At 46.3% G+C, this 60,948-nt stretch overlaps 1 protein-coding gene across 1 annotated transcript; it reads right to left on the reverse strand.

Moving 5' to 3' along the window:
- Nucleotides 1-38,239: 38,239 nt before the first annotated feature.
- On the reverse strand, nucleotides 38,240-60,741 carry CIDEB (cell death inducing DFFA like effector b). Its single transcript, XM_073565549.1, has 5 exons — nucleotides 60,600-60,741; nucleotides 49,447-49,591; nucleotides 42,188-42,337; nucleotides 40,331-40,518; nucleotides 38,240-39,615 (listed from the first exon to the last, which is right to left on the reverse strand). The coding sequence occupies exons 1-5, from the start codon at nucleotides 60,635-60,637 to the stop codon at nucleotides 39,483-39,485; spliced, it is 654 nt and encodes a 217-aa protein (XP_073421650.1). The 5' UTR covers nucleotides 60,638-60,741; the 3' UTR covers nucleotides 38,240-39,482.
- Between the last annotated feature and the right edge of the window lie 207 nt (nucleotides 60,742-60,948).

Consider the following 60,948-nt stretch of genomic DNA (forward strand, 5'->3'; position numbering starts at 1 on the left):
CACTGTAGGTGTGTTTCCTGTCCTCCTCTCACTGCCGACTTTTATTCCCCATTGACTTACATTGGGTTTCGTGTTTCGGGACGACCCCGACTTTTCCCTATAATCGGACGATCTTGCTCGACCCGACTTTTGGAAAAGTCGGGTTTCACGAAACGAAACGCGACCCTAGAAAACCAAAAGTCGCTCAACTCTAGTGAACAATCCCAAGTCATCATTTACAACTGCCTCCTCCATGAGCCAAAAACGTCCGTTGTATTGCTCCAAAAAATAACACAATTAAAAATCAGCCTTATGTTCACTGTAAAGCTGAACAAAATGATGCGGAGCCCGCACTCCCGCCGTAGCGCTCGACAACCGTCGAGAAAAGACCCGACCCATTGTAATAATGCGACAAGCAAAAGTCAAATTCACAAGTAGTGACTGCACCTATGTCAATGACAATTTCTTCAACCGTCTTGCCCGAGACACCTCATCCCGCAACGCCTTTACCTTATCCTCCGTCAAACGGAACTCACATTTTAACAAATCAATCAAGGCCCCTCTGTTTTACCGGGACCAAGCGGTACAACGAAATGCTCCGTCACCCATTCCACCGCTCTAACTAACCTCTCCCAACAACCAGAATTAGCCTGACCGATACACAAACAATCATCCAGGTAATGAAGCAAGGAATCAAAAGCCGATACTTCACGGTCAGCCCATTAGAGAAAAGAACTGAATACCCCAAAAAACGCACAAGACACCGATCAACCCATTGTCAAACACCTATCAACCCAAAAAGCACCACCCCAGTAACACACCAACAACTTAACACTAGCCGGATGAACATGGATCAACATAAACACCGACTCAATATCCATTTTAGACAAAAGTGCCCCCTTCCAACATTTCTGGAAAACTTTGCCGCCTCCTCAAATGACTTATAAAACAAAGAGCACAGCTCCGGGTCAATTCCATCAGTCACCGACCTACCACGAGGGAAAGACAGATGATGAATGAGCCAGAACTTTTGCTGCTTCATAGGCACTATACCCAGGGGCGAGACTACCAAATCCTCTAACGGATGATCCCTAAACGGCACAGACATCCTTCACACCTTAACCTCCTTCCCAAACTGTTACTACACCACCTCAGCATATTGGTCAGCTGACCTCAGATTGTTAATCACCCGTGGTATCTGAAAAGGAGGGGTGGGAATTTTAAACCCGTCACTGAAAATGGACAACAACAGTTCCTACTTAACCCCATCCTGAAACCTACTTACATAAGGGACCATCGTGGCCAGTTTCAATGGCGTCTACCCCTTTTGAATTAGCACTCTCGCTCTGCTTCTCCTTTCTGCTTCCTAAAGCATCTGGAAGCACCATGCAAGGTTCCTTTGCAATAGGATCAAAGGTGCTTGAATTTGCCGCAATGTAGCACCAAATTTACAGTGGCCATCATTCAGTTGCCAGCAGAGACCCTGATTCTGACTGACCGATTGCCCCGACTGACCCCCTTGCCCCTTGTCCACAGCTTTGTGCATTTCATGAACCGGCACCCCCAGGAAAGGAATGGCCGAACTTAGTCGGCGTCATAACCTTCAACCACAGACGTATGTCTTTCTTTTCCCACCGAATTTCCGGACGACCCGCCTTCCTATGCCTAACCTGTTTGACTTAACGGAGCCAAGCCTGAACCCCCTACACCCTATAAGCCTCCCCAATCGAATCCAAAAAACAAAAAAGAGAAGAACAGTTCTCAGGCGCCTTCTCTCAAAACACGCTAGCCAAAATATCAAATGCCTGTAGCCAATTAGATAATCTGTGCGGAATCAATCGCCATCTCCGTTTTTCCTCCTCCTCTTTTTGGCTATCAGCCTTCTTCCCTTTGTCAAAGTTCAACTTTTCCAAAGGAAGCAGTGACAAAATTGTGTCATATTCATCCTTCTATATTTTTCCTGCACCTCCTTCTTACGATGATCGCCCAGTGGGCCCTCAAAGCATACATATACCTCCCCATGTGCCCTGTCATCTACATTGATCCGACATTCCTTTTCCTTCTCAGGCTGAGCCGAAACAGACACAGGGTCAGCTCGGCCAACTGACACCCCGGTAACCGCCCCCGACAAACTGATCCCTCGCTCCTGCGACCCCACCCAAGCGGCTAAATGCGCCGGGGGCGCTCCTAATCCCTCCATCCGTGCCAACAAATCCCGCACGGAAGTCAACATCTCCCCCAGCCCCCCAATCCATGAAGGAACTTGGTCCACAACTCCCTGACCAAACGCCACTGGCTGGCCCCCCAACCCACTCCCGACCGCAGGGGACCTCACTAGAGATGAGGACAAACAAGACATGGAGCCATACTCACTGGGCTGCGATGACGCTGTGAATCCTCCAGCCGCCTATCCTGTATCCCGCTGTGCGTCGACTACGGAGCTTCCCCTCAGACCCTTTGTCCCCAGAGGTCCTCCACCTTGTGAAACAGGCTTTCTCGATGCCGCCGCCCTCAAGGGGAACTCCGTTCAGGGCTGTTTGTTTCTCCGGCCCCCGCTGAGGCAAGCAGCCTGCACAGCCACGGGTGTCATGATCCAGGACGGGGTTTCGCTTTGGCCCGTCCTGGTCTGATTGGGGGTTAATTATTCCGCCTCTCCCTGGCAGAGGGCGGCTATTTAATGCTTACTGGACCTAGGTCTGATGTCAGTTATACTCCTGCCCTCGGCTGAGTTATTTGACCTTGTGCGTACGTGTGCCTTGTGCCTGATATCTTGCTTGATTGGCTTTGATTCAGTTCTGTCCCTGTTACGAGTTCTGCCTGTCCCTCTTGTACTGCGCTACCTCTCGTGTATGACTCTCTGCTTGTGACCTGACTTCTCCCTGCTCGTCCCCTTGGTACCGCGTTGCCCTCTTGTGTATGACCTTTGGCTTTGTCTGACCTCCCGTCTGTTTACCCCTTCTGTACCTCGCTGTCCGTACTGTGAACGACCTCCGTTTTGCCTGACTCTGAGTTTGCTGTCTTCTGTGAAAGCAGGATGCTAAGCCCCGCCGCCTTGCAGTCACATGACCGTAGGTCCCGTGCCGGCTTGCTAAACTTCATCACTAAGGTCCTGTGCACCTATACTTTCTGGCTATTCTGGTCTCCAGGGGTCCCTACAGTGCGGGTGAGTCCCTGCTCAGCGGAGGCTGTATGCCGGCACTGTCAGGATCCTGATAGGGGGGCTTCTGCCTGTGGACACCCACCCCCCGCAACCCCCACCAACTGCCTGACGCACCGTCCATGCTGATCCACCGCCGATGTTCCGGTCAGGGTGCCTGAGGTAGTGGGCATGGCTGACAGCCTCGGGCGATGGGGGCTGCTGCCCGATGACCCCCCTCCGGGTAACTCCCACCGCTGCCCCAAGAAGAGGAGGCAGACAGCCCGGCTCCATGACGGCCTGCCGTGATGTCATTGTTCATCGCCGATCCGGCGAGTGCAGGCCCCGCCTCCCGCTCTGCTCGGGGAGAAGGACTTGCAACCGCCACTGGACCCAGCCCGTCTCGTGGATTTCTCCTAGCGCGGGGCCTGCCTGCACGCTTACCAGCAGGCACCTGGAAGGGGCTCTGTCGCCAGTGCTGGGTCCTGGGACCTGCGTCGGGGGATAAGTGCTCCGTGGCACTTGACCGCCACCTCGGGCGGGAAAAGACACCAGCGGCCGACCCGCTGCTTCCACCGATGATCCCCGCGACCTGCTCCTCGATCCACGCCAGCAGGCTGCAACTCTGCTGCAGCGTGCAGCCTCTCCAATCCAGCTGATATGGACTCCATGCCGTTTGGGCGTGGGACAGTTTCTGCGGCTCCATAGCGGGAACTGAGGTAACCTCCCCATAAGCCAACTTCAAATACCCCCCTTATTTCCATACTCCACCCCCCAGGGACAGTTAACCCCCTCCCTCCAACCCACTGTCATGTGGGCCTCCACTTACGCCTCTGGGGGGGTTGGCTTGCTCTGGCCCCTGTCTTTCAGGAGACACTTAGGCCTGTAAACAGAAGTTCTGATGTGCTTGTGCTGAACGCAATTGTTGGGGACAGTTAGGGTGCAGTCACAGGGGAGGATTTTCTCGTGTGCAGCAGCACCAATTATTAGCCTGCCTTATAGCAGTATTGCTGTGTGTACATTGCTGTGCAGACAGCTTTTTACACAGCACTAATACTTTTATTCTTTTTTTCTGCACAGTGAACGAATGTTCATTATTTCCCACACCGTATACAGCTGTATGCTTGTGATACCTTACCCATTTACTGTTTTTTATATAGTGGTCTAATCCATACTGAGCCAGTGAGAGTATGTTTCTGACTCTGGAAATATATACTGAGATTTACAATGACCCCTACACTGTACACAGCTGTACGCTTCTGATCCATTACCCTTTTACTGCTCTTTATATTGTGTAATCCATACTGACCCTGAGAGAGTCTGTGTCTGCCTCCTGAAAAAAATAAGGAGATTTATAATGTTTAAACAATACTATATGTACCTTGTATCTGGTGATACAGTAACCTTTTTATACTTTTTATATTCTTGGCTAATGCATACTGGGACTGAGAGCGTCTGTGTCTGCCTCCTGAAATGTCTACGGAGATTTAGAATGTTTAAACTATACTATATATACCTTGTATCTGGTGATACTGTACCCTTTTTCAACTTTTTAGATTATTGTCTAATCCATTCTGAGCCTGTGAGCATATGTGTCTGCCTCCTGAAATACATACAGAGATTTTTTGTATTTTAAGTATACTATTTATACCTTGTATCTGTTGATCCAGTACCCTTTGTGCCCAAAATCCATCCTCCACCCACCACTCAAAGTGCATCATTGACACCTGGAACATTGGCCCACATGTGTGATTATTTCTTGCAGATCTTCTTTTTATATTATGGTGTGATCCATACTGAGCCAATGAGAGGCTGTGTGTTACTCTTGAAATATATATGTAGATCGGCAAATCACCCCAGCACTGTATACAGCAGTGCGCTTGTGATCCATTCCCCTTTTACTGCTTTTTATATTGTTGTGCAATCCATACTGGGCCTCAGAGCGTCTGTGTCTGCTTCATGAAATAAATACAGAGATTTTTAATGTTGAAACTATACTATATATACCTTGTATCTGGTGATACTGTACCCTTTTTCTACTTTTTAGATTGTTGTCGAATCCATACTGGCCATGACAGCGTCTGTGTCTGCCTCCTCAAATATATACCTAGATTTATAATGTTGAAACTATACAATATATCCCTGTTATCTGGTGTTAAAATGAAACGCCACGCAGGGCCGGGAGTTACTCAGTACTGGGCCTTTCAGGTTCTTTTAAGGGGGAAGTATGTCACGGTGGTGATTGGGATCCGGTCCGTGGCCCTGGGTGTCCAATAAAGAAGATGACAGTTCAGATAAGGGGGAAGATGGTATGAAAATTAATTTGGAAAAGGGGGATCGTGCCGCCACCCATGTTACTAGGCTAGGGTAGCCGACGCTGCAATGCAGATCCTCTGGGCCGGTGTTAAAGCAGACAAGGTGATGAAGCTCTCCATGGGCAGAGCTGTATCCCATGGCAGTTGAGATGGTGCTTGTGAGCCGTTGACGGGGATGGTGAGTGTAGTGTGTGTAGCAGGTGAGTTGTAAAAGACACCAAGGACACAGTTGGGTGCAGTTTCTGAGTTTTTCCTCAAAAGTTTTGTGCACAAGATGACCCACTTGGTACTGTGTCATCCGAGGGAGGGGTCTGGCAAACTCCAAGGTAGATCAGAAACACCTGTTCAAGACTACTCCTTTTGTATCCTTTCTAGGCCGTGTCTCTGCGCTGATCTCTCCCTTCCTTCCTGCTGTGCGCCTTCGCAAATAGTGTCCCAAGCCAGCAGCCACGGATCACACCGGGCGACGTGGGTCAGGCTCCGGGGTCCTTTATTCCAACTGCTGCCTTTTTGAGTATTGAATGCGGCTGCGACTGAGGCACTTAAAGTTACCTCAGCCTCCGTCTTTCTAGCTGAGCCCTGTATTTCTCCACTACCTTCAGGAGCCACCTTCCCCAACGAGGCCTGGTCCTTCCTTCTCCAGAAACGGGCTTCACAGGTGGCTTATTGCACTTTCCGTGCCCCAAGGACCCCCTCCTTCCAGTCTAGGAGCTTGGACAAGATTTTTCTCTCTTCTCTGACCCTCAGCCCTCTCACAGCAATCCTGCTCTTACTCTGTCCTGTTACTGACTGACAACTCTCTAGAAAGATCCATTTACATCAGACTAGCTCCACCCACCAACTGTCACCTTGCTCTCTCTGACTGGATGCCCACAATCACTCCACTACCTAAGCTCCTCCCACTGTACTTACCTTCCACACTAACCCCCAACACCCTTTCCTAGTCTGTCTGAGATGAGGCCATCCTCCCGCCGGGGTGTACACCCAGAAAGCACTGACTAACTAGTGTGTGTGTGTTGAGTGCAGGGTTAGGAGTCCTGAGTGGTGATCCCTCCTTACCTGAGGGTGGGATACCACACCTTTGGATGAGGTGCAATACCTCTGTGGTGACTGTACCCTCAGGGGCGCCATAGTACCCTTTCTCAACTTTCTATATTGTTGTCGGATCCATACTGGGCCTGAGAGCATCTGTGTTTCCCTCCTGAAATGTATACGGAGATTCAGTATGTTTAAACTATACTTTATATACCTTGTATCTAGTGATACTGTACCCTTTTGCAAATTTTTATGTTATTGCCTAATCCATACTGAGCCTGTGATCGTATCTGCTGGTATTTTGAGTCAATTTTCACAAAAATTATTAAGTATGGTGGATGAGGCCACGGATGTGGGTGTGGGGGGGCCAGCTGGTAATGATTGTGGTGGTGGTGCATCTGCTGGTAGTGCCAAAAGCACAGTAGCAGCTAAGGCTGCAGGTGTTGAGCCTGCGTCATCGTCTGGCACAAGAAGGCCTTTTAAGGCTCCCTTTTCTGGGAGTAGGTAAACTGCTTTTAAAGCTGGAGCATCAGGAACTGGTTTTGCCTTACATTGCCGAAAAAGCCTCCAGCTCTCTCGCCTCCTCTAATGAAGTTTAAAAAAATGCAAGCACTGAGTCGTCAGTGCAGGCTTCTGGTCAGGAACCACCCCTTTCCTTGTCTCCTTCACCCCCACTAAAAGTGAAGGATGCGGCAGCCCACACTTCAGATTACTCCATGGAGCTCTTTTTACATGCCATGCCTGTGTTATCAAGTGAAATTCTGAATTCCCCAGTCCAACATGAATCGGAGATGGAGTGCACTGATGCACGGCCACTGCTAGATGATTCTGCTGGTACTTTGACCCACAGCACTACATTCCCCTCACACTCTACAGAGCCAGAATGTGACACTGATGAAACTCAGGTGCCCCTTCCCGCATACTATACCACCTTACACGGTGACACAGAGGAAGGTGCAGATGAAAGTGCCGATTCCCTGAGCAGGTGGGGGGGGTCCTACTCATGGGCGAAGGCAGTGGCACAGGGCCCCTCATAGTACAATAAAGTGTTTCTGCTGGTGGGAGGGCTGTTATGAATGGGTCACCGAGGAGGAACAACAAAAAGCTAAGTCCCAGAAAACCAGAGAGGTTGGTAACTATGCAGATTGCAGATCCCTGATCTTAACCACACAACTAACAGTAGCAGTGGAGCGTTCCTACGGTGTTCCTAGACGCCTCGTCACCACCGGAGGACTACATAAACCTAAAGCAAGAAAAGGGAAAACTAACTGCCCCAGAGCAGACCCCAAAGGAAAAGACAGCCCCCATACATGTATTGATGGTGAAGCAAGATGAAAACACAAACACAGGCAGGAAAATAGGCTGAGCAAACGATGGGGCCCGACTAACTAGAAAGGACAGGAAAGGAAAGCCACTGTCTGCAATCTGCCAAAAAACCCTACCAAAATAATGTCCAACACGTCTGATAGCAAAATTAACCCTGAAGTCACAAGACTTCACCCACTATATCAGCACTCTGAAATATTCTGAAACAGAGCAAAAAGAGGGCAATCTAATAAGGGACAAAAAAGCAAATTGGCAAATACAGATAAATAGGAGTGGAAGTTTAGCATAGCCCCAGCAGGGGCAAGCTGACCACACAAGAAACTGAATTGACCAGCAATCGCAAGTGTGAACATTAGCAAAAAGCAAACTTAACTTGAGAAGACTGGAAGAAAGCTGAATTCCAAGACCTGAGAAGCAGACTGAATCACCAGCACCAGGATAGGGCAACGGCTGTCTTATATCCAATCTGATACTGCAGAGATCCAATCGTTATCCTCCTCATCAGGTGGCAGATCAATACCACTTAAACCAACCTCACTACCTCCTGTCACCACCAGAGGGAGAACGGAAGGAGAACTCTCAACTGGTGGAGCAGAAAATGAGCTCATAACAGTACCCCCCCTTGAGGAGGGGTCACCGAACCCTCATCCATGCCACCAGGCCGATCAGGATGGGCCTGGTGAAAAGCACGGACCAATTTATTGGCATGAGTATCAGAGGCAGAGACCCAAGAATTATCCTCCTTGCCATAACCCTTCCATTTGACCAAATACTGGAGTCTCCGTATAACCAAACGAGAATCCAATATTTTCTCTACCTCATATTCCACATTTCCTTTAACCAATACAGGGTCAGGAGGTGCCACCACAGGAACTACTGGCTCAACAAACCTCTTCAACAGTGACTTGTGAAATACGTTATGGATTTTGAACGTAACCGGAAGAGCCAATCGAAAAGAAACAGGATTAAGAATCTCCAAAATCTTATAAGGTCCAATAAATCTGGGCTTAAATTTTGGAGATGCAACCTTCATAGGAATATTCTTAGATGACAACCAAACCATATCACCCACTTTAAACCGGGGACCAATGGTCCTATGCCGGTTGGAAAAACGCTGGGCTATTTCCCGAGAGAGTGACAACTCATCCACCACTTGGTCCCATATCTGCTGCATTCTCACAACCACAGTGTCCACACCTGGGCAGGACGAAGATTCCATTTGCCCTGAAGAGAATCGAGGATGAAACCCAAAATTACAGAAAAAGGGTGACATCAAAGTGGCAAAACGAGCTCTCTTGTTCAGCGCAAATTCAGCCAAGGGCAAAAATGAGACCCAATCATCTTGATCAGCAGATATAAAACATCTTAAATAAGACTCCAGGGTCTGGTTTGTTCTCACAGTCTGCCCATTCGTCTGGGGATGAAACGCAGAGGAGAAGGATAACTGAATTCCCAGATTGGAACAAAAGGCTTTCCAGAATCTGGAAACAAACTGGACCCCTCTATCGGACACAATGTTTTCAGGAATCCCGTGTAACCGAACCACCTGTTGTAAAAACAAGGGTACCAACTCAGCAGAAGATGGCAACTTTGGGAGTGGTACAAGATGGACCATCTTCGAAAATCTATCACAAATCACCCAGATAACAGTCATTCTCTGAGAGACAGGAAGATCAGAAATAAAATCCATTGAGATATGGGTCCATGGCCTCTTGAGCACCGGCAGGGGCATCAGCAACCTACTAGAACGAGAACAGGGTTTTGTTATGATTCCACCACACGGCAGGGGAAGAGGGTGCCACTGAGCTCCACCCACCACTGACCCTACCTACTTGCCGGTCCCACCCTAGCCGGTGGGCGACAACTGGGCGGCGGTCCCTACCTCGGCGTAAGTGCAGGGAGCTACAGTGTGGGTAAACCGAGGGTGGAATGAGTGCAGGACAACCTAAGGGAGACAAGCAGCAGCAAGGAGGACTCCTAGAGTGAAACTAAAGAGTGAATGAACCTGAAGGGTAAAACCACGAAAACCCCAAGCTAACACAAAAATACTAAGATTTCAGCAAAGACCAAAGCGGAAAGCTAGAGTCCCAGAGGTACTCAACGAAAGAGAGACCGGGAGGCTGTCAGAGGTTGTACCGGACAGCGCTGTAGGGAAGACAGGAATCCGTACCACAGAAAAATCACCGGCAGGGAGTGAGAGCCCTGTGGAGTGCTAAATAGGAAAAAGGCGGGACATAAGCACAGGAAACAGTGAAGCAGCCAATCACCAGAACGGAGGAAGAACAATGAACGAAAAAGAACTAGTTGATCAGAAACTGTATAATACGAATGGTTGTGTGGCACAGCAAGTAAGGCAGCGAGACTTGCTGTGAAAACCAGACTAGACCCCGGTACGAATCCTGACACTACCCCCTCCCTTATGAGGGGCCCCTGGACCCTCACACTGGGAAGGCTTCTCAGGAAAATTGATATGGAACCTCCTACATAACCTGGGAGCATGAACCTCAGAATGAGACACCCACGACCTCTCCTCAGGGCCATACCCCTTCCAGTCCACCAGGTACTGCAGGACCCCACGAACTTTCCTGGAATCCAAGATCTTTTTTACCTCAAACTCGGGGTGACCAAGTACAACAACAGGAGCAGGAGGTGTGTCAGCCGGACAAACTGGAGGTACATAAGGTTTTAGGAGAGCGACATGGAATACCTTATGCACTCTCATCGCCTGGGGGAGATCCAATTTGACAGAAACAGAGTTGATTATCTGAGATATTTTAAAAGGACCAATGTACCGGGGAGCCAGTTTACCAGAGGGGACTCTTAGTTTCAGATTTTTAGTAGAAAGCCACACTTTCTGCCCAACTTCAAAGGAAGGACTTCTCCTCCTTTTCATATTAGCAAAGTGGCATTGTGACTCCTGAGCCTTTTTGATGTTGCCTTGGACTTGCTGCCAAACTGACCGCAGATCAGAGGAAACAATCTCTACCTCAGGATTGTCCGAGGGGTCCTCAGAGAAAGAGCTGGATTTAGGGTGAAATCCCATGTTGCAGAAGAAGGGAGATATCCCTGTGGAAGAGTTTACCCTATTATTTATGGCAAACTCTGCCAGGGCAATAAAAGATGCCCAGGACTCTTGCTTATCAGCCACATAGCAACGTAAGAATTGTTCAAGGGCTTGATTGGCCCGTTCTGTCTGCCCATTGGTCTCCGGGTGAAAGGCCGATGAGAAAGCAAGGGAAACGCCAATTTTACTACAGAAAGCTCTCCAGAATTTGGAGACAAATTGGGTACCCCTATCTGACACAATATTAGAAGGAATTCCATGCAGCCACACCACATGATTTAGAAACAAGGGGACCAATTGCTTGGCGGATGGCAATTTGGGTAAAGGAATAAAGTGTGCCATCTTACTAAAGCGATCCACCACAACCCACAAGGTAGTCATTCCCAGGGAGGAAGGTAAATCAGTAACAAAGTCCATGGAAAGATGGGTCCATGGCTTGGAGGGAACAGGTAGAGGACATAGTTCACCCAAAGGCCGTGAGCGGTTAACCTTAGACCGGGCACAAATGTCACACGCCTTGACATAGGCAGTGGCATCCCGGCGTAAGGTCGGCCACCAAAAATTTCTGGAGATTGACTCCATCGTACCAGAGATACCAGGGTGACCTGAAAGAGGAGAGTTGTGGTGTTCATTCAGCAGTCTCAAACGCAAATGACAGGGAACGAACCATTTATTATCAGGAGAGCCGGACGGAGACAAATGTTGAAATTGCTTAACTTCAGCAAACAAATCAGAGGAATTAGCAGCCAAAAATACTTTATCAGGTAAAATGGGAACAGGTGGGATGTTTGACGGTTGTTCAGGCAAGAAACTTCTAGATAGCGCATCTGCTCTGGCGTTTTTGCAGCCGGGTCTGAAAGAAATCACAAAATTAAAACGTGAAAAGAACAACGCCCACCTTGCCTGTCTTGGATTAAGCCGTTTGGCCATTTTGAGATATTCAAGATTTTTATGGTCGGTGAGGACAGTAACAGGATGTTTGGCCCCCTCCAGGAAATGTCGCCATTCCTCAAAGGCCAATTTTATAGCGAGCAGTTCCCTATTCCCAATATCATAATTTTTTTCAGCTGGGGAAAACTTCTTTGAGAAGAACGCACAGGGTTTCAAACGAGTCAAAGACGAAGTCCCCTGTGAAAGTACTGCCCCTACCCCTGCCTCCGAGGCGTCAACCTCAACAATAAAGGGTCTCTCCTGATCAGGCTGGGTAAGAACAGGAGCAGTGGCAAAGCTCTCCTTAAGAAACGTGAAGGCATCCACTGCATCCTTACTCCAGTTTACCAAGTCGGAACCTTTCACAGTAAGATCTGTGAGAGGCTTCACCACAATGGAGAAGTTTTTTATAAACTTGCGGTAAAAATTGGCAAACCCCAGAAATCTTTGAAGAGCTTTCAAAGATACAGGACGAGCCCAATTAAGAACCGCTTTTACCTTCTCCGGCTCCATTGCGATGGCCTGGGGTGTCAAAATATGACCCAAAAAAGATAGACTTTTGACACCGAAAATACACTTTTCTTGCTTGGCGAAAAGTTGGTTATTGCGGAGTACCTGGAGAACATCCCTTACATGCTTTAAATGTGAGTCCCAGTCCGGAGAGAACACTAAAATATCATCCAGATAGACAATTACATAGCGGCCAATAGCATGTTGGAAAATATCATTGGTGAAATTTTGAAAAATCGTCGGAGCATTGCACAGCCCAAAGGGCATAACCAGACACTCGAAGTGGCCCTCGGGGGTATTGAAGGCGGTCTTCCACTCATCACCAGCCTTTACACGAATGAGATTATACGCCCCTCTCAGGTCCAACTTCGAGAACCATCGAGCCCCCTGAACCTGGTTGAACAGGTCCGGAATCAACGGTAGAGGATATTGGTTACGGACAGTTATTTCATTAAGACCTCGGTAGTCTACACACGGCCTAAGTCCTCCATCCTTTTTACTGACAAAAAAGAAACCTGCAGCCAGAGGTGAGGTGGACGGACGGATATGCCCCTTTCTTAGAGCCTCTTGTACAAATTCACGTAAAGCTTCTCTCTCAGGAGGTGATAAATTATACAGGCGTCCCTTAGGGAATTTACAATTGGGAACCAAATTGATAGTACAGTCATAGGAGCGATGAGGTGGCAACCGCTCAGACTCCTTCAAAGAAAAGACATCTGCGAATTGGCCCAAAAGACTCTGAAGAGAAGCTTGTGCGGAGACGATACCACAAACGTGTGTTAACAAGCATTTCTGTGAACAATCTGCACCCCACTTCTCCAATTCACCAGAAACCCAGTTAATGTTGGGGTTATGGAGCTGGAGCCATGGAAGCCCCAGTATGACACTAGTTGGGAGGTCATGCATAGCCAAAAATGACAGTTGTTCCACATGCAGTACACCAACCTGAAATGATAGCAATGGAGTACAGAGACTAATCTCCCCATTTGCTAGTGGGGTGTTATCAATACCAACTAATTTAGTGGGGTGAGCGAGTGGAATTAAAGAAATACCCAATGAGACAGCAAACTCATATTAGCAGTAGCCCCTGAATCAATCATGGCAACTCCTTCTCCCTTAGAGGAGGTGAAAGCAATAGAAATTGGCACTAAGAGTCTCTTAGAACTTAAAGGAATTACCTGTCCACCCACAGGCCTAGGTGGTGTATTCCGAGAAGATTCCTGTGGAGTGCCAGGGCGCCGCGGGCAATCCTTTATCCAGTGCCGAGGATCTCCGCAGTAAAAACAGGTTCCAAGTGCGTGGCGTGGATGGCAAGGACTTGGATCTGTGGCAGCTTGCATGGCTCCCAATTCCATAGGGTCGGCAGCTGGCAGATTCAGAACAGCCGGGGTGACCCTAGAGAAAACGGGAACTTGTGCTGCTGCCTGCTCCGATCTCCTCGCCCTTAACCTGCGATCTATTCTGACCATTAAAGCCATCAGCTCCTCCAGAGACTGGGGCAGAATGTAGCGTACCAATTCATCCTTTAGGGCTGGTGAAAGGCCCCGCTGAAATTGATTCCGAAGTGCGGGATCATTCCAACGGGTAGCTAAGCTCCATCTACGAAACTGGGTGCAATAAACCTCTACCTCCTGATCACCCTGGGTCAGGGAGGTAAGGTTTGCCTCGGCCAGAGCGACTTGGTCAGGCTCATTGTAAATATTCCCTAAGGCTTGAAAGAAGTTGTCTACAGAATCACGGAGATTTGAATCTGGCGGCAGAGAGAAGGCCCACTCTTGGGGTCCCTCCCGTAAGCGAGAGATCATGATACGGACTCTTTGAGCTGGGGGGCCAGAAGAAATAGGTCGTTATTGAAAATATAATTTACAATTTTCTCTAAAAGAAGCAAATTGGCTTCTATCTCCGAAAAATGGCTCGGGTAAGTTAACTCTAGGCTCAGAATTAGTTGTCCCTGCAACGTCAGCTGCTTGAATTTGCTCCTGACGCTGGACCTGCGCAGCAAGATCTTGCACCAGCTGAGTAAGACCCTGCATTTGATTGACTAAAGAGGTCATAGCGTCCATAGGGAAGGCCGGTGATTCTGTTATGATTCCACCACACGGCAGGGGAAGAGGGTGCCACTGAGCTCCACCCACCACTGACCCTACCTACTTGCCGGTCCCACCCTAGCCGGTGGGCGACAACTGGGCGGCGGTCCCTACCTCAGCGTAAGTGCAGTTAGCTACAGTGTGGGTAAACCGAGGGTGGAATGAGTGCAGGACAACCTAAGGGAGACAAGCAGCAGCAAGGAGGACTCCTAGAGTGAAACTAAAGAGTGAATGAACCTGAAGGGTAAAACCACGAAAACCCCAAGCTAACACAAAAATACTAAGATTTCAGCAAAGACCAAAGCGGAAAGCTGGAGTCCCAGAGGTACTCAACGAAAGAGAGACCGGGAGGCTGTCAGAGGTTGTACCGGACAGCGCTGTAGGGAAGACAGGAATCCGTACCACAGAAGAATCACCGGCAGGGAGTGAGAGCCCTGTGGAGTGCTAAATAGGAAAAAGGCGGGACATAAGCACAGGAAACAGTGAAGCAGCCAATCACCAGAACGGAGGAAGAACAATGAACGAAAAAGAACTAGTTGATCAGAAACTGTATAATACGAATGGTTGTGTGGCACAGCAAGTAAGGCAGCGAGACTTGCTGTGAAAACCAGACTAGACCCCGGTACGAATCCTGACAGGTTTAGACTGAGAACAAGTCCCACAGGACTGTACAAAATTCCTGACATCACGAGATAAGGCAGGCCACCAAAACGACCGACTCACCAAATCTCTGGTACCAAAAATACCCGGATGACAAGCCAATGCGGAGCAATGGACTTCAGACATCACTCTCTTTCTCCACTGGTCAGGAACATACAATCTTCCCATAGGGCAACGCTCAGGTTTAACCTCCTGAAATTCCTCCAGGGCGCGTCTCAAATCGGGCGAAATGGCAGAAAGAACTACCCCCTCACCTTGGATAGTAGTAGGCTCGGTCACATTAAGAGAATCAGCAAAGAAACTCCTAGAAAGGGCGTCTGCCTTAACATTCTTAGTGCCCGGAAGAAAAGAGACCACAAAATTAAAACGCGTGAAAAACAAGGCCCATCTAGCCTGTCTAGGATTCAAGCATTTGGCCGACTCCAGATAAATCAGATTCTTGTGATTGGTGAGGACGACAAATTGATGTCTAGCTCCCTCTAACCAATGTCTCCACTCCTCAAATGCCCATTTCATGGCCAACAATTCCCGATTCCCCACGTCATAGTTGTGTTCAGATGGGGAGAACTTTCGAGAAAAGAAGGCACAGGGATTCATCTTAGAAGTCACAGGGTCTTTTTGGGACAAAACAGCTCCTGCACCAATCTCAGAAGCGTCTACCTCCACTTGAAATGGAAGTGAGACATCAGGTTGCCGTAAAACTGGAGCTGAAGTAAATCTCCGCTTAAGCTCCTGAAATGCTGAGACAGCCTCAGGAGACCAATTCAGCACATCAGCTCCCTTCTTGGTCAGATCAGTCAATGGTTTGACAATACTAGAAAAATTACCTATAAATTTACGACAGAAATTAGAAAAACCCAAAAACTTCTGGAGAAACTTCAAAGAAGTAGGCTGAACCCAATCATAAATGGCCTGTACCTAGGCCGGGTCCATTTCAATAGTCGATGGAGACAAAGAGGCACTTCGATCCCTTAACAAACGGAATTCTCCCTCAAAATCCGGAACACAGTCCGGACATGTTCTACATGGGAATACCAATCACTAGAAAAGATCAAAATATCATCCAGATAGATGATCAAAAACTTATCCACAAAGTCTCGGAAAATATCATTCATAAAGGACTGGAAGACAGAAGGGGCATTGGAGAGACCAAAAGGCATCACCAGGTACTCAAAATGTCCCTCCGGAGTATTAAACACATCACCAGGTACTCAAAATGTCCCTCCGGAGTATTAAACACCGTCTTCCATTCATCCCTGTGCTTGATACGAATAAGATTATACGCCCCCCTGAGGTCAAGCTTAGTAAACCAGCAGGCACTCTTAACTCTGGAGAATAAATCAGACATCAGAGGTAGCGGGACTGATATTTAACCATCATCTTGTTAAGGGAACGATAATTAATACACGGTCTTAATGAACCATCTTTCTTGGCCACAAAAAAAACCCCAGCACCTAAAGGTGACGAGGATGGTCTAATATGACCCTTCTCCAATGACTCCTTAATATAGGATCGCATAGCATTATGTTCAGGTACAGATAAGTTGAAAATCCGACCCTTGGGAAATTTACACCCAAGCACCAAGTCAATTGCACAGTCATAACTCCTATGAGGAGGCAAAGACACAGACTTACTCTCACTAAATACATCAGAGAAATCAGCCAGATAATCAAGAATATCATGAGACTGAGGAGAGGTGGAGAAAACAGGAGCATCCCTAAGAACACACTGACAACCCCAACTCACCACAGAGACAGATTTCCAATCCAAAACTGGGTTATGAGTTTGCAACCAGGGGAACCCCAGAACAATAGTATCGTGCAAATTATGCAGCACCAAAAATTTACAATTTTCTTGGTGGTCTGGGGCAACTCGCATTATCACCTGGGTCCAAAACTGAGGTTTATTCTCCGCCAAAGGAGTGGCATCAATACCCCTCAAGGGAATAGGCGTCTGCAGAGGCGTCATGGACAAACCACAACGTTTAGCAAAGTCCAAATCCATCAGATTCAGAGCTGCTCCTGAATCCACAAAAGCCTTAGTGGAAAATGTGGACAAGGAGCAGATCAGAGTAATTGCCAAAAGGAACTTAGGTTGTATACTGCCCACAGCAAATGTGTGTGCAAAATGTTTCTCTCGTTTAGGGCAGACAGAAATAGTATGAGAGGCGTCTCCACAGAAAAAACACAGCTTATTACGCCTTCTAAACTCCCGACGTTGCGCCCTAGACAAAACCCCATCACATTGCATAGGTTCAGACATTTGTTCAAAAGGTGGCAGCGCCTCCCGTGTAGTTTTACGTTCACGTAAATACCGATGAACTTGAATGGCTAATGACATAGAGCCATCCAGACGAGAAGGAACAGGAAATCCCACCATAACATCTTTTACGGTCTCTGACAAACCTTTCCAAAAGAGAGCTGCCAATGTAGTAAGGACCGCCCACTTTTGGAATTTTTGACAGTACAACTCCTGACCCTGGTCTAATGCCAACAGGGTTCTCTCAGCTTGATCAACGGCATTAGGTTCATCATACAACAACCCCAAGGCTTGAAAAAATGCATCCACATTAGTCAAAATAGGATTTTCAGGTGTCAGAGAAAAAGCCCAATCCTGGGGATCGCCGTGCAGCAAGGAGATGACAATTTTAACCTGCTGCACAGAGCTCCCCGATGAATTAGACGTCAAGGCAAGAAATAATTTACAATTAATCTTAAAATTCAGAAATTTAGACCGATCCCCAGAAAACACATCAGGAGTAGGAATCTTAGGTTCAGCAGCATGTGACTGAATGAGGTATGTGGAAATTCCCTGCACTTCAGCAGTAAGTTGCTTCACACGATCAGACAATTGCTTAATCTCCATTAGGAAAAAAAAAAAAAAAATCTTCCTACGGCCCCAGAAAAAAAAAAGAGGAAAAAATATACAAGAAAAAAAAATTCTGAAACTTTTTTTTTTTCTTTTTCCCTTAAACAATTTTTCCCTGCTTCTGAGAACTCTAGAATCTGCGGTATGGCTGGTGATTCTGTTATGAATGGGTCACCGAGGAGGAACAACAAAAGCTAAGTCCCAGAAAACCAGAGAGGTTGGTAACTATGCAGATTGCAGATCCCTGATCTTAACCACACAACTAACAGTAGCAGTGGAGCGTTCCTACGTTGTTCCTAGACGCCTCGTCACCGCCGGAGGACTACATAAACCTAAAGCAAGTAAAAGGAAAACTAACTGCCCCAGAGCAGACCCCAAAGGAAAAGACAGCCCCCACACATGTATTGACGGTGAAGCAACATGAAAACACAAACACAGGCAGGAAAATAGGCTGAGCAAACGATGGGGCCTGACTAACTATGCAGACAGTGGCTTTCCTTTCCTGTCCTTTAATCTGCCAAAAAACCCTACCAAAATAATGTCCAACACGTCTGATAGCAAAATTAACCCTGAAGTCACTAGACTTCTCCCACTATATCAGCACTCTGAAATATTCTGAAACAGAGCAAAAAGATGCCAATCTAATAAGGGACAAAAAGGCAAATTGGCAAATACAGATAAATAGGAGTGGAAGTTCAGCATAGCCTCAGCAGGGGCAAGCTGACCACACAAGAAACTGAATTGACCAACAAGTGCAAGTGTGAACATTAGCAAAAAACAAACTTAACTTGAGAAGACTGGAAGAAAGCTGAAGTCCAAGACCTGAGAAGCAGACTGAATCACCAGCACCCGGATAGGGCGTCGGCTGTCTTATATCTAGTCTGATACTCCAGAGATCCAATCGTTATCCTCCTCATCAGGTGGCAGATCACTACCACTTAAACCAACCTCACTACCTCCTGTCACAACCAGAGGGAGAACGGAAGGAGAACTCTCAACTGGTGGAGCAGAAAATGAGCTCATAACAGAGGGCTCACTCGCCGTCAGACATACGGTCGTACTATGAGGGGCCCTGTTCCAGTGCCATCGCCCACGAGTGGGCCCCCCATGCTTGCTCAGGGCCACAGCACTTGCATTACTTACCTCTCCCTGCTCCACCGCCGTGACGTCTTCCGCCTTTCCTGACAGTGACATTCAGGTTAGAGAGCGCAATGACATCACTTCTCTATGCCCTCTACCGAAACAGTACAAGTGCAGAGAGCTTAAAGATGGCAATGCTGAGGAGTCCAGAGTAGAGCAGTGCCCAGTGAGGAGAGCTATTTAATTTTTTTAAATGTTGGGAGGATTTTTTTGGGAGCGATATACACTGGAGAATGATATATGGGGGACATCAGACACTGGAGCAGCATTTACGGGGCCCTTTATACACTGGAGCATTAGAAATGGGGCCCATTATATATGGAGCATAATTTGGACCTATAAAACACTGGAGCATCGTCCATGGGGACCATCATATACTGGAGCATTCCAAATGGGGGACATCAGACACTGAAGCAGCATTTACGGGGCCCATTATACACTGGAGCATTAGAAATGGGTCCATTATATATGGACTCTATGGAGCATTATTTGGGCCCATAAGACAGTGGAGCATCATCCATGGGGACCAACATATACTGTAGCATTATGTGGAGCTCATCATATACTATATGGAACATTATATGGGACCAATTATTCTGTATGGAGAAATATATGGGGCTCATTATTCTGTATGGCGCACTAGGTGGTGGCCATAATACTGTATGGAGTAATATACTATCCGTTTTTTGAGCTATTGTAGAATTTAAAATAGATATCAGTCATGTCATGTAAGCAGTGAAGTATTTTTCATTGTACTATACCTATATTTCTGTGCCGTATCAGAGCATTATGAATTGTGGTATGTGTTAAAAGGACACACTGACACGCTTTGGCCCAAGGCACACGAAAACCTGGCGCCAGCCCTACCCCCCCACAACTTTAGCCAAATAACCCCCAGTTTTCAATGCGTAACTATTATTATTGTCATGATCCAGGACAGGGTTTTGTCCTTGGCCCGTCCTGGTCAGACAGGGGTTAATTGTTTCTGCTTTTCTCTGGCAGGGGGCAGCTATTTAGTGGCCACTCGACCTAGGTCCGGTGTCAGTTATACTCCTGCCCTCGGCTGAGTTAGTTGACCTCTTGCGTACATGTGCCTTGTGCCTGTTAACTTGTTTCTTGTTTGGTTTTGATCCGGTTCCGTCCCTGTTAAGAGTTCTGCCTGTCCCTCTTGTACTGCGCTACCCTCTCTGTGTATGACTCTCTGCCTGTGACTTGACTATTCTCTGCTCGTCCCTCTGGTACCGCACCGCCCTCTCTGTGTATGACCTCTGCTTGTCTGATCTGCGCTTCCCTCTCCTCTACTACAGTATCTCTGCAGTAAGTATATTACATCATCTGCAGCAGTAGGACGCTAAACCCCGCCCCCTACAGTCACATGATCGTAGGTCCTTGTATTCCTTACTACTTTCAGTGTCGCAGGTCCTGTCTGCTTGAACTTTCACTGCAGTATCGGACCCCGGGCCCTCCCGTAGTGTGGGTAAGTCACCCTGCTCAGCCGTGGCAGTTTGCCGACGCTGACAGGATCCTGACATTTATAAAGTAAATTAAGGTTGACAAGTTTCAGTAATAAGAATTGATGTCGTTGGCATTGAAATGGCCACTGTAGGTGTGTTTACTGTCCTCCACTCCCTGCCGACTTTGCTTCCCATTGACTTGCATTGGGTTTCGTGTTTCAGTCGGACCCCGACTTTTCCCTATAGTCGGCCAATTTCGTTCGACCCGACTTTTAAGAAAGTCGGGTTTCATGAAACCCGACTCGACCCGAAAAAAGGCAAAGTCGCTCATCTCTAATTGGATTTAATAATGTCTTTAGAAAACGGACTGGTTACATTATAATAATTTTATATTCTATCACTTAATTTACTGCAAAATGATGTTCCCAATATTATTTGTTTCATTATTTATTTAGCAGATGAGTAACTTCAGAGTTTCCCGCCATTAGACTTACCTATGAATAATATATATAGCTGCTTTCGTTTTTCTTTTAAGACTGTTTATATATTATTATTTATGTAGAGCACTTACAATATGATTCTTGTTATAAAAAAAAGGAACATTTTTTCAAGAAAAAGATAAGGCAAAAAAGTTTTTCTGGCTAAATCTTATTCCAACAATGAGGGAGATATATCAAGCTAAATCTGCCAATTCTGGCTTAATTTGCCCCAAAACACTGTCTTTCATGTCTTCCCTAATATTTAATACGTGCTTTAGATACTCTTTGGCTCTTGCCTGTTGAGAAGGCGGGGTTTCACTGAAAGGGAGTGCCTTATCAGAAAGGGGTGTGGTCTATCATATGACATCGTGCGCCAATAAATGCATCACAATAGGCAAAATAAACGTAGACTAGGCAGTCAAAAAATGTACCATATTTATCAATCAGCATGGCCACTGTGATACATTTAAGACTGTTTAGTCTAAGTTTGAGCGGTCTAAGAATTACAGTTTTGATAAATATTCTGCAATATGGCTATGCAAATATATTTAACTAGAAGGAGGCCCGATGCTATCGCATCGGGAGGGCGGTAATGTCACGATGACGGCAGGCTTTGCAGCGTTGAGAATCCCTCCCATGTGGTCACCCACCTATCCACTCTCTATTTCCCCATGTGCTGACTTCTCCCGTCTGTGCTCTCTTCCTTGACCTGTCTACCCATGTGCTATCCCCCTTTCTGCTGTCTCTGTCCTTTCTGTGCTGTGTTCTCCCCTCATGTGCTGTCCTGTTTGAGCCGTCTCTCCCCTGTGCTCTGTCTCTCTCACCCCTGTGTCTGACCATGTACCACAGCTCCTGGGCAGGGGAAGGAAGCAAAAGATAATACTGACATTACAGCAGGAGATCGCAGAGGATACATTTTGTGAGGTAAAATATTGTCAGTGAAATATTTTACCTCACAAAATGAATCCTCTGTGTTCCCCTGCTGTAATTTCAGTATTGTCTTTTGCTTCCTCCCCTGCCCAGGAGATGTGGTATGCTCCATACACAGTCAGACAGACAATTTTTAAAATGAACTTTCGTTCGTGGGAAAACCTCTTTAATGTGACCGGCTTCCTCTGCCTATAGACACGTCACGCATCTGCCGCCGAGATCAGCCGAATGATTCACTGCGCCTGTGTGGAATTCACACAGGCAAAGTACAATGATGTTCCGCTGGTGGTACTGTGCAAGAGGTTGCGTGAGTGTGTGGTGCGTACGGCGTTTAGAGTGTGTGTGTGTGTGTGTGTGGGGGGGGGGTGCGACTGTGTTCTGCAGGTGATATCGCGCAATAGGTTGGTACCAGAAGCAGTTTCCATATTGAGACACCCATCGCTTGGGTGTCCCAATATGTTGGTCGGTGAACTTCCTCCGCTTGGAATTCTGGGATACGGTGACATCTAGACAGAACAGGAAATGTAAACATTACAAGGCAGATATATAAATAGATTATTTAATGCTTATTAACTAGTAATCATTTAAAGCCACTTGTACCATGCACATCATATTGTAACTCATTTTTGTTCAATCTCAAAAGAAACCCAGACATGTGCAACATTTCAATATTTCATAAATTTCTCATTGTAACGGGGTCTTCTGTGCTGTAATACCTCTTACATTACCACCCCGTGTTTCAGGAGGTCCACTCTGCTTTTCCTCACTTCTGGATGAAGGACGCTAGCTTTGTAACATGGGAACATATAAAAGTTCACTGCTTCTCCATGTATTTCCAGTGTGACAACATTTTACTCACCGGTCTCAGAATATATATACATACAGAGGACAGGACAATCAATATGTGGCGGGCCAGTACATAACAGGCTCCAATTAAGACGCCAGATGTACATTACAATAGCCGCAGGTGACCGGTGACCCTCCAATCATTTACCGTGGGATTTACAAAGGTGGGGGGAGTTCAGAAGTGGGATATCTCGTTTTCCTCTGCCCAGGGTTGCTGCATTAGAGGTATGCATCCCACATTGCACCTATCATACATGCATCTCCTATTCGGGGTGCTGGGGGGTTCTGAAACACGGCTCCCTCTTTTCAGCGACGCGATCGGTATACACAGTCTGATCCTTAACGGATCGTCTTGGGGATGACCGAAGTCTATGGGGTTGATACAAGTTCCGCTTGTCGACTTAGTCCATCGGCGATACCTGTTGTGAATTCGCTTTCTGGCCTACCTCTGGTTACTAGTGAAGGTAGTGGAGCTGGTTATATTGACAGAGGGGTCGCGAGTTCTCTTTCCAGGCTACCTCTGGTGGTTACTGGAGGTAATGGAGCTAACAGAGGCCTGCCACCCGATAATGAGGAGGATGACTGGAGATCTGGAGTTTCTGACTGGATTTAAGACAGCCGACTCCCTCTATCCCTGCTGGTGATTTTTTCCTGCCTCCTGCGGTCTTAGTTTCCTGCTCAGTCCATGCATGCTCAGCTAAGTGTTCTTTTGCTATTGTTCACATTTGATCTGGTTTTGTCTATTTCAGTTTTGTGTGTTCAGCCAGCTCCGGCTGGGGCTGTGCTGAATTTCCATCCTTGTTACTGCTTGTGCCAGTTTTTTTTGTCCCTTATTAGATTGGCCTCTTTTTGCTCTGCTTTCAGAATATACCAGAGTGCTGATATAGTGGGCGAAGTCTAGTGACTTCTGTATTTTTCTATCAGACGTGTTGGACATTTTTTGCAGGGTTTTTTGCGTGATTGCAGACAGTGTCTTCCTTTCCTGTCCTTTCTAGTTAGTGTGGGCCCCATCATTTGCTCAGTCTATTTTCCTGCCTGCGTTTGTGTTTTCATCTTGTCTCACCGACAATATATGTTTGGGGCTATCAATTCCTTTGGGGTCTGCTCTGGGGCAGTTTAGATTTGTCTCACCCACAATATATGTTTGGGGCTATCAATTCCTTTGGGGTCTGCTCTGGGGCAGTTTAGATTTCCCCTTTCTTGCTTTAGGCTTATTTAGTTCTTCGGCTGTGTCGAGGCGTCTTGAATCATCGTAGGTACGCTTCACGGCTACTGCTAGTTGTGTGGATAGGATCAGGGGTCTGCAATCCGCTTAGTTACCAACCTCTCTGGTTTTCTGTGGCTTAGCTTGGTCTTGCTTTCCTCCTCGGTGACTAATCATAACAGTCACCATTTTGTTTGCCGGGTCTGTAGTGGATGGTGAAGTCTAGAGGTTGTAAGGCTAAACGCCACTGCAGTAATCTGGCGTTGTCTCCAGAGACCCAATTAAGCCACACTAGGGGATTTTGGTCCGTTAGGAGGGAAAACTGTCGCCCATACAAATATGGTTGTAACTTCTTGAGTGCCCATACTGCTGCCAGGCACTCCTTCTCGATGGCCGCATAGCTTACTTCGCGGGGCAGTAGTTTCCGACTCAGGTAAGCTACCGGGTGGTCTTGACCGTCCTGCCCGACTTGGCTCAGCACTGCCCCCAGTCCAAACATAGAAGCGTCTGTGTGAACAAGGAAATGTTTAGTTGGATTGGGTGCGGCCAATACCGGAGTATTTGTGAGGGAGTCCTTTAGCTGGCCGAAGGCTTCCTCACACTCGGGGGTCCAGGTTACCTGGCGGGGGAGGTTCTTACGGGTCAGATCAGTGAGGGGCTTGGCTATGCTGCTGTAATTGGGGACAAATTTCCTATAATAACCCTGCTGTCCCTAGAAACGCCATGACCTGGGTTTTAGTGCGTGGGGTGGGCCATTTGGCTATGGCCTCAATCTTGGCTGGTTCTGGTCGCTGTTTCTCACTTCCCACCCAATGTCCTAAATACTGAACCTCTGCTTTGCCATTGTGACACTTGTTGGGGTTCAAGGTGATTCCGGCCTTGTGGATCCTGTCCAATACTGTCGCTAGGTGATTTAGATGCTCATCCCATGTCGCGCTGTAGATGGTGATGTCATTCAGGTAGGCACAAGCATAGTCCTGGAGACCATCCAGAAGCCGGTCAGCCAGCCTCTGGAAGGTCGCAGGGACATTTTTCATCCGGAATGGCATAACTCGAAACTGGAATAATCCGAACGGGGTGACAAATGCAGATTTGGAAATAGCGTCAGGACTTAGGGGGATCTGCCAATAGCCTTTGCACAGATCGATGGTGGTCAAATACTTTGCCCCCGCCAGCCGGTCTAACAACTCACCCACACGCGGCATGGGATACGCATCCGTCACCGTTTTCTCTTGCGATAGTCTACACAAAACCGGGTAGTCCCATCCTTCTTGGGTACTAACACTACGGGGGATGCCCAGGGACTATCTGACTCTTCAACGACCTCTAAACACAACATCTCTTGTATCTCTTGTCGCATCCCTTCTCGTACAGACTCAGGGATGCGGAAGGGGGGGTTGTCTCAGGGGGGTCTGATCCTGGATCTCAACCTTTTGTTGTGCCAGGCGGGTGTACCCCGGTATCTCTGATAACATCCTCTGTCGCTGCCTCAACAACGCCTCCGCCTGCTGTCTCTCCCAGGGCCCTAGGTTTTATCCCAAGTGTACCTGGTCCCATGTTTTAGACTGAGTCCTCTTGCCTAAGACATCAGGCAAGGGGAGTCCTGCTAAATCCTCTGCTTCGGATGCACAGATGGCCACTACCTCTTCAGTGTGCTCCAGGTAGGGCTTCAGCATATTCACGTGGAACACGCGGTTAACCCTGGGGTCGTCACAATCGGCGACATTGTAGGTGGTGTCAGCTATTTTCCCCACTACCTGGTAGGGCCCCTGCCATGCAGCTTTGAACTTGTTCTGCCTAGTTGGTTCTAACACTAGGACCTTCTGTTCTATCTCAAAGGTGCGCTCTCTGGCCCTCCGATCGTACCACACGCGCTGGCGCCATTGGGCCGCCTGCATGTTCTCATGTACAGTCTGAGTCAGCTCCCGTAGGCGGTCCCAGAATTCCAGCACATAGGGCACAATAGGTATCCCTTCTATGGTTCCCTCCCCTTCCCAGTGTTCTCGCACTGTCTAGGGGTCCCCTTACCCGCCTCCCGTATAACAGTTCGAATGGGTTAGAACCCCGTGGATTCTTGGGGCACCTCCCAATAGGCAAACAGGAGGTGTGGCAAGAATTTCTCCCAGTCCCTGTAGGTCCTGGTAAAAGTCCCAATGAGTTGTTTTAATGTTCCGTTAAAACGTTCACACAACCCATTGGTTTGCGGGTGGTACGGGGCACTTCTAATGGACTTTACGCCGCACAGCTTCCACAGTTGGTTGGTCACCTCTGCTGTAAACTGGGTACCCTGGTCCGAGATAACCTCCCGGGGAAATCCAACCCGTGAGAAAACCTGGAGCATTGCAGCCGCCACCATCTCTGCCAGTATGTTAGGTAATGCAACCGCCTCTGGATACCGTGTGGCATAATCTACCACTGTCAATATATACTTTTTCCCTGACGGACTGGAGTTGGCTAACGGCCCTATCAGATCAACCGCTATTTGGCTAAATGGCTCCTCCACAATGGGGAGGGGGTGTAATTTGGCCTTGCAGCGATCTCCCCTCTTGCCAATGCACTTGCAACTGTCACAGTCTGACAGTACTGATGAACATCATAGGTTACCCCCGGCCAAAAGAAGTTTTGTGTCAGGCGATGCCTGGTGCAACTGACGCCAAGGTGCCCGGCCAAGGGTATGTCATGAGAGATTCGCAGTAGCTCTTGCCTATACTTTTTGGGCACTACCAGCTGTCGTTTTATAGTGGGGCTCGTCCCTGTGTGGCACTGCTCTGTAACCCGGTAGAGGAGTCCCTGATACCATACAAATTGTTCCCCTTCCAGTACTTCTCCCCCCTCCTGTGCCTTCCCACGATACCCCTGTAATGAGGGATCCTCAAGTACCTCCCTTTTAAACTCAGCTGGGGTGGCCCAAGAAATGTGTCTGGCTATGGGAATACATGTAGGGCTGGGGTGTCTTACTTGGGCCTCCTCTGAGTGTGATTCCGCCTCCGCAGCTCGAGCTTGTCTCCGGGTGGTCACAGGATAGGTCTCAGCCAGAGGGGCGACCGAGAATGCAGACAACATGGGCCCCAAGTCATTTCCCAGCAAGACGTCCACAGGCAAATCCTCCATCAGGCCGACCTCAAGAAGGCCGTCCCCGACTCCCCTGTTCAGGTGAATCCTGGCAGTGGGCAGTCGATGTATGACTCCCCCGGCTACACGGACGGACACTGTTCGGTCTGTCTTCTCTTGGTCCCGGATGAGATGAGGCTTCACAAGGGTCAAAGTTGCTCCAGAATCTCTTAGTCCCTGCATACGTTTCCCATTAACCCACACCGCCTGTTGATGCTGTTGTCGATTATCTGCCCGGGCTGCCTGCACGTGGTCTACTTCATGCAGCACTTCCTCCATCTCTTGCATCCCCGGATTAGTCCTAGCCCCCAATGCCGGGTCAGCTTCACCTTGGTAGTAGTGTACAGCGGTCCGGTTGACAGTAGCCGTTCCCGCCTTTGGCCACTTGGTACGCTGAGTCCGGTTGGGACATTGTCTTTGCAGGTGCCCCAGCTGATGGCAGGTGTAGCATCGCACCCCAGGGAGACTCTGGTAGGCCGAGGTTTTAGCTGGTCCCCCGACAATCTTCTGTGGTTTAGGGGCCTCCAGACCCATGGGAGGGCACCTAGTGACAGCCTTTGATCCTGGCAACTGAGACCTCCTGGCATCATGATGTTCATCGGCCAGATGAGCGGCCTCCAAGAGTCATTAGCCATTTGTCCCGAAGCCATTCTTGTGTCTCGGGGGTTTAGTCCAGTAAAGAATCGCTCTAATAAGAAGAGCTGGAGGACGTCCTCCTTAGTGGTTGCTTTGCTTCCTTGTACCCACTGTAGCAGTGACTGCCGTAGTTTACAGGCCCATTCAGCATGGGTATATGTTAACTGTTTTATAAGTCAGCGGAACTTTTGGCGGTATGCCTCTGGTGTCAGCGCATACCGGGCCAAGATCACTTCTTTGACCCGCTCATAGTCCATGCAGTTCTCATCAGGTACCGTGCGATAGGCGTCCGCTGCCCGGCCTGTAAACTTGCTGGCCAGGACCTGAACCCAATCCTCCGGCTTCACTTGATGAAGGGCACACTGCCGCTCAAAGTCCTGCAGAAAGCCATCAATGTCTTCCTCTGCCTCCCCCAACTGTCGAAAGGCATCATACTGGATTTTTTTGTGGTTTACTGCTGACGGTACCTGGGCGGAGGCCAGAGCTTCCCCTGCTCGCTGACGCTCTTCTCTCCACTCTGCCATCTCCATCTCGGCTAGCTCTATCTTGGCTAGCTCTATTTTGGTCCGCTCTGCCATCTCCATCTTGGCCAGCTCTATCCTGGTCCGCTCTGCCATCTTTTCCTTCAGATCAGTACGCACATCAGCCATCACCTCTCGTACGATCTCTACTGCAGGGTTTGGGCCATAGTCTGCTCTTTACCTCCCTCTGGAATTCAGTGTCTTCCACGGTCACATTGGGAGGCGCTGCACTGTCGTGTTCCATGATGGCTGCTATCAAATCCGCTTTTGTTTTATTGCTGGTGATTAACCCTCGAGCTTCCACCAGGTCTTTTAATGTATTCCTCTAACTTCTGCTAGCTGTTTTCCATTCAGTCCTTTACTCCTATAGATGGGGTATCATATCCTGCTGCTGCCACCAGTGTAATGGGGTCTTCTGTGCTGTAATACCTCTTACATTACCACCCCGTATTTCATGAGGTCCACTCTGCTTTTCCTCACTTCTGGATGAAGGACGCTGGCTCGAAAGGCTTGGTAACATGAGAACATATAAAAGATCACTGCTTCTCCACGTATTTCCAGTGTGACAACATTTTACTCACCGGTCTCAGAATATATATACATACAGAGGACAGGACAATCAATATGTGGCGGGCCAGTAGATAACAGGCTCCAATTAAGACACCAGACGTACATTACAATAGCCGCAGGTGGCCGGTGACCCCCTGATCAATTACCGTGGGATTTACAAAGGTGGGGGGAGGTCAAAATTGGGATCTCGTTTACCTCTGCCCAGGGGTCGCAGCCGGTCAGTTGCTGCATTAGGGGTATGCATCTCACATCGCACCTATCATACATGCATCTCCTATTCGGGGTGCTGGGGGGTTCTGTAACACTCACCAATAAAGGCAATGTTGCCTCTAGCAAAGATCTGGGAAATCTGTGACCCTATGGCTGTTCCCTTATGTCCTGCAGACCAGGACAGAAAATGGGCTGTTAATAGTGGCTGGCATCTGCATTCTTAGAGTGCATCACTAGATTGCATCTGCTAGATGGAGCTTCAGTGCAGAGTGCACAGGCCGGAGCAGAACATTGGGTGAAAAACTGTGGAGACATATTGTGCGAGGGGGATGTACTGTGGGGCCATGATACTGTGTATCGAGGGCTGTAGTGGCCATAGTACTATGTGTGGGGGAAGCTGTGGGCACATTATACTGTTTATAAGAAGCTGTGGAGGCATCATGTGTGTGGGAGAGCTGTGGGGGCATTATACGGTATGTGAGGGAGCTGTGGGGCCGTTATACTATGTGTGGGGGAGTATTATACTGTTTGGGGAGCTGTGGGGGAATCACACTGTATGGGGAACCAGTGGGGGCATCACACTGTGGGTTAGCTGTGGGGGAATCACTGTGTGTAGGGGAGCGATGGGATCATCATACTGTGTGTAGGGTAGCTGTGGGGTCATCATACTGTGTGGGTGGAGGGTTGTGTGGGCATGATGCTGTGTGCAGGAGAGCTGTAGAGGCATCATAATGTGTGTAGGGGAGCTATGAAGGCATTATACTGTTTGTGGGGGAGCTGCGGGGGCAATATACTGTATGTAAGGCCATTATGCTATGTGTAAGGGAGCATTATAATATGTATGGGGAGCTGTGTGGTCATCACACTGTGTGTGGGGGACATGTGGGGGCATCACACTATGTGTGGGGGAGCTGTGGGGAATCACACTGTGTAGGGGAGCTGTGGGGTCATTATACTGTGTGTGGAGGGCTGTGTGAGAATGATGCTTTGTGTAGGGTAGCTGTGGAGTCATCATACTGTGTGTGGAGGGCTGTGTGGGCATGAAACTGTGGGGAGATGTCGATCAAAGTACGGTACATCTATAATTATATATATGTAGGAAGTGGACTGACCTATGGACCTGTCTGCAGCAGGAAGGTGAATGCAAAATGTACCGTAAAATGTACTTGATGTGGACTGGTGTATATAGGTGGGGAGACAGCTAGAAAGACTGGAAGATGGTGAAGTACTGGGCTTTGACCACTAGGGGAAGACAAAGAACAGCAGAAAAAGGAGACGGCGCAGTACTAAGGTTTGGCCACAAGATGGAGGCAGGGAGCTGTGAGAAAAGGGCTTAACAGCAGCTTAAGGCTAGTCATGGTGGGCGGAGTTACTGGGACTCTAGAGGGAAATTCCCAGGGAGGGGAATAAATAGGCAGAGAGTTCCAGAAGAGAGCCAGTCCAGGAGGAGTTCAGCAGAGCAGGAGACTGAAGGAGGAAGAGAGAGGAAGAACTCCGGGAGGGGACTGGAACGAGAAACAGTCAGGGGGGTTGTCTTGACAGGAGAGCCGCTGGACAGAAGAAGCCCGGGGGTACCAGACAGACGGACTTGGACAGGTGAAGCACTGTGGTGGTGGGCCTAAGGCAGCCACAGTGAAAGCGCCGCCAGGCACTACACTGTAAAGGAAAGAGAAGGAAGTGAAAGGTACCCTGGCCTGTGCGTGGAAGCTGTCATGCTGCTGTTGTGTTGCTGTGGTCGTCAGGAGGACGGCCAATAAAGAGGACCTGTTGAACGCACATCGGTTTCTGTCTCCAGTCTGTTTGCGGCGAAAACCGGATTACTTACCGGTAATACTCTTTTGTAGAGTCCACGACAGCACCCACTGAGAGAGGGGATCCGCCCCCGGAACAGGAAACCTACAGAGAGATAAATGGGGCGGTCCCCCTGGCTCCCTCAGTTTGTGTTACCGAGAACAACGGAGGAACCGCCATACATGTTTTAGTCAATTTGTTTGGGCGATTCATCTATCTTACCCCTATGTAGCTTTTTATGCTTACTAAGTTTAATCACATATCTAACTTAAATCATAATCTCCACCACCAAGGAGACCCATGTGTGAAAGAAAATCTTTACGGGAGGGAAGTGAGCGGGTGCTGTCATGGACTCTACAAAAGAGTATTACCGGTAAGTAATCCGGTTTTTCCTCTTCGCCACGACAGCACCCACTGAGAGATTTCCAGAGATAATCACTTGGGAGGGCACACCGTGTTAAGGACTGATCTACCAAAAGTTAGATCCTCGGTAGAGGACAAATCTAGTCTATAGTGACTATAAAAGGTAGACGGAGAAGACCAGGTTGCAGCCTTACATATTTGTTCAATTGGGACGTTCGCTCTCTCGGCCCAGGAGGATGATATGGCTCTAGTAGAGTGCGCCTTAATCCCCAGTGGAGGGTCTTCTCCTTTTGCCAAATATGCCATTGTGATAGCATCTCTAATCCATCTGGATATCGTGCCTGATGTAACTGCAGACCCCTTCCTGCTACCCTGGAAAGAGACAAAAAGAGACCTACTCTGCCTCCAGGGGCTGGTCCTCTCTAGGTAGGCTAGCACTGCTCTTTTCACATCTAAAGTGTGATATTTCACCTCGTCTTGTGTTGACGGGTTCTCATGGAAGGAAGGTAGGTATATCTCCTGAGATCTATGAAATTTAGTTGCCCGTTTTGGAAGGTAGGACGGGTCTGTCTTTAAAATCAGACTGTCTCGTGTTATTGACAGGAACGGAGGGTCTACTGATAGAGCGTGAAGATCACTCACTCTTCTAGCCGATACTAAGGCTACTAGCGTAGCAGTCTTTAAAGAGAGGCACTTCACTGATGCTGAGCTTATGGGCTCAAATGGTGCCTGAGTGAAAGCATCCAAAACTAGAGTAAGGTTCCATGCTGGTAGCTGAGGAATATGCACCGGTTCTGAGCGTTGACAAGCTGAGATGAAACGGGTCACCCATCTATTTGCTGCCACGTTATAGGGCTCCTAGAGCTGACACGTGGACCTTTAGAGTGCTTACCGAGAGCCTTAATTCTCGGCCTCTTTGTAGAAATTCTAGAATGGCCGTAATGGGTACTTCACCGGCTAGTTTTGCTGGGTGAAAGGCCAGGAGCTTTTTCCACACTTTAGCATATATTTTTGTTGTGGACTCCTTCCTACTTTGCAGCAGGGTATTAATTAGGTTCTTTGAGAAACCCTTCTGCCTCAGTAGCTCCCTTTCAAATTCCAGGCCGCTAGGTGCAGGGCTTTGGCCTGTGGATGGTAGCAGGGTCCCTGCGAGAGAAGATTCTGGTGCAGCGGCAGGATCCACGGGTCGGTTACTGACATGGCTCTCAGCCATGAAAACCACGGTCTTTTTGGCCAAAAAGGGGCTATCAAGATGACCCTCGCTCTCTCCTGTCTTATCTTCCTGACTATTGTTGGTAGTAGAACCATTGGAGGGAAGGCATAGGCTAGCTGGAATGTCCAGGGTGCTTGGAGGGCATCTAGAATGTCTGGGTTGTCTGACCTGTAGAGTGAAGCAAACCTTTTTACGCACCTGTTGGCTCTGGTTGCGAATAGGTCTATCTCCGGTCTGCCCCATTCTGACGCTATCATTTCGAAGACGTGCCTGCTGAGGACCCACTCACCCTGATATAGGGCTTGGCGACTGAGATAGTCTGCTCGGGAGTTGTCTACTCCTCTTATATGGAGTGCTGACAAGGAGAGAAGATGTACCTTGGCCATTTCCAGGATCTTTCCCGCGATAGACATCAGCGGCACTGACCGCGTTCCTCCTTGCCGGTTTATATAGGCCACTGCAGTGGTATTGTCTGTCTGGATTCTTACGTGGGCACCCCTTAACTGCGGGAGAAAATGAGATATCGCATAGAAAATTGCTGTTAGCTCCTTTACATTAGAGGAGGTCTCTATTTCATCATTACGCCACCAGCCTTGTACCATGTGCTCCTCTAGATGGGCCCCCCAACCTAAGGGGCTGGCATCCGTGGTGAGTATTTTGGAGGGAGTCACCCACCATTGCACTCCCTTCGATAAATTGGAAGGATTTAACCACCATTTTAGGGATTCAACCACCTCGGGCGATAGGGACATCTTCCCCTCCAACCGCCCCTGCAGTCTGTTTGCTGCAGAATAGCCCACTCTAGTTTTCTGGAGTGGAACTGGGCCCATTGCACCGCTGGAATGCACGATATCAGGGACCCCAGCAAGGACATACCCTGTCTCAATGATATTACAGGTCTTCCTGTAGTATTCCGTATCTTATTGATTATGGCTATTACTTTGGCGTGTGGCAGAAAACATTCCTCAGTTACGGAGTCTACTTGCAGGCCTAGAAACCTCTGACAGGTTACTGGTTCTAGCCTGGACTTCTCCCAGTTAATTAGCCAGCCTAGTGTTTTTAGGGATGAGATAATCTTAGCTATTCTGGCTTCGCACTGTGAAACAGAGTTTCCTACTATGAGTAGGTCGTCTAAGTAAGGGATAACTAGGGTGTCATTCAGCCTTACATACGACATCACCTCCAGCATCAATTTTGTAAATACCCGAGGAGCCATGGATAGTCCGAATGGCATTGCCGCAAACTGGAAATGTTGAATCCGACCTTTGAACCAGACTGCTACCCGCAGGAACCTCTGGTGCCCATGATATATGGGAAGATGGTAATAGGCGTCCTTTAGGTCCAAGACTGCCATATAACACCTGGGGAACAAAAGCTTTATTGCAGACTTTATCGACTCCATTTTAAACGACCTCAGCTTTAAGAAGGTATTAAGCCTCTTTAAATTTATTATGGTCCTAAAAGAGCCATCCGGTTTTGGTACTAAAAATAGAGGAGAATAAAAGCCCATTCCTATTTCGCCCTCTGGGACCTCTACTAGGACCTGTTTAGTTAGCAGTACTGCAATCTCCATCTCCAGTGCTTCCTGCTGTGTTCGGGACTTCATAGAAGTCAATAGAAAGGAGTTCGGTGGATGCCGAACAAATTCTAATTTTAGGCCTGATGACACAATATTTATGGCCCATGGGTTTGATGTCACCTTCTCCCATTGGCGGCTGAATTTTAATAGCCTGCCACCTACCGGTGTAATGGTTTTATCGGGATCTGTCTCCCCTGAAGGGACGTTTCCCGAATAGATTGCCCCTTTGTTTGGAGTCCTTATTTCCCCAGCGGTCCTGGGGTCTAAAGTCCTTCTTTTTACCGAACGGCGGATTCCTGTAGGCCCTCCTGTTAAACGGAACATACGGGTTAGGAAAACCCTTCTTCCTCTCCCCCGCTTTTGTCAAAATCTCATCCAGTTCCGTGCCAAACAGGTACTTACCCTGGCAGGGTATAGCACACAGTCTAGTCTTTGTTTGTGTGTCTCCTTTCCACCCCTTCAACCATAAGGCCCGCCTGCCTGCATTGGTCAGTCCTGCCGCTCTAGCCGATAACCGTAGAGAGTCCGCGGAGGAGTCGGAGAGGAAGGCCGCTGCTCCCTTAATGAGGGGCATAGAGGAAAGAGTCTATTTCTAGCTACTCCATTCTTAATATTGTCCTCTAAGTCATTCAGCCACACCAACATTGATCTTGCCGTGCACGTGGCTGCTATTGCGGGCTTAAAGGCTGCCGTACATGCTTCCCAAGATCTTTTAAGGAATGTATCGGTTTTACGATCCAAAGAATCAGCCAAAGTTCCCGAATCCTCTACCGGCAAGGAGGATCTACGAGAGGTAGAGGCCACTGCCGCATCCACCTTGGGGGCTCTCGACCAGGCTGTTAACTCCTCATCGTCAAAGGGGTACTTACGCTTTGACGTTAAGGGGAGGAAGGTTCTCTGACATTGTTTCTCCCACTCCCTTTTAACTAGCTCTTTTACAGCTGCGACCACTGGGAATGCCTGGACCTTTCTACGGGAAATACCCGCAAACATTATGTCTTGAGGGGTCTTGGGGTCCTTACTCTCTGGCAACCCCATGGTATTTCGGACAGACTTCACTAAATTACTGACACTGTCCGTGGGGAAACACATCTGGTCCTCGTCCTCTGAGGAAAGGTATTCCTGGGACCTATCGGAATCTAGTTCCCCGGTTCTTGACGGCGACTTTGACGCCAGCGAGACTCCTCCTCTTGGCGAACATATTTCTCTCACGGAGGAGTGACCCCCCAAACTACTGGAACCGCCTAAGGCCCGTAGCTCCTCTCTTATCATCGCCCGGATATCCTCCTTCTTTCGTGAGGATTCCTCCTGTAAGGCCTCCTCAATACACGATTGGCATAATCTCTTAGGGTGGCCGTCTGGGAGGGGCTGAGAACACAAGGCACACTCTCTATGTTTCGCCTTCTCCGTTCTTTTAGCCTAAAGGGGGTATGGACCAGAAAGAGAAGGCCATCAATTATTTATTCTGACCAAAAAACACTCACCCGTGAGTTTCGTCAGCAAACTACCGGCTGCGGTGTCCGCGACCCAGGCTGAGGCGAGGCATGGGACGACTTCTTTTCTTTGCGTTTTTTCTCTAAGGGCTCATCTTGCCTGGAAGGTCCACTAGATTCCTTCCTGGAGCTGCCACTTTTTCTGGTGCTACTGCTTCTCCTTGTAGCACTGCTCTGTCTACTGCCATGTGCGGATTCCACTGGCTGACCTAACGGGAGCGAAGCTGGGTCATCTAAGGACGACATGACTGCGCACTAGCGCTGTGTCTGTGGCTTCCTATTAAAGCCTTTGCTATAGCTGCTCCTCTCTCTTTTTTTTTTTTTTTGTCCACCATTTTTTTTTTTCCTCTTACTGCGCATGCGCGGGCGTTGTCCCGCGGTCTCTGCCTTCTGTCCTGACCCCGGAAGTCCTCTTACCACTTCCGGGTTGCCTCTCCTGGGGAACGCTCGGTCACAGCGATTAGTGATGCGGCCGGCGATGCCCACCGCGCATCTGCGCCCCGCCATCAACGCACAGGGTCCTCCTCACCTTAACCCCTGCCGCAGGTATGACTCCCGGTGGCGCTGCTCAGCACGCACGCTCGAGCTCTTCTGCCTTTCGGGGGGGGCGCGCGGCCCAGTATGCCCAAATGGCGTTTGTAATGCGCCTGCCCCCTCGAGGGGGGGTATAGCCATGTCCCCAGTGAGCCTTGGCACCACTGTCACCTCCGGCCTCACCTGCATTACCAGCTCTGGGGGGGGATACACCTCTCCGCCCGACGCTGCCTCCAGTCCTGGGGCCCCTGCTGCTCATATTCTGTACGCAGGCGGCTACCAGACCAGGAATCCTCTTCTGCGGGTTCCTTTCCAGGAACAGGAAACCAAACTGATGGAGCGAGGGGGACCGCCCCATTTATCTCTCTGTAGGTTTCCTGTTTCGGGGGCGGATCCCGTCTCTCAGTGGGTGCTGTCGTGGCGAAGAGGAAAAAAGGGACCACCCCCCAGTCGGCACACGTGCCTACAGTACATATACATAACCAGGAGCAGTATGATTTGCTGATTCTTAAAAAACCTTCTGAAAAGCAATAATTTATGTGTTGATTTGCTGCTACAGTTAAGACTATGTTACAGTAAGCAGTATGATAACACATTAACAGTAACTTCTAGTTAACATACTTAAAAGAGAGCGTCCCCACATGTACATAGTCCGTATTAGAATATAAAGAACATTCTTCATGCTGATCTGAGTTTTAATAATTTATTTAAGAACATTAACATAGCAATAATGACTTTTTAAAGACAAACTTCACATTTTAACACCAAATCAGTTATAGTCAACATACAATAGTAGGCAGCATGAATTATACAAGGTTTTCCATTCACATAATGAGAAAAATTAATAATTCTGCTTGTATTCTGCTAGCAGTGCATTATGGAAAGACAATGGATGGTACACAGTTAAGACCCCGATGTCACATTACTCACATATGAGTAAAGTTCGGCTTCTCTCTGACGCACTCTTCTTGACTGATAGGTCTTTCCTTATAAACACACAGGAAGATAGAGACCTGTGAGTCTAGGGAAGCGGGGTAAGGCGAAGCCAACTTGGGACCTCCTGCCCCTTGGACTTGTTATACAAGTTGGATGGTCCTCAATCATTTCAAAGTATGTTTGGTCTCTCCAGTAAAACATATCTGGCTGCAACAACAACCGATGTCTGATCAATGCTGCCTGTAGTTCTGAATCAGCTGACAGGTTCATTTTAACATAACCATAGCACATTCAACATATAACCGGTGAGGACATACAGTACATGTTATAGGGCTTAACACAGGCTAATAAAATGGACTTTATTTAATCTCAAAGTAAATTCATGTATATATTTTATAGTCAAAAATTAGCCAAAGAAATATTTCATCAGGTAGGAAAATATTCCCTTTTTCACCATATATACCACAATAGAATAGTATTCCTAGCCAAAAGAAGTGGTTATTTAAAACTTAACATTTAATAGTTAATTTTTAAGAGGTTATTGCCTCCATATAAACATGTGTACATATTCCCCACACAAGACAAATTCCATTAAAATAGCTAACAACCTCACTCCCTGTTTAGGAGATATAATGTATCAAATGCAATTGCTTCCTGTCTGGGAAGATCAATTCAAGAGAAAAATACAGATTTCAGTAATTTCACCATATACATCAATAGACTTATCTCCTCCACCGCATTCAAAAGGAAACCAGTCCCAAATGGGAAAAACAAGCAAATCTGATAATCACATTTAAGGAGAAAAAGGAACATTCTCACCATTTGTTGTGGTTGTCCTTCATATCAATTTTCTCTCCCATAGTAAAAAGAAGAGCCTGGAGTTCAGCATTTTCCCTGTCAGTCCCTGCGTTTTTGAATGACCCTGGTCCCCAAAAGCTCCTGCCCTTACAAGGGCTGTCCACAGCTGGCCCTCTCACCTAACCAGCCCTGGACAGACCCTGTTTGCCTCCCGACGCGTTTCTTCAATATAATGAGTCATCAGGGGAATGGCACCTATAGTCGGGAACAACTGGGCAGCATGTCCTTTCATATAGAACAAGAGGCAGTGGTCAGTCAAAAACGCAGGGACCCATTTGGGACTGGTTTCCTTTTGAATGCGGTGGAGGAGATAAGTCTATTGATGTATATGGTGAAATTACTGAAATCTGCATTTTTCTCTTGAATTGATCTTCCCAGACAGGGAGCAATTGCAATTGATACATTATATCTCCTAAACAGGGAGTGAGGTAGTTAGCTATTTTAATGGAATTTGTCTTGTGTGGGGAATATGTACACATGTTTTTATGGAGTCATTAACCTCTTCTTAAAAATTATCAATTACAAATGTTAAGTTTTAAAAATCCACTTCTTTTGGCTAGGAATAATATATTTTATAGGCAATAGGTAAATAACAATGAGCAGCAGTCATTAGGATATAGTCTTGGCTATTATTTTATGGGGTAATGAAAGCAGCGTAGAGGCTGTACAGGACTCGGGGTTTCGCCATACAACACTCCATCTAGTGCAGAGACCTGTGCACAAATAAGTGCTGGATCTTCATTTCGGAGCCGTCATTCTTCCTGTTAGGCTGCAGATACTCTGTGTTCTTTGGCAAGTGATTTACTTTGCCCTCCATGAGCACTGCCTGTTGTTTATGCTGTAATGGGGCTGATTTACTAAAACAGTGTAATTTTTAGATCGTGCAAACATATATTGGACAGCCATTAAAATGCTGCAAATCTATCAATGAGGCTCATGTAGAATAATTCAACCGGTGTATTTTCAGACTGCACTTCCTAAGTTTACACCATCTATTAGTTGGCTTACTTTGCTGGTGTCAGCATTTAGGCCACCCCCTTTTTTTCCAACAAGCCTCACCCCTGTAAATTATGACTCTTTAAAAGATTTAGAAAAAAGTTTCTACACCACATAGTAAATGTGATATGAGGCACATAAGTCTGTTTTTAGAGTAGATTAAACCAGACGTTGGTGCATTTAGCTTAGTAAACTTCTCCAGTGTTTCTGTACAATTTCTCTACATGAAATGGGAGGAGATTGGAGGTACAGTTACACCCCATGCACTTTTTTGGGAGCTAGAGTTGAGCAAAAAGATCTGCAGGATCCTGTTCCAGCAGCTTCATCAGTAGTCCGCTGCTGTCGGACCAGAGCAGGGGAAACCTCCTCCTACTTGCTGATACGCTCGACTCCTTAGTAGATTCAGTGCAAGGTCATGTGTGCACTGCGCCACAATGATGATATTGCACCAGGCCTGCAAAGCAGAAGAGTCACTGGGAATAATGGCAAAGGAGAAGGTTCACATGGCACAAATCCATCAGCTATCAAACTACCAACATGGCCAATGAACCTGGGTCCTGAAAAGCATTTTTCTCAACTCTAATAAGTGCCCTATGACAGTTCCATTAAAAAAATTACAAGGAGCGTTCTATCAATGTGGAAGGAAAGTCGGCCAGACTCCACCAGTGATTGTCTATGACAATGAGAGTACATGAGGTGTGGACAGATTCAGCCTTCATATTCACAGATTCGATTCTGCCAGTGATCTCCACCTTCCAGCAACCGTCTCAGTACTCCGGAGGCAGTAAGCATCAAGCGCCCTACACCATTCAAAGCTGCTGACAAAACCCGCAGAAGCTCCCTGACAGAGAAAACATTACATAAATATCAGAAATCCAACAAACACTCTTAATTTTACACAATTGTGAAATATTTTCAAGCAATAAAATCAAAACAGTAATGAAATCTAAATGAACAAGTGATTACAGACAACTTCCCTTTAAGTTTGTGTTATGAATCTGTTTCTTACCTCTTAAGAGGGTATTTTTGTTTTGAAAGCACATTATATGGAAAAATGCTTTTCTAACACAGTTTAAGTAAAACCCAAAAAATAATCCCATAATAACGACTATCTGAATATCTCCGAACACTAACTGCCATTTCTAAACACCATAGAAAATAATATGGGCATGTTCACATGCATAAAATCAGCTACTAATGCTAAGGATCAATTTGGGGACACAGAGACAGTTGCACCATGTCAAAAATTATTGGGTTGCCAAATTTCAAAAGAAAAAAATGATTACCGGTACTTTTTTCTTTTGAAATTGTGCACTCATAAGGAAGCATTAACTGAAGTTCGAAAGCAGTGCACATTCAGGTCGGATACCTAGGATCCAGGGCAAGCGCCATTTTGAACTGAATGCCACAGACTCACTGACCCACAACTCTTCACCCTCAAGGCCTTACTTATTCCTAAAGATTTGTAAACTTAATAATGTCCCTAAAAACAACATTGAAATTGGAAACTTCTTTCATCATTTTCACATTGTTTTATATTAATCCTACTTCCTGACCTGATCACTTTCTTTGGTCCCAGGCACTGGAAGTCACAGCTCATGGAATATAAGCCATAGAAGGTGGCCTTTATATTCAGACTGCCAAACAGATCGCGAGGGTTCAGCTTGTACACATCAAATGTGATTCGTGCAATATCCTGACTGTTCTTTGGTTTCTCTTGTTTCAAGGAATAAGATATCACTCCCTATGAGAAAGACAGGGTATTTATTAGTGATTGGCAAACGTGCTCAGATAACATCTTAGCCGAGCATACTCGGGTGTTATCCGAGTACCTTTGGCAAGCTCGTATATTATGTTGAAGTCCCCGCAGCTGAATGATTTGCGGTTGTTAGACAGCCTCAACATATGTGAGAATTTCCTAGCAAACAAGTAATCTCCGCATGTGTTCAGGTTGTCTAAAAGCTGCAAATCATGCAGCTGCAGGGACTGAAACATAATATACGAGCATGCCCAAGATAGTCAAATAACACCCTACAGGTACGGACTGGTCCTGAAATTCAGCCCTGGCGTTTGAAATCACACAGGCCCATGCTGTCAATGTCCCCAAGCACCAGATGGGATATATTACTAATATTACCCCAGATGGAAGAAAGAAAGACTTACTACAAGACCAATATTTCTAATGATATCCGTGGCCTGCTGGGGTAAGTGAAGGAGTCAGTGTTACGGGCTGGTGGAACGCACCAAATATAATAGTAGGTGCGTTCGCAGCCCGGGGTCCACCGTGCAGAGGTGGTAAACTGCTGCTTAGTACTGGTGGATGTATATAGCGGTATACAAAGGTCATACGTGGGTTAACATCACCCGGTGTGAACAGGAGCGGTCTCTGTTACGTCACAAAGCCGCAGTACAGCGAAACTTAAATGCCGGAGTCTGTTAGAACTCACAAAGCTTGGCAAGGGGGCGCTCAGAATGTGGTCACAGAACTCTGCCCCAAGGACACAGGGTCAGAGTCCCTCTAGAACTTCTGAGCATGTGGAGTAGTGTTGAGCACGTGCACCATGGCGTGTAGAGCCAGCGGTGGACACAGATTTTAGTCTCTGACTCAGCCTCTACCTACACCTAGACCTGGGCGCTTGACAGGCTAGGCTGCACAACACATGCATACCAAGGGTAGGGGTTTCCAATGAGTCATTCACCAGAGACATTCATACATGCATACAACACTCACTCCACATGGTCTAATCTTTGTCTATACTAGCGCATGGCCACGCGGCCATGCGACTCTTTTATAGCAGCGTCCTTCAGGGACCTTCCTGATGTTCCTGATGGTCCAATCCGAGATGGACAAGGACCTGAGCATGTGACCTCCGATCTCCAATGAGAGATTGTCCCACAGGCATGCTCAGTGGACCGAAAGGAGGACTTAGTCCCTGGAGTAGCTCGCTGCTGACCAGCCTGCGTTGCTATAGCTGGACCAGAGCGGGCAGCAGCAACTAAACCTAAAGAGCTGGTCTGAGCAGAGCGCCTGGATTGACGAGTCTGCTGAGCAGCCTCCTGTGCGGCCGGAGAGGAATGGGAGACTGCTGAATGCAAGGCTCGGGATTCCTGCTGTGCAGCGACCGGAACCCGACGCCTAACAGTTAGCAACTTTGTGTTTCGTCACAACTCTTAACAGTATGGGTGTCTTGAGAACATTGATTCTGTTAACAAAGTAACAGACAAGGTGGCCCATGACCAGACAGGCCCTTTTGGCATTTTCCAGAATTGCCAGGTGGTCAGTCCGGCCCTGACACCCGAGCATGCTCGGATAACGTGTTATCTGAGTACATTCACTCATCGCTAGTATTTATAGTTAATGGTTCAATAAGGCTGTAAATTGTCTCAGGTCGCAATATTCACAAAAAAACAACCTTTTTTGGATTCCATTTTTGTCCTCTTTCCAAAACCATAATAACAGAGCCATCTTCAAGGGTGTCAAAGAATTCTTCTGAATCCAGTAAGGTTCCATCATCCTCCAATATTAAAGTCACAATACCGGTTAGAAAGAGGGCATCCATCGCCTGGCAGAGGAGAAAAAGTAACTGATATGTAAAAAGTCAAAATTATTCATCATGTACAAAAATGTTTAAAAACCATATCTTTTATTGGTGCTTTATTTGGAAGACACTGAATTGTCTGAGATAACACTTCATGTTTCTGCTATGAATCCATATTTATTGCTTGGACCTTACGTTTCTGAGTTATAGATGTGTCCACAGCAAGGATCTATACACTGAGTGCAGATTAGGAAGCAGAGTGGGCGCTCCGCAACACATTTTCACAGAATGGGGCAGTCAATGTAATGTACGGCAGACTTGTTTTGGAATGTGAAGCTCTTTCTCGGACCACATTGACTACACAAATCCTGCATAAAGAACTAAGCATGTTGCCCAATTTACCCCTTTATGGATGTGTCCAACTTTGTGTTTGTGTTTCCATTTGTTACACTCCTTTTTCCAATAGACCTAACTTTTTTTTTTTATTTTTCAGGCGTCACAGACATATGGAGATTGGTTGTAGATTTGAATGACACCATTCATTTTACCATACAGGGTAAGGAAAAATGGCAAAAAATAATTCCAAGTGAGGAAAAATGCTGAAAAAAATCTGCAATTCCAACATTTTTTGGTGGGTGTTTATTTTTTCAATCTTTAAGGCAATCTGTCAGGTGATTGTTGGGCAGCCCTTTCAGGATATGTAACTATTTCTTTACGTGGCCCAATTGTGTTCCTGTGAACCCAAGAAAACTGTATTGCTTCATGCTGCAAGTCAAGCATATGTAAATTGCAAATTAATAATAATCACCCCTTCCCCCACCCATATTCCCGCCCACCCCTCTGCACTGACATCACTGATCAAGTCAGACTGCCATATGCCCAAGGATCATATCGCAATCCTCAGACTGGCTGTCTGCTCTCCTGACCTGAGACTAAGGGTGGTTTCACATTAGCGTTTACGGCCGCAGGCTGCGCACGGCCGTGGTTAAGCCCCACCCCCTGCAGCGCCTCCGCCGGTAGCTCCGCCTACGGGCGCATGACGCTGCATGTGTCCCCTATCTTTAGCACTGGGGACACAGGCCGTGCGCAGGTATTGGGTTTGGCGGCGCAAGCGTCCTTTTGACGGTGCGCCGACCAGCACCAAACGCAACCTGTTGCAATTTGGTGCGCTCGGCACACCGTCAAAAGGACGCATGCGCCGCCAAACGCATACATGCGCACGGCCTGCATCCCCAGTACTAAATATAGGGGACGCAGGACACATGCAGCGTCATGCGCCCGTATGCGGAGCTACCGGCGGAGGCGCGGCATGGGGCGGGGCTTAGCGGCGGCCGTGCGCAGCCCGACACTGCGGCCGTAAACGCTAATGTGAAATTAGCCTAACAGCTGCATGGAAATACATGCAGTCAAGAGAGTATTAGGCAAGTCTGAGGATTGCGATATGATCCTCCAGCGAGTAACTCAGCAGTCTGACTGAATCAGTGATTATGGGGAGAGGTAGGAGTGAATATTCATTTCACATTTACATACGCTTAACTTGCCGGTTCTCATGTAAATGCTAAATGAATATTCACCCCTTAGGGGGCCGTCACACTAAGCGAGATCGCTAAAGCGTCACCGATTTTGTGACACAGCAGCGATATTGCTAGCGATATCGCTATGTGTGATACTTACCTCCGACCGGCTCCCCCGCTGGTTATCGCTGATCACGCGAGAACGTTTCTCGTCGGCCACTTCCTGCTGGCGCCGACGAGCGATGCGTGGACGCGGGCGGGAGGACGTCTTCATCGCCGCGACTGACAGGTAAGTAATGACCGCCAACCGCTGCTATGTCGCTGGTGAGATCTGCTTGTTTGGCAGCTCACTAGCGACCATTTAGCGATGCACCAGCGATCCTGACCGGGTCGTATCGTTGTCGGGATCGCTAGTGCATCGCTAAATGTGACGGTACCCTTACCCTGCCCATAATCCACCCCTCTGCACCAGTGTCACTGATTCAGTCAGACTGCTGAGTTACTCACCGGAGGATCCATTGCAATTCTCAGACTCGCCGTCTTCTCACCTGACAGCGTGACAGCATGTATTTCTATGCAGTTGTCAGTCTCCGGTCAGGAGAGCAGACGGCTAGTCTGAGGATTGCGATATGACCCTCGGGCATATGGCAGTCTGACTGGATCAGTGACTCCAGTGCAGAGGGGTGAGCGGGATTATGGGTGGTTGAAGGGGAGAATATTCGTTTTCCATTTACATATGGTTGACTTGCCGGCATAAGACGATAAATTTGTCCAGGGCTTATTTCAGGATACTATTAGTACAATACACAACACAACAATCATCTGCCAGATTCTATTTAATTCTGCCAGTAAAAGTGACCTGACAGCTAGTATAGTTATTTACTATTTTAATGGTGAAAAAAATTCTGAACTTTGTAAAAAAAATTTTTTATATTTTTTAAAGCCGAAGTAGATGAATAGCAGCGGCATTGATTATATTACCCAACTATTTATTCATACAACAAGAGTAGGTAGAAACAGGAGGAGTGACCATTACTCTTTAAGGGTGTTTCAGTTTACTTTTTTTATATATAATGTATTAATTTGCATATAATAATCTCTTTTATTTATATAGCGCCAACAAATTCCACAGCGCTTTACATACATTATCATTGCTGACCCAGATGAGGCTCACAATCTAAATTCCCTATCAGTATGTCTTTTTGTTATGTGGGAGAAAACCGGAGAACCCGGAGGAAGCCCACACAAACACGAAGAGAACATATAGACTCCTTGCAGATGTTTTCCTTGGTGGGATTTGAATCCAGGACCCCAGTGCAGCAAGGCTGCAGTGCTAACCGCTGAGCCATATGATTACAATGACATTATTTAGCATAACTGTAGCATTATCAATTACTATCTAATAGCTATTAGATGTATCAAAATCATTCCTGTGACCCCCTCGGACGCCTGTTATCTGGAGTCCGTCGTTGACGGTAGCTTTTCTCTAACGTCTGTGCATTCACTCAAGATATAAATTGACCAGAAAAAAATCTGCAACTGCCAAATCCACATACAGATTTTTTGCTGGGGATTTGCCACTGGTTTAACCCTATGATTTAACCCAGATTTCTTATGCAGCATGTGGATAACACACAGGTGGCCCAACGCCACATTCAGACGTCATTGATTTATATCAGTGTTGGGTCAGTATGTCATATTTTACTATCAGTTTTTCATCAGTGATTTTATGAAAAAAAAAAATTGCAAAAATGTTCCTATTCATTGCAATATTAATATGTGGACAGCACATACATGTAATCCATGTCCTGTCCGGGACTTTTCACGGACTCGTAGACTTGTATAGGATCAGCATCGGACTGGCCCACCGGAGAACCGGTGGATTCTCCGGTGGGCCCTGGCATCTGGTGGGCCCTGGCACCTGCAGGCATACAGGGCCAGCAGTTGCCTAGGGCCCCCGCTGCTCCAGGGGCCCCAGCCAGTGGTGTGTCCACACCATGCAGCTGCTATGGGGGCCCCTGCCAGCAGAGCAGCAGCGGGTGTCAGGAGGCAGGAGCCCCTGTCCCCGCTGCTAAAGAGAAATGAATATTCACTGCGAAGCAGTGAATATCATTTCAGGTCTCCACCCCCAGAGGCCCCGCCCCCAGCCCAGTAAGCCGCTCTGCAGACTACAGCTGTAAATCAGGGCCGGCGCCGCCCTCAGTCCTCTCTGCTCCTGGCTCACAGACAGTGCGCGATGACGTCACTACATCGCGCACCCGCTGTGTGTCTGGCAGAGGGGGCAGCTCCTGACACTGAAGCCGGGATCAGCGTGGGAGCGAGGAGGAGAGGTGAGTATTGTGTTTTGTTTTGTTTTTTTATCTCTCTCTCTCTATCTATCTATCTATCTATGTCTCTATATATCTCTCTCTCTCTATCTCTCTTATATCTATCTATCTTTCTATCTCTATCTATTATCTATATCTATCTATCTCTATCTATCTCTATCTATTATCTATATCTATCTATTTCTATATCTATCTCTCGCTCTATCTTTATATCTGTCTTTCTATCTCTACATCTATCTTTCTATCTATCTCTATATCTATCTTTATCTATATCTATTATGTCTATCTATCTAGCTATCTCTATTATCTATATCTACCTATCTCTATATCTTTCTATCTTACTCTATCTTTATATCTATCTGTTATCTCTATATTTATTATCTATCTTTATCTATCTATCTCTATCTATTATCTATATCTATCTCTATATCTATTTATCGATCTCTGTATCTATCTCTCTATATCTATCTATCTCTCTATCTACCGCTCTCTCTATCTCTATCTATCTTTATATCTATATCTATCTATCTCTATATCTATCTATTATCTCTATATCTATCTATCTCTATATCTGTTTCTCTCAATATCTATCTCTATATCTCTCTCTCTATAGCTATCTATATATTATCTCTATATCTATCTATCTATCTATCTATCTATCTATCTATCTATATATTATCTCTATATCTATCTATCTCTATCTATCTATCTCTATATCTATCTATCTCTATATCTATCTGTTATCTCTATATCCATATCTATCTCTATATCTATCTATCTCTATATCTATCTTTCTATCTAACACTATATCTCTATATCTATCTCTATATCTCATTACCTATCTATCTCTATCTCTCTCTCTTTATCTATCTATTGATCTATCCATCTATCTCTATATCTATCTCTATATCTATCTATTACATCTATCTATTATCTCTATTATCTATATCTATCTATCCATCTATCTATCTAGCTATCTCTATCTATCTCTATATCTCTCTCTATATCTATCTATCTATCTTTCTAACTCTATCTGTCTATCTCTATACATATCTCTATATCTAGCTATTATCTCTATATCTATCTCTATATCTATCTGTCTCTATATCTATCTCTATATCTATCTATCTATATCTATTATCTCTCTATCTCTATATATATCTCTATATCTATTTTTGTTTATAGCTATCTATATATTTATTTATCTCTATATCTATATTATTATTATTATTATTATTATTATATCTGTATATCTCTATCTATTATCTATCTCTATCTATATATCTATCTCTCTATATCTTTCTATCTATAGCTATGTATCTCTATATCTATCTATCTATCCATTATCTATTTTCTATCTATCTCTATATCTATCTACCTATCGATCTATCTATCTATCTATATTTCTTTCTATATCTATCTTTATATCTATCTCTATCTATCTCTATCTATCTCTATGAATCTTTCTATCTATATCTATCCATTATCTACTTTCTATCCATTATCTACTATCTATCTCTATATCTATCTATTTCTACATCTATCTTTCTATCTATATCTATCTAACTCTATATCTATATATCTATATAGCATTATACCCTATGAGGGGGTGCATTATTCCCTATGAGGGGGGCAGCATTATACCCTATGAGGAGGCAGCATTATACCCTATGAGGAGGGCAGCATTATACCCTATGAGGGGGGTAGTATTATACCTTATGAGGAGGGCAGCATTATTCCCTATGAGGGGGGCAGTATTATACCCTATGAGGAGGCAGCATTATACCCTATGAGGAGGGCAGTATTATACCCTATGAGGGGGCAGCATTATACCCTATGAGGAGGCAGCATTATTCCCTATGAGGGGGCAGCATTATACCCTATGAGGAGGCAGCATTATACCCTATGAGGAGGCAGCATTATACCCTATGAGGAGGCAGCATTATACCCTATGAGGAGGCAGCATTATACCCTACGAGGAGGGCAGCATTATTCCCTATGACGGGGTGCATTATTCCCTATGAGGGGGCAGCATTATACCCTATGAGGAGGCAGCATTATTCCCTATGAGGGGGCAGCATTATACCCTATGAGGAGGCAGCATTATACCCTATGAGGAGGCAGCATTATACCCTATGAGGAGGCAGTATTATACCCTATGAGGAGGCAGCATTATACCCTACGAGGAGGGCAGCATTATTCCCTATGACGGGGTGCATTATTCCCTATGAGGGGGGCAGTATTATACCCTATGAGGGGGGCAGTATTATACCCTATGAGGGGGCAGCATTATACCCTATGAGGAGGCAGCATTATTCCCTATGAGGGGGGCAGTATTATACCCTATGAGGAGGGCAGCATTATACCCTACGAGGAGGCAGCATTATTCCCTATGAGGGGGTGCATTATTCCCTATGAGGGGGGCAGTATTATACCCTATGAGGGGGGCAGTATTATACCCTATGAGGGGGTGCATTATACCCTATGAGGGGGTGCATTATACCCTATGAGGGGGGCAGTATTATATTCTATGAGGGGTCTACATTATATTCTATGAGGGGGCTGCTTTATATTCTATGAGGGGGCTACCCCAACTCCTGCTACATAATTAAGACATGTACAACCTTATATTATACCCGGATATTAGAGTGTTTTACCGCACAATTGGTGGTCTGGTATTTAACTCTATGCAGCTACATAGTGGGCCCCAAGAATGATTTTCTCTGGTGGGCCCAAGGTGTTCCAGTCCGACGCTGTATAGGATGTTTCAATCTAAACACAGACATATTTTTTATTTTTTTGCAAACACACGGGGCCTGATTCATAACAGCGTTTACAAAAGAATTCTGGTATAAAAAGCTTTGAAAAGTAGCAATATTTTGGCACAACTGAAGGCTGTAAGAAAATTTTGCGACTTCTTGAATTCTCACACTATGATTGCCTATCTTTGACAAAGTGGGTGTAGGTGGGGTAGGACAGAGGCGTGGTGATTTCCACTCATCAAATTCATGAGTGGAAGTGTCTACTATGCCATAAATTTTACTCCAAGTTCGGGAGTAAGATTTATGGAGAGGAGCACACTGAGGCGTTCATCAATCATCAGATGCTCCGTGGGAGCCTCATACTCCAATCATTAGCACTGGCGTGAAGATCGCCAGTATTGAAAATTGGAAAAGATCAAAGACGTGTGTAAAACACTACAGATTATAATGGGTACGTGTTCTATCCATGAAAACCACAGACGTGCATGAAAAAGGGCAACTGAATGAGGACTAAAACATCTGTAACTCACCTTTGCTATGAGCTCTCGCAGGGTGCCAGCAGTTACTCCTTTACGTACAGATCGGTCATGACTACAAACACGGAAGGGTCTCTGTGGTGGTGCAGAGGCTGTCTTCACTCTCCGGGTTATCTCTAACCCTACAGATGACACTGACCTAGAAAACACAAGTATAATACATTGGTCAATAATTACACTTTATGGGATCTGGTAGGAGAAGTAATTGTTAGGAACGGCAGAACGCACTAAATAAATTAATAAAGTGCGTTCGCCGCTCGGGGTCCACCGTGCAGTAGGTGTTATAATCGCTGCTAAACTATGGCAGACACGCTATATGGCGGTATAATGCGCTCGGGTTCAACGTCACCCGATGAGCGCGGAGCGGACTCTGTTAAACTCACAGAGGCGCTGTAACGAAAACATACAAGTATGCACTGAGCCAGTTAGACTTCACCGGACTCAGTGAAATTGCACGCACGGTATCTGGTCACAGGACACAGTTCCAAGACAGGGGACGATATCCGTCTAGACCTACCGTGCGTGCGGCGTTGCTGCTGCAGACGCTGGTAAATGCTGCTACATGCAGCGCGGCGGCAGACACAGCCGCTAGGCGATGGTGCCTTGAGAGGCATGACACCACCGGACGCTAGTGTAGAGGTGCGGTGTGCACAGTGGCCTAAGGCTTGCCACTGACTGGCGCGGACTCTAACTATAGTTCCCTATCCACATGCGTAATATCAGAGGGAGGGGAATCTTAATGAGTCAGTCACCAGAATCATACATCCATCACCATTCACACATCTAGCAAGAATAGCCTATACTAGCGCATGACCGAGCGGCCATGCGGACCTACATTTTATGCAGGGGTGGCATTTATGTACATGTAATCAAAGTACATGTATCTAAGTACGCTGGCAATTATAACATGGCAGTTAGACAGGGCAGGAGACAGGTAAGACAAATAAATATATCTCTTCCCTGTACATTTGGGCAACCCCAAATAGTTACCATATGCATTTGTATAATTTATATCCTGGCCGCTGCATTTATACACATCCACCGCCCTGGTATTAACTCTCTACACTCCGTCCATATTGGCCCCTCACTCCTTTCCTCTCCTATGTATAGCACTCACGCTCTTTTCACTTTGCTAAATTCCACAGATCCATTCAGTCCCACCATTCAACATCAGAGATGCTCTCACAAATCACTTAACCATCTGCTCACTCTTTCTATCCTCCTTCTCCTAGTCGCAGGAGACATTGCTCCCAACCCTGGTCCCTCATGTTATAGAAAGTCAAACCCCCCAACTGCTACTCTCAGAAACCCCTCTAATCTTATTAATATTCCCTGCATGCCATCTGTCTCTCTTAATTGTGCACTTTGGAATTCTCGCTCAGTGTGTAACAAACTCTCCTTCATTAATGACTTTTTCCATTCTAATTCTCTTAACCTCCTGGCTCTTACTGAAACCTGGATTCAGCAGTCAGACACTACCACTGCTGCTGCTCTTTCATACGGGGGACTACACTTCTCTCATACCCCAAGATCAGACAATAGAGCAGGTGGAGGCGTTGGTCTGCTCCTATCATCAAAATGTACCTTTCAGGTTATCCCTCAAGTACCCTCACTTGTCTTTCCTTCTTTTGAGGTCCATGCCGTCAGACTCTACACCCCCTTCTCCATGCGAGTGGCGGTGGTATATCGTCCTCCCGGCCCCTCCCATCAGTTCCTGGATCATTTTGCCACTTGGCTTCCACATTTTCTCTCCTGTGACATCCCTACCCTCATCATGGGCGATTTCAACATCCCCATTGCTCTTCCACTCTCCCCATCTGCTACTCACCTTTTATCTCTAACCTCCTCGTTTGGCCTTTTGCAGCTTACTAATTCTCCAACGCATGAAGACGGGAACTCCCTCGACTTGGTCTCCTCTCGGCTTTGTGCAGTGGATGATTTTGCAAACTCCCCTCTCCCGCTCTCTGACCACAACCTTCTTTCATTCTCTATCAAGAACTGCCAGGCTGCTCAGGTCACCCCCACTGCCCATATTTATAGAAACATACAGGCCATTAACACCCAGAAACTTATGAAGAACTTGCACACTTCATTGGCCCCTATCTCCTCCATTTCATGTCTTGATTCTGCATTGAAGCATTACAATGAAATACTTCAAAGTGCCCTGGATGAATTTGCTCCTCCTATACATAGAACAGCACAACACAGACGGCAACAACCCTGGCACACCCTGCAAACACGTTTCCTGCAGCGGTGCTCCAGGTGCACCGAACGTTTGTGGAGAAAATCCAACCTACCCGAAGATTTCATCCATTCTAAGTTTATGCTTCGAACATACAACACTGCCCTTCACCTCTCAAAACAAACCTATTTCAACACCCTCATCACCTCACTGTCCAATAACCCTAAACGTCTCTTTGACACTTTTCATTCTCTATTCAACCCAAGAGTGCAGGCCCCTACCACGGAGCTTCGAGCTGACGATCTGGCCAATTACATCAAAGAAAAAATTGGGAGATAATTTCCTGTCGGATCTAGTCAATCACCTCATACCATGCACTGTCCTCCCTCCCCCACTGCATCTAGCTCACTCTCTGACTTTGAACCAGTCACAGAAGAAGTAAGCAGGCTTCTTGCATCTTCTCGCCCAACCACTTGCACCAGTGACCCATTTCCGTCACATCTACTCCAGACCCTTTCCCCTGCTGTCACTCCTCACCTAACTAAAATATTTAACCCCTCTCTCTCTTCTGGTATCTTTCCCTCCTCATTTAAGCATGCCATCATACATCCACTACTTAAAAAACCATCCCTCGACCAAAACTGTGCCGCTAACTATAGACCTGTTTCTAATCTTCCCTTCATCTCTAAACTCCTGGAACGCCTGGTCCACGCCCGTCTTATCCGCTATCTCTCAGAAAACTCTCTTCTCGACCCTCTCCAATCCGGTTTCTGCTCTTTACATTCTACTGAAGCTGCCCCCACTAATGTCTCTAATGATCTACTAACAGCTAAATCAAATGGTCATTACTCCATGCTAATTCTCTTGGATCTCTCTGCAGCATTCGACACTGTGGATCATCAGCTCCTCCTCACTATGCTCCGTTCCATTGGCCTCAAGGACACCGTTCTCTCCTGGTTCTCCTCCTATCTCTCTGACCGCTCCTTTACTGTATCTTTTGCTGGCTCCACCACCTCTCATCTTCCCCTTACTGTTGGGGTTCTTCAAGGATCAGTCCTAGGCTCCCTCCTCTTCTCTTTGTATACTGCCCCTATTGGTCAAACAATCAGTAGATTTGGTTTCCAGTACCATCTCTATGCTGACGACACCCAATTATATGCTTCTTCTCCTGACATCACGCCAGCCTTTCTAGAAAACACCGGCAATTGTCTAAACGCTGTGTCTAACATCATGTCCTCACTATATCTGAAACTGAACCTGTCAAAGACTGAACTCCTTGTGTTTCCTCCCTCTACTAATGTACCTATACCCGACATTGCCATTTCTGTGTGTGGTTCTACTATTACTCCCCAGCAACATGCCCACTGTCTTGGGGTCATACTTGACTCTGAGCTTTCCTTTGTCCCCCACATCCGATCACTGGCTCGCTCTTGTTATCTGCACCTCAAAAAGATTTCTAGAATTCGACCTTTTCTTACTTTTGACTCTGCAAAAACTCTTACTGTTTCTCTTATTCATTCTCGTCTCGACTATTGTAACTCCCTCCTAATCGGTCTCCCTCTTACCAAACTCTCCCCCCTCCAATCTGTCTTGAATGCAGCTGCCAGGATCATATTCCTCACCAATCATTACACCGATGCCTATACGTTGTGCCAGTCATTACACTGGCTACCCATCCACTCCAGAATCCAGTACAAACTTAATACCCTCACCCACAAAGCCCTCCATGGCTCAGCACCACCCTACATCTCCTCCCTTGTTTCAGTATACCATCCTACCCGTGCCCTCCGTTCTGCTGATGACCTGAGGTTAGCATCCTCAATAATCAGAACCTCCCACTCCCGTCTTCAAGACTATACACATGCTGCGCCAATTCTTTGGAATGCACTTCCCAGGTCAATACGATTAGTCCCCAATCCCCACAATTTTAAGCGTGCCCTGAAAACGCATTTATTCAGACTGGCCTATCGCCTCAACATATTAACCTAATCTATCCCTGTGTGGCACAGCCAAAAGTTTTTTACCATAACCAGGTTCCCCGCATCATGTTCCCACATGCTTTATGCATCCATTAGCCCTCTGCATCCGTACTGTTACACACTTAACATTATGGCTGGTCCATACAATCAAGGCAACTGTTACCACTCACCTTTCGTGTCTCCCCTTTTTTCCTCATAGATTGTAAGCTTGCGAGCAGGGCCCTCATTCCTCTTGGTATCTGTTATGATCTATGTGATTATTGTTATGCTGTAATGTATATTGTCTGTACAAGTCCCCTCTGAAATGTAAAGTGCTGCGGAATATGTCAGCGTTATAGGAATAACATTTATTATTATTATTATATTTTATAGTCGTGCGGGACCTTCCAGATCTCTGATATGGACCAATGAGATCAGGAGAAGGACCTGAGCATGTGACTCCCGATCTCCAATGAGAGATCGTCTCGTGAGCATGCTCAGTAGAGCGGCGGAGGGACTTAGCCTCTGGAGCGATTTGCTGCTGAGCAGTCTGCATTGCTATTACTGACCCAAAAGTGGCAGCAACAGCCAGACCCATAGAGCAGGTCTGGGCAGAGCGTCTGTGACACTGGGATTGCTGAGCAATCTCCTCTGTGGTCGATAAATAATGGGAGGCTCTTGACTCCTGCTGTGTAGCCGCAGGAATCCGATGCCTAACAGTAATTCAGCTAAGACATATGATTACATAACTTTGCAGACGTGGACCTTAGGAAGGTACATGGGTTTGGATGAGCCAGAAGTGGACCTTAGGGAGGCACATGGGTTTGTACAAGCCAGAAGTGGACCTTAGGGAGGCACATGGGGTTGGACAGGCCAGAAGTGGACCTTAGGGAGGCACATGAGTTTGGATAGGCCAGAAGTGAACCTTAGGGAGGCACATGGTTTTGGAAAAGCCAGAAGTGGACCTTAGGGAGGCACATGGGCTTGGACAAGCCAGAAGTGGACCTTAGGGATGCACATGGGTTTGGACAGGCCAGTTACTTACAGCTGTCACATCAAATATACCGGATTGTATAAAAAATATAATGCACAGTCATATACTGTCACTTATCCATAGCTTCCTATTGTGCAGATGTGAACAAGTGTCCATAGCATACATTTAGAGGACTTGTATTTGGACCCATTGCATTATGATACTTAAAAGCTACTAAGGTAAAAGGTATACATTATACTTAAATGAAAGTCAGTATCAGATGGATCTATGCATTGTCTACTGTATATGATTGCATTGTAAACAATGTATACATTTGGATCTATCTGGATAAAATACTGTGACTGTGCAGCTGTAAACTTTTTACATAAATGTTTGATAGATTAATATGTATACCACGTTCCTCGGTGGGTATTGCTTCTTCCTGTAAAAAACAGGCAGATACAGACTAGCAGCCATACATAAGAAAAAAGAAAGAAAAACTGAAAGATTGCCTGAGGAAATGCCTGCTATGCAGTTAGTAAGCAAGTAGGGGTGGGTAACACTTGCCAATTGATACTGTGCTACTCCAGGAAAACAGTGTTTTCAGGTTAAAGAGACCAGCCCATTTACGTGAGAGTACCACCATTACTCAGAGAGGGCAAGTACCTCCATCAGAGTGGGGGGAAATAGAGGGGGGCATAGGCCAGCATCACACTAGAGAGAAATACGGACGAGTGAGAGGCATAAAAACCATGCATTGCACACGGACCAATGATTCTCTATGGGGTAGCTCCCATCAGCCGTATATTTCTCGCGCATATTTTACGGTACGTGCCAATCGCAGCATGCTGCGATTGTCAGCGTATTCCGGCCGAAATACGCTAATGCAAGTCTATGGATGCGCAAAAAAAAAGCATTACACACGGACCAGATGGGTGACTTGCGAGAAAAACGTACCCGGTGTCCTTTAAAAAAGCAGGCAATTCAGTGCGCGATACAGTAAAATCACACTGACATGTTAAATAAAGAAACAAAAGAATTGATATATACACACCTAGAATACATATATATATATATGAATGTCATTGAGACACATATATATATAAATTTATATTTCATAGAGTTCTACATAGCAGAATAGCCGCTAATTCAATTGCCGGCTTCTGTAAAATCAATACGAAACCCGACATGAAATGACACATGGTTCACATACAGTAAACCGTTTCATTTCATGTATGTTTTTATATGTGCCTGACTAATAATTAAATTAGGGTTTGTGTGTAAAATTTGGGACGTCTAGGTGTTAAATTTAGGGGTTAATTCGTTGGAAAAAAATGCGTGGGCTCTCGCGGCAAAATCGCAACCAGAGAGGTAAAGCAGGTGAGTGAGGGCAGATTTTAATAGCCTTGAGAGAGACCTTTGTTTTTGGCCCCCCCGGCTACAAAAATCTGCCCCCTGACACCCCAGAAAAGGCGCATCTATAAGATGCGCCTTTTCTGGCACTTATCCTCTCTATTCCCATTGCCCTGTAGCGGTGGCTAGTGGGTTATTATGAATGGATTAATGTCACCATTCGATTGCAAGGTGACATTAAGCCGATTAATAATGGAGAGGTGTCAATTAGACACTTATCCATTATTAACCCTAGACTATTAAATGGTTAAAAAACACACACAGACATTAATTAAAAATTATTTTAATGAAGTAAAGACACCTAGTTTTTGACAAGATTTATTGCTCTGGTAATCCAAAAATAAACCATCGACCTGTAACAAAAATAAAACAAAAAAACAACCATATCCTTACCTCTCCGCTGCTCAGTCAGGTCCCCCGCTGCAATCCATCAGAAAGGGTTAAGTGGTTTACACAGGGACTGGAGCTAATGCGACCAGCCCCATGTAAACCACTGCCAGAATGAATTATTTCACCTCTGCGCAGCCTCCCTGGCTGCCCGGAGATGAACTTATTATCATGGGAAAGTTTCTGCATTTTTTCCCATGCTCATTAGTTCACCTCAGGTCAGCCAGGGGACTCCGCGCAGCCTGAGTGACATCAGCGGGAGTCCCCGGCTGACCTGAGGTGAGCTGATGAGCGTGGGAAAAAATGCAGAAACTTTACCACGCTAATTATTTCATCTCCAGGCAGCCAGTGAGGCTGCACAGAGCTGAAGTAATTCATTCTGAAGTAGTTTACAGTGGGGCTGGTTGCATTAGTACTGATCCTCATTGTAAACTATTTAACCCCTTGTGAAGGATTACAGCATGGGACATGACTGAACGGCGGAAAGGTAAGGATATTGTTGATTTTTTATGTTTTTTTGCAGATCATGGCTTTATTTTGGTATAGCAGAGTAATAAAAATTGGTCAAAAACTTGGTGACTTTATTTCATTAAAAGACTTTTTCATTAATGTCTGTGTGTGTTTTTTAACCCTTTCATAGTCTAGGGATAATAATGGATCGGTGTCTTATTGACACCTCTCCATTATTAATCGGCTTAATGTCACCTTGCAATCGAATGGTGACATTAATCCATTCATAATAACCCACTAGCCACCGCTACAGGGCAATGGGAATAGAGAGGATACGTGCCAGAAAAGGCACATCTTATAGATGTGCCTTTTCTGGGGTGTCTGGGGGCAGATTTTTGTAGCCGGGGGGGGGGCAAAAACAATGGTCCCTTTCAATGCTATTAAAATCTGCCCTCACTCACTTGCTTTACCTCTCTAGTTGACAAATTACCGCGGGAGCCCACGCAATTTTTTACAAAGAAATAACTCCTTAAATAAACACCTACACCTCCCAAATTTTACACACAAACCCTCATCTAATTACTAGTGAAAGACATATAAAAAAACAAGAAATTAAATAGTTAACTGTATGTAAACCATGTGTCATTTCATGTCGGGTTTTGGAATGATTTTAATGAAGCCGGCAAATGTTTCAGTGGCTATTGGCTATCTAGAACTATATGAAATAAAAAAAAATATATATATACTGTATATGTCTCTATAGCATGTGTATATATATAAATATACAGTATATATATGCATTCTATGTGTCTATATATATTCCTTCATTTCTGTTTGAGAACCTGTCATTGGGCTCCATTATATGTCCATTTTGCAAACCGGCGAGAAATTCTCGTCATGCGGACGCCATACGGATTAGATACGGATGCTTACATGCGCAAAATACGCGGCCACACCTTGAAAACAGATGACATACGTATCACTATTTAGGGACCATTTCTCCGTATTACGGCCGTAAAATACGGACCGTATTTTTATAAGTCAAGTGTGACTCCAGCCATAGTCATATTTCTGTAAGTGGAGAATGTGCCCACTGACAGCGCAAGGATTAGCTGTCATATGGGTGAAGATTTTCCATAGTAGAGGGGAGCGTATTAACCTATTATTAACTGTGAGGATGGCCACATCAGTATATTTCGAGTGCTGTGTCCTTATTGTTGGACTATCAAAGATGGCAGGAGACTAGTTTCTGTGTGTGATGGACTGATATGTGGCAAGTGAGTGAGTAGGTCACAAGGTAGCTCAAATTGCCAGAAAAGACCTACTGCAGGGCACAGTTACAAAGAGAAGTAACTGTGAGAAGTGGATGTGACTGGCACAGTGACAGGGCCACTTACTTGGCTTCTTGTTGTGGTTGTGATAAAACACAGTTTTGTTCTGCTGCAGCTTTGCTAGTCTTCTCAATAATTCGCTCCTGCTATGAAGTCCTGAATATTCATGCGCTCCAGATATCTCCACTCCCCACATCTGATTGCCAGTTTTTGACTATCTATAAATGATTTTATCAAGCTATAGCAAAAAGCTCAGTAAGTGACCCAGCACTAAAATCAGGGTCTCTGTCCCATTTGTATGCTGCCCACAGTTTGAGAAGCATAAACCTGGTGTCAGAGTCAATTCAAAGCTATCTTTCCTTTTCCACATGGCCTAATGTTGGCACATAGACATCCCACTGCCCGTCACTGTCTGTATATCAGAGGGACATATGCTTGTTTATGCCATAAATGGACACCTATGTTAACTACATGTTAGGTCGGACAGCTGCTGTTTCCTATGTTTTGACAACAAAATACAGAAAATAACGAAGTACAGCTAAAACGATATCAATAACTAGATACTAGACATGGTGTTATTATCTTAATTATTGTCACATAAAGCAGTAACATACAGTGGGGCAAAAAAGTATTTAGTCAGTCAGCAATAGTGCAAGTTCCACCACTTAAAAAGATGAGAGGCGTCTGTAATTTACATCATAGGTAGACCTCAACTATGGGAGACAAACTGAGAAAAAAAAATCCAGAAAATCACATTGTCTGTTTTTTTTCATTTTATTTGCATATTATGGTGGAAAATAAGTATTTGGTCAGAAACAAGCAATCAAGATTTCTGGCTCTCACAGACCTGTAACTTCTTCTTTAAGAGTCTCCTCTTTCCTCCACTCATTACCTGTAGTAATGGCACCTGTTTAAACTTGTTATCAGTATAAAAAGACACCTGTGCACACCCTCAAACAGTCTGACTCCAAACTCCACTATGGTGAAGACCAAAGAGCTGTCAAGGGACACCAGAAACAAAATTGTAGCCCTGCACCAGGCTGGGAAGACTGAATCTGCAATAGTCAACCAGCTTGGAGTGAAGAAATCAACTGTGGGAGCAATAATTAGAAAATGGAAGATATACAAGACCACTGATAATCTCCCTCGATCTGGTGCTCCACGCAAAATCCCACCCCGTGGGGTCAGAATGATCACAAGAACGGTGAGCAAAAATCCCAGAACCACGCGGGGGGACCTAGTGAATGAACTGCAGAGAGCTGGGACCAATGTAACAAGGCCTACCATAAGTAACACACTACGCCACCATGGACTCAGATCCTCCAGTGCCAGACGTGTCCCACTGCTTAAGCCTGTACATGTCCGGGCCCGTCTGAAGTTTGCTAGAGAGCATTTGGATGATCCAGAGGAGTTTTGGGAGAATGTCCTATGGTCTGATGAAACCAAACTGGAACTGTTTGGTAGAAACACAACTTGTCGTGTTTGGAGGAAAAAGAATACTGAGTTGCATCCATCAAACACCATACCTACTGTAAAGCATGGTGGTGGAAACATCATGCTTTGGGGCTGTTTCTCTGCAAAGGGGCCAGGACGACTGATCCGGGTACATGAAAGAATGAATGGGGCCATGTATCATGACATTTTGAGTGAAAACCTCCTTCCATCAGCAAGGGCATTGAAGATGAAACGTGGCTGGGTCTTTCAACATGACAATGATCCAAAGCACACCGCCAGGGCAACGAAGGAGTGGCTTCGTAAGAAGCATTTCAAGGTCCTGGAGTGGCCTAGCCAGTCTCCAGATCTCAACCCTATAGAAAACCTTTGGAGGGAGTTGAAAGTCCGTGTTGCCAAGCGAAAAGCCAAAAACATCACTGCTCTAGAGGAGATCTGCATGGAGGAATGGGCCAACATACCAACAACAGTGTGTGGCAACCTAGTGAAGACTTACAGAAAACGTTTGACCTCTGTCATTGCCAACAAAGGATATATCACAAAGTATTGAGATGAAATTTTGTTTCTGACCAAATACTTATTTTCCACCATAATATGCAAATAAAATGAGAAAAAAACAGACAATGTGATTTTCTGGATTTTTTTTTCTCAGTTTGTCTCCCATAGTTGAGGTCTACCTATGATGTAAATTACAGACGCCTCTCATCTTTTTAAGTGGTGGAACTTGCACTATTGCTGACTGACTAAATACTTTTTTGCCCCACTGTATACGGTAACCCATGTACTAAGATCAAAAGACAAGAAAATATACAGAAATCACATAAAATACTGAATAAAAACTTGCTTGGGCCCTTATGAAAAATCACTAACAAGAGCCCCACAACTATCACGCATAAATTATATGTCTGATCTAGAGGGTTCAGCAAATATCCAGCTTACCATTAAAGAAACCAGACACAAGAGACAGATTTTACATAACAGTTGACCAACAAATTACAAACCTGAAAGCCCCAGCACCGATGTTAGATATAAACTCCATTACGACCCACTGACAGAAGTACAGGCCCTGCTTCTTTGCAGCCCAGTGATTTTTCAGTAAAATGTCATGGACTATGAAACTTTCCAGCAGACAAACACAGGAGTAAAGTTCACCAGTAAAGGACAGACTCTGGATTGCAACATGGAGAAAGAAATTGTGACATCACATGAAGGTTAGGGACACTCTGGTATCTAGAGCACAGTCATTTCTTAGGAGGAGTCAAGGCTGTTATATGGCAGAATGCAACATACACTTCTCATCACGAGAAGGCTGGGATTTGATTATAACACAATTTGTAATGTTTTGGTTTA

This window comes from Dendrobates tinctorius, unplaced genomic scaffold (genome assembly GCF_039654945.1).
Source record: "Dendrobates tinctorius isolate UK_male_01 unplaced genomic scaffold, ASM3965494v1 ptg000016l, whole genome shotgun sequence".
In the NCBI taxonomy this organism is placed as follows: Eukaryota; Metazoa; Chordata; class Amphibia; order Anura; family Dendrobatidae; genus Dendrobates; species Dendrobates tinctorius.

What these genes read in the sequence shown, in the direction of transcription:
- CIDEB (XM_073565549.1), bottom strand. Translation starts at nt 60,637, where the DNA reads ATGGAGTTTATATCTAACATCGGTGCTGGGGCTTTCAG. An exon ending in TGCGAGAGCTCATAGCAAAG is followed by an intron (nt 42,338 to 49,446) that starts GTGAGTTACAGA and finishes CTCCTCTGCCAG; the next exon opens with GCGATGGATGCCCTCTTTCT. An exon ending in AAAAATGGAATCCAAAAAAG is followed by an intron (nt 40,519 to 42,187) that starts GTTGTTTTTTTG and finishes TCTTTCTCATAG; the next exon opens with GGAGTGATATCTTATTCCTT.